Raw genomic sequence first — 53776 nt, 5'->3', positions numbered from 1 at the left:
CATCCCCATCCCATTAGACAGCCATCTCGCGTTTGGAAATCCCTCACCACCTTTGGTAACATCCCCATAGGGTAATGAAGAATAGATCTGTATAATTGACTTGAGTCTTTACTCCCCATGATCTTTTCCCTTCTATCCATCTGCATGAGCTGGCCCAAATGAAGACCCAGAGGAAGTGGCCAGCCTCTTCTTTCCTTAGTCACAAAAGCCTGTGTCCCCTGGTGCTGCCCTAAAGGGTCTCCGCACGTGACTCAAGCACCACAAGAGGAAGCTGGGCCTTCCTTGCTACTTGTGTCGACCCTAGTGCATGGTGTTAAATCGCGGGCCCTGCAGTAAGCCCAGATCATGCTCTGCAGCTCAGCGGTAAGTAAGTAAAGCTTCAAGTGTCCTGCTAACAGAATGTCACCCCACGTAATCCAGGCCCTGACTCAAATTGACAAGGACAGGTTGGCCTCTGAAATAATCTCTTTAAATAGCAGCAACCGTCTCTCAAAGTCACTTCCCCTCCCCCATTCCCACCGGATTGCTGCTCCCAACAAGTTGCCAGCTCTTCCTACCCAGGCAGTGCAGGGCTGGCGGTGCCCGCAGGCAAGTGTGTCCCTCCTGCTGTGCTCTGCACCCGGAATTACAATGAATTTTGCAGCACAGTTGATCTACTCCAGGGTGTTAAAAAACAGAACTCCCAGGGACCGCTACAGGGAAGATGAAGACTACGATCCTTTCTGGCAAAGGTTGGAGAGTATTGCTGTCTGACTTAGAACTAGAGCTCCTTTTTTCTTGCGGGGGCCTTGGTCAGCCCTTTGGGTCCATCCAGGGCCAGACTTGTGGACATGACCTCCCCTGGACCCCTCCTGCCTCCTTACTGTGTCATAGTTGGAGTTTTGCTTCGCCTCGTTGTTTATTTAGTCGCTGTGCTGTATAGGTAATGATTTCTATTTTCCTTTCTTAAAAGAAAAAAAAAAAAAAGATTGTTGGTAATTTTCCAATTTCTCCTGGGGTTCTGTGGCTGTGAGGTGCTCCTGAAGTCATCCACTGGAAGCAGTGGAGCTGTGAGTACTTGAAGCTGATGCTCAGATCTGTGACTTCTCTGTGAGCATGTATTAGGAAAATCTCAGGCAGGCCTATCGATTGCCCAAAATTTACCTTGGGGCAGGTCATATAGCATTCTGCTGTGATAGACGTTAAATACCTACCTTTGTTCCGGAGCTTATAATCTGTTTCTATTGCTGTGTTCAGCCAAGGGGGGGAATTTAGGAAGTGTCCAGAGCCACTGAATGGCACTGACCATGGGGCTGCACCTCTGTGACATAGCCGTGCTGGCACAAACTCACTCTTAACCTTTTCCCTAGTTTCCTCCCCCTGCTTTATTATCTGGACATTGCTAGTAAGATGTGATGTTCCCAGATGATGGATAAAAAGGAGTAATGGAACAGGCTGCCCAGAGAGGCTGTGGATGCCCGGTCCATCCCTGGAGGTGTTCAAGACCATGCTGGATGGGGCCCTGAGCAGCCTGGTCTGGTATTCAATGTGGAGGTTGGTGGCCCGGCATGTGGCAGAGGGGTTGGAGATTCATGATCCTTGAGGTCCCTTCCAACATGGGCTATTCTATGATTTCTGTGATAATGTTCCACTTTCTACATATTGTTGCATAAGTTAAAAGCATATTTTTCCAAGAAACCTAAGCCCCTATAGAACAGACAGCTTGAGAGAAAATACACCAAAACGGATGAGAAGTTCCCAGTCTCACACCTGAAGAATGGCTTGCCCAAAGTCACACAGCATGTCTGCAGTGAACTGAGAATCTTCAACCAGTCACTTGATCACAGAACTGTTATTTTCCTCTCATTATGTTTATGTCATCCCTTCTGTAGTATACGGGTGAATTATGAAATGCGTTAATCACAAGAGAACGTCTGAATTCAGAGTAGATTTAGAGCTTCAAGAGGAAGAGTCAACTTCTGTAAGAGTTTTTCTGTAAGAGTCAAGCTGCGTGCAGGGTTCTGTGCTGACCATCTGACCTGCACAACATGAGAGTTCTCTGCAAGGTGCTCAGAAGAGTCTGTACGAGGGATACTTGGGAGCTGTTGGAGCAGAGGTAACCAGGAGGGTGACCTTCTGAGTTCCTCTTGCTTTCAGGTTATTTTTTCTCACATTATCTTTTTTGCAGCTGGCGCCTACTTGCTAGTGCCAGTAACGAGCAAAGACATTATAGTAATAAGTACAGAAAAATGGGGATGAATTCATCAGTGAATGCAGATACATTGCTGGGCTCCAGCTGCAGTTTCTCTGAATTGCTAAAACTGAAGGTACATTTTTTAAACGGTAATAACGAGGCTTGGTTATTCCCTTTATGAGTGTCAGCTTCCTTTGGACTCACTGTAAAACCACATAATTTTGTCAAACTGCTGCACAGGGCAAGTGGAGTTATCAGTGCCTGCAGTGAGCTCGTTTTCAAGGCTTGGTAGTTTTGTACCTGTCCATGGCAGATGGCCACATGTGCATACATCCTCTAGCATTTGTGTCATGCAGGCTAGGAGCTAAGCCATGATCTCCTCATCTTTAAGATGCTCTAATAAGTAGCCCTGCTATGAACTTCCTGCGGGAGTCTTAGGCGAGTCACACTGTCTGTCTATGCCCCACTTTCTGTCATCAAAGGTGAGCTCCTATTCACTGATTTTGTATTTCTGTTTAGGGAAGGATATTAGTGAGTTCTGTGTGATTTGGTAACCTTTGTATGACATTTAGCTATCTAAAGCAATTTTTTATTCTTCTATCCTTTTCATCAAGAAATGAATCATCGTTTTCATCATCTTTTTCAAGACCAACTTGAGTAGGCTGCTGGAGGGGGGTTAAAACTAGGTAATCTTTGAGGCCTTTTTCAACCCAGGCCATTCTATGTTTCTATGATTCTGTGACTTAAGAACAGCTGCTATTGCAGCATTTGGTTGTGTTTGGAGAAAAAACAAAAAACTCGTAGACATGCAAACAAATGTACTGGGAGTGTCAGTGAGGATTTTGCAAATGCAGGACAGCTCACAGGGATTATATTGCCAAAATGTGTTGAGATGGAACAGGAAGGTTTAAGAGGTACTGAAGAAAGGGATGGCAATAAATCAGGAGTGTTTCAGAGGGATGTGGAAGTCTGAGGCAGAGAAGAAAGAGGTGGGGGAGAGTGGAGTGTGAAGATGGTGGTAGTATATGGATATGAACACAGAGGAAACCTCTTCCCCACAATAGCATTAAAAAGAATGAAATAAAAAAGAAATCCATGTATAGATTACATGTACATATATGTACGTCTGTCTGCACATGCTGCTATGTTGGGTTGCAGGTCTATCCCAATTCAGTGGGATGGATTGATGTGGCACTCAGGCTTAGCACCAGCCACTTTGCGCTGTGCTGCATCAGTCTGACTGATGTACTGGAGTTTGAAATTCTTCTCACGGCGTAGATTCTTTAAGGATGCTAAAACTTCTACTGTGCTGTCAGCCCCTCCTCACAGTGAGTCTGTATCGTGAATACAGGTGACAAAAACTGCTGTGGAAATCACTGAGTTTTCAGTGAGGATGTTATTTTCTGCCTACAAATGCACTATCATGACACATGTTGCAAAACATGCCAACGCTGCTGTGGATGTGCCAGATATCAAAATGCCAACCACTGGGTCCAAGCAAGAGGCCATCTGGCTGTATATTCTTTGTAGTGGTGACCATAATGACAGTCTGGAGACAAGAATAAGATGCTCAAAAATGGCACTTTCTTTCATTTTGTCTTGTGGAGTCTGCCAAACAAGTGCTCAGGGTCTTCCTGGGCCATAGATAGCTTCTTGAACAATGCATGTAACTGTCATGGTTAGACCGACCTCCATATATCTTCTAAACATTATTTCTGTTGCTTTTAATAACTCACTGTTGTATGAATATTACTATTTTTCCAAGCTTGTTTCCCCAGTGCTGTGTGACTTGATGAGAAAACATCAGCGCATTCAAGACGGCAGCCTAGAAGCAGAGCTCCATTCTGGGTCGTTGTGTTTTATCCTTGTAGGAGTACATTTTGGCACAGATTGTCTTTGTATTGGCTTTGAGACTTTAAACTATTTAAAGCTGTCTGTTGATAAATGTGATAATTTTTCCAGTCCCTTAATGATTTGTGGAATGTCTGCATATGGATCTTCTCTTTTGTTTTTTGCAGTTATGCTGAGCAGCTGTTCTTGAAAAAGTAGGTTTATAAATTGTTGGATTTTTTTCCGTGTTTACTTTTACTAATCACTTTAAAGGTAAAATGGCATGTTCTATAACCGTGTCACAAAACTTTCCAGCTGAATATTTGCTTTATGCTGGAGACAAACAGACTTTCTCGTGAAAACTTTCCTAAACAAACTCCAAAAAAGGAAAAGCAATTCATTGGAAAGGAGCAATGTTTCCTAGCGCCAGGGTTTGTATTTACATTGGCTCTGCACTTTCATCAGTTGGGCATGACCTCTGGACAAGGAGCTGTGTTCTGGCTGTGCATGGGAAGGCATGGGTTGGTGTCTGCATGTCTCACTGCTGATGTTGGCTGCTCTTGTGAAGGAAATGAATACAGGTGGCTTGTGCAAAGTTCTTGGGCTGTGTTGGAGGAGATAGATATATCTAACCCAACAGGAGTATTAGTTGCTTGTTTGTGATCAATTGTCATAACTAAAACAGCTGCTTCCCTTGTAGGTTTGAAAGCACATGTGTTCACCCAGATGGGTTCAATGGAGGAAATGTCATTCACCAATGTAACTGAAAAATATAGACATAGAAGGAGAAAAAATATTAATCCAAAGAAAATAGTATATAAAATAGGATGAAGTTCCTTTGTTAACGAGGCTGCTGACCTTTCAGATGCAAACAGATGATTGTTTCCATATGACATGCTGAGATGTTAATGTTTCAGATGTACTTTAAAACTATCTCAAGCTTGAAAAGATTATGCATTTTTAACATTTGACTTTTTTTTAATGGTTATAAGATATTGTCTTCATTAGGGACCTTGGCAGATGCTCACAAGAGCTCTGCTGCAAAAAGGAAAATCTCAGAATAGGGCCAGAAATTAATATTTTTTTTTTATATTGACTGATGGGAAAACATTTGATGGCACTAGAATGGGGGGATGTTACCCTGTAATTTGTACTTTCTAGCAGAACCCTGATTTATCAATGGACTTTTGCCTATCTTTTTAACAGACCTTTTGTAGTTCATTGCAGCAGGCACTGGGAGCAAATGAGAATGTATTTTCTGTTTCAAATTCCAATCAATAAAAAAAATCACCTGGAAAAAATCATAGGTTTTTGCTCGTTATATTTTATGTTTGTATTTCACTCTATGCTTAAACCCAGCATAATATCATTCATTGCTAATGCTTGCTAAACACTTTAGATAACATGATTAGAGAATTTGAGATAAGATAAATATGTTCTATTCTTTTTGGAGTGCTAATCTGCTACTGTGTAGAAAAGGGTTTTACTTCTTTGGGGGCGTTGCGGATAGCAGAGATGAGCTCCTAGCAGAGGTGTGGTCCCTTACATCACAGCAGTTGTTGTTTATGCAATAGTCCCATTTGGTTTCCAGATCTGTGGGCTGTGCAGTGACAAGTTTGCCAGTTTGATCTGATTCTCATATCTGCATTAAGCTCACTAACATGCACGAGGCCTAACACAGCAACTCAAACATCCTTAATAATGTTCCAACTCTTTAACCCCCAAATGAGAAGAAATGAGCAGCAAAGTGTAGAACAGATCTACTTGATACACTATTTAAATTGAAAACACAATGTCTGCTCTTTGGATGTATCAGCTTTAAGATACCTCTTGGGACAATGTCGTAAATCATGAATGTCAACATAAATTAAAATTGTGTCAATTATCTATTTGTTTGTACGTTTTAGAAAATAGGCACTGATACGAGACATTTTGGAGAGAGAAGATTTAAGAATGACTGATGCCACCAGTACAGTACTTGATTCAAACATTACAGAATCGGAATCAAGGAAACACTAAGGTTGGAAAAGACCTCCAAGATCATCCAGTCCAACCATCCACCTATCACTAATAGTTCCTACTAAAAAGAACCCCTTGCGCTGCTCATATTGTTATGTGAACTCCTCAATGGGACAACTGGAAGTGTAATAGGAAGCAGAGCTTCAAGCATAGCTTATGGAACCACACAGAAAACGGACCATTAAAAGTAGGGCAGTTGCTCAAAAAGCAGCTGTTTCTAAATATTTTTGAAGTTCTTTTACGAATTTATTACAGTGCACATTGCTGCTCTAGAATTAGGATGACATTTGCTTTGACCTATTCTGCTGATGAATGACTGCATAACTTAAATTGAAATTACTTTGCAAAACTGGTGAATGTTTTTTGTCTATGGCCTATGGTCTATCTCTGACATATTTTACCATGCTGATTTTTTAGAAAATAATCTCTCCCAAGAGATTCTTCTCCTTACGTAGAGAGACTCATACTATTTGCACAGTTATATCCACAGGCCAGGCACACTATCAGCTCTTTTCCAAAGACCAAGTATTTTCTGCCTGCCCAGACAGCATGCATGATATTTTTCCTATTTAATTGGCTATGACACAATTTGTCTGCCTGTCAAGTCATCTGTGCCTTTAGTGAAAACCGACTGGTCACAGTAGCTTTCAATCCCTCTACAAGATAGTTAAGAAGATGTTAATAATTTAGTCTGAAGCTTGCAAAGAGCAACTGAGACGTGCAATTGATTTAAGAGCAACTTAAATGCTAAATTCAAGCCTTTAATCATCTAAGCTTTCCTATTTGTTTCCAGGGATGACAGTAAAATAAAGAAACAAGATGGTCCAGCACTTTGTGATCTTCGCCTTTGTAAGGATGGGCCAATAAGAAATGGACACATTGGGCAGAGGCCACCACCAATCAACCCTGAAAGACTGAAAGATTTCGTTGAGGAGGATTACCTCAATGGGGACGTGAAGACGTGGGAAATGAAGATAGTCAGCCGTAATGAGGAGTTACTCGGGGATGCCCTTTCCCTCCTCCCTCAGTCAAGCAGCAGGACCAGCCTCTCCAGCCACAACAAACTGATTCGATTTGAAGACATTAGTGCAGCAGCTTTCAAAATCCAGTCCGGTGTTCAGAAAACCCCTTGCATGGTAGGGGATTCTTATGTCTTTAAGCTCTCTTAATAGTGCTTTTATTTTTTTAATAGAAGTTGGTCAGAAATGAATGAAGAGCGTTCACTGTAGCAAATGGATTTGTGTGAGATGACCTGAGTTCATATTAGTTGTTGTGAACTGTCAGTAATCATTTTCTACTTACCTGTTTGTGCTAACTGCAAAGTGTAATCCTCGAAGATTGCAGTGACCTGTAAACAAAGGATAAACCACATTAGGCACTGACTTAATGCAATGTGGTATTATGCTCCGGGTGAAAAACTCTTGCTACAGGGAGTCCCTGTGTTAGTGTCAGGGTAAGGAGTCATGTGAGGGGGTCTTTTTTGGAACCAGCCCACGCATCTGGGAAGTGTGAAGGATCAGATATTGCTTCCTGGCCTGGGAAGCCTGGGAAGCCTGGCTCTGTACTGTGACCAGGTGGCTCTGCCACATGCCTCTTCAACAAAACAAGGGCATTGAGAAACACACACATGGAAACGCTCTCATTGTAGATGCAGAAGCATCTGTTCAAACGTAAGAGAGGTGCAGTTGCACCATCTCTTCAGTGCAGACTTCAGCTATTGGATTCAAGATGTCTTTCTGCTGTTGGGAGCTCCTCAGGAAGACGACTGTAGGCACTGTTTGGCTGATCTCCTTTTTTTCTTGCTGTGGGAAAGGAGTCTTTGCTAAGTGGCAGCTGAGCAGAGCAGCCCCAAGTCACTCTGCAGAGATGTCTTCCTGGGGACACCACTGGCCTCACCAGCTGTCAGTTGTCTTTCTGGACTGCGTGGAAAAGGGAACGTGATGTGTGAGCCCCTATCTGGGGCTGGCAGTCTGTGGGTGCAGGTCAGTTGGGTCTGCAGTGCACAGCACTAGATTGTGCCTGATCCAGAGGTATCATAATGATTTTCAGTAGGTTTTTTTTGTTTTTTGTTTTTTTTTTTTGTTTGGCTCTGTTCCCAGAATAAGGGTAGTCTTGGCCACATGCCCACAGCAGGATTCATTTGCACCCCCTGCTTGGATGGATCTGACAAACAACTCCCAAGTACTGGGATCTGTACCTCAGTCCTAACTCCCTAACTGCTCCCTAAGCATGGCTCCTGCTCTATACACAGTGTGAGAAAAGGAGTGCGAACCACGGAGCCCATCTTCTGTCCCTGCAGAGGCATCTGTGTGATATGGAGCTCCTCATACATTGACAGTGCTCCTACTCAGGCAGTGAAGTTCTCTTGGGCCTATTCACAGTTGCTCTCAGGCAACTCTGCCCCTTAACTTAAATAGCTTAAATGGAATTCCGGAGTGGGAGGTAAGAGCCACTTTCAGAGCTTTCATTTGCATAAAGAAGCAAGTTTGACTAAAACTTACTGGATTAACTGAACAGACAAATACTTTGCATCCTGGTTCCTAAACTCCAGGCAGTACCATGAATGAAGCATCCTCCTTCAGTCAGCAATCTGCCTGAAGCTGAGACATGGCATGATGCATGCTCATGACAGATGTTACAGAGGTATTAAGTAAAGGGAAGCAAGGACTGAGAATTGAATTGGACATTGATTTGGGCCCTGATGTAGGAACTTTTGTGTTCCTTTGTGTTGGCTTTATGGATGCCAAGCAGAGGCTGCACTGTGCTGACTTGGTATCCTCAGACTTGGTATCTGTGGTCCCTAGATAAGGGCAAGGTTACAAAAGGGAAAAGTTAGAGGGTGGGACACTGAGTCTTAAAAGGTCACACATTGGGTTGCTACAGGTGAGTATAGATGGATGCCTCCATTGCTAGAAATAGCTGTTGTATTTATGCCATGTAAAAAAGCCTCAGTTAAAAAAAGCAGAAAAAGAAAACTTGAAGAGTTAAAATGTTGACAATCAATACTTAAAAAAAGACATACCTGAAGTATACCACTTCTATGACTAATGTTCATTTTAAATGTAGGAGGCAGCAACTGCACAAAGTCACAGGATTCAACTCCTCAAATCCTTTCTCTTTACTGTAGAATCCAAGATGCTCTAAATAACAGAACGAGTAGCAGTGGGGAGGTATGTGAAGGTCCAGTAAAGGAGCATTTCATGTCCAGTGCTCTCCTGTTTTGTTTAAGCAGTCTCTATAATTTAGGGTGTTTAGGTTAGGAACTGCTATCCTCTTAGTTTCTGAAGCGATTTCCTTAAGTTCTGCAGCCTGATTTTCATAGGGAGCAACAAGTGGGAGCTCCTAGCACAGGATTTTGTAAATGTACTTTTTGGGGATCCTGCACAGCATTCATATGCCTGCCTGAATGGGGCAGATTTTTCTTAATTTTAGGTCCATCACCACAATAATCATGTTTCTGTTGTCCAGTACTCCAGGCTATCCAAGCTGTATGGAGTTGACCTCTACCTAAAGAAAGAGTTCCTCCAGTACACGGGATCTGTGAAGGAGAGAGGTGTGCTTTATCTTCTGACATCACTGCCTCAGGTATAACAAAATGTCAAGTATAAAAATAAATAATTTGTTCTGTTTCACAGCAATCAAACACAATTAGACTTTACCTGTGGTGCTTCTTGACTTTTGAACCACTGTGTTAAACAACATAGATAGGTCTGCAAATCATAGAATCACAGAATGGCCAGCGTTGAAAAGGACCAGAATGATCATCTGGTTCCAACCCCCTGCTGTGTGCAGGGTCACCAACCATCAGACCAGGCTGCCCAGAGCCACATCCAGCCTGGCCTTGAATGCCTCCAGGGATGGGGCATCCACAACCTCCATGGGCAACCTGTTCCAGTGCCTCACCATCCTCTGGGTGAAAAATACCTCAGTGTAACATGTTGTACTTATGCATGGCCAATCCAGTGGTGAATACGTAAAATGTTTGAAAGAATAATTGGCAAAGTGTAACCTTCTGTTTTCCTGTGATGTTTAGATGGGATTGCTTATATGTGTATGTGTTCTGATACATGAAACCACAAATTTGAAGTGACAATGAAATTGACAGTGGATGAGGAAAAGGATCTCAATCCAGGAACAGGGACTGATCTTATGCTGTCTTAGTTCTGTGTCTAAAAATCACCTCAGATATGTGTACTGTTTCATAATACCCTTAGATTATTAGACAGCAGAGGAAAAGAGAACTTCCTAATAGAAAAATGTCAGACCACTAGGCTGATCAAGAATTATATGAGACAAATTTGTAATGCTGCATAATGTGCATTAAACTTTTCTGTGTTTTTAGGATCAGCAAAGGAAGGGAGTGATTGTGGCTTCAGATGGGAACTTTTCCATGGCTGTTGCTTACCATGCCTCAGAGCTTCGTATCCCAGTTTTTGTCATCATGTCAACCAGCACTTCCCCTGCCAGAGTGAAAATGTGCCGTGAGTACGGTGCCATGGTTATAACCTATGGCACTACAGCTAAGGACTCCCAGATGCATGCAAGAAGGCTGGCACAGGAAAATGGTTATCTCTACCTGGAAGAGTAAGTGGGAAGTCAAATTGTTTAGAAAGACCATAGCACTAAAGTAAAAACAAGTGGTTTGATTAGTTGTCATTAACTGAACATTTGCTCATATATCATCAAAAGGCTCCTGTAACTGAGGTACTTTTATTTTCTAAGGTGCAAACAGTAAATCTTTATGTAACACTTTGGAATGGAATCCAAAATGAGCGCTTCCCATTTTCCCAAGGTTAAGGAAACTTCCTGATCAGGAACTTCATGGGATGAATATATCTTGTGTGTGTGTGTGTACATATATGTATATATTTATATTTATATAAAATTACAGGTGTATGTTAAATCTTTATGAAACATGTCAGTATGCACTGAGGTTCGGTCTGTTTTTGGTCTCTTTCTCAGGATCAAGGTGGGTTAAAGTTAACCTTAAACACAAAGGGTTTGGAAGTGTAGGATAGAGCAAGAGATTAATGCTGCAAAATATCTCGTGTGACTTGTCACATTTGTTTTTTCCTTGAAGGAAGCTCATTAGGAGGCTACTTCACACACGTATTTAAAGTAGCTAAGGATGACTGAAAGTTGAAGTAGTTAATTATAAAATGGAGTTTGTGAGCTATTTGAGCTCATGGAATAAGCCAGGTCTAATAAAATACAATTAGAGCAAGAGGTAGAATTATTTAGAACTGGTTCAGTGTTCCTTTTCTTCCTTTTCTCTTTGTAGTCTCTTCTGCCTTTGCCTTCAGTTTTCTTTCTTCTAAGCTTTTTTGAAGTAAGATCACTGAAAGGGCAGAGGGGTGGATCACTATCATGACACAGCTCCCTCTGATGCACTAAGTTGCAGTCTCACACCCAGGCTATTGCTGCCTCTGTGTAGACTGCAAGGCTTTGTCCACCACTGTGAGTTGATAGAGCTCTTGCTGAAGTGAGAGCCTGCTCCCTTGGGCTGTAGCCCTACTGCCACAAACACAGCAATAATGGGTGATATTGCTTGGAAAGAGGATTTCAGAATGAACAAGATATAAAGAGTCCTTAATTCTTTCCTAAGTGGTTCACTAGGGAAGCAATATTAAAAATTGTACTCTACAGCTGCACAGGGAGCTCTGCTAGCAGCTGGAGGCCGCAGGGCTGGTTGGTGCGCATCAGCTGTTGCCATGGGCTCAGCCTTTCCTCAGACTGAGACTTGCAAGGAAGGTACCCTAGACTCCACTGAATTCTAAAACCAGTCATGTTCTTTTTGAGAAACCATAGCTTTCCATAATCTTGTGATTTCCAAATTTCTGACAGATGCTTTTCAATCAGTGCATTCACTCCAAGTTGGCTTGCATCAGCTATTGCATTTGCACATAATAAATAATTGTTGTATAATAATTTCATGTTTAATCTTCACCTCCTACCCAAATAATTATTTGTGTTATGTAAGGACAATATTTTCTGGGCACGTGAAGCTCTAGGGACAGTATGTGTGAATCATCTGGCATTGATGAGTTCTAAATGACATTATCATTGATAATGTCAAAACACTGATTTATTCTGCTTCAAGTAGTAAGAAGTAGATATCCAATTTATCACTATGTTTAATTAAAATGTTTCACTTCACAGATGAGTTTTTTCACGATCTGAAGGAAAAATAAAAAAAAAAAACAACCTTAAGAGATAGCCACAATATAAAAAAGCTTGGAGTTGCGAGCCACATTTTGTTAGGTATAGGCTGGGATAATTTTCCCAGAGAGAAAAGTGCATGTATGGATAGAAGTCATCTTCAGTGTTTCTGCCACGTATTCACCACCACTTGCCAAAGCCACTCATAAAAGACTAGCCATCCTTCTGCTTTAGAAAGGAACTTCTGAAATGGAATTTTATTTTATTTTAATTCTAGTTTGCCTAGAATCCTCAGCAACACTATCCTTAGATACCTAAAAAATCACAGTAATGCTTTTCCACATACTAAAAGCATTCCCACACAATGCAAGCCGGTGGGTTTGTTTTCTTTATTTATTGCTCACTGAATATAGGAGAGAAAAAAAAAATGTAAGTAAGAAGTGAATACTGAAAACAACTGCAACCATCCAGGACCCTGTCCTCTACTAGGGTAGGCAGATGAGATCCAAGAGATGAAATGTATTTATTGATCAGGCTTATTGCAGTACTGCTGGGATAAAGAAAAGTGTCTTTGTGGATTCTCTGATCTCCTTAACCAGCAACTCCTTCTTTCCTTTCTGAAACAGGCATTACATGCCTCTCTTAAGTCTCACCTGTGCACGTAATGTCCTGTAGTTGGGTGTGTCCATGTCAGTGCGTCCCATTTCTTGAGTGCAATTAAAATGCAGTGTTACGAAAATGAGTGTGCAGTTGTTGAATTAGGAGAGGGAATTTTTCATCCAGTTGTAACTTCCTGTAAAATTCCAGGAAGGAAATGTGATTTTCCAAGGTGGAATTCGGTCATGAAGTCTACGCAATTGCTGCTCAGGTAACACAGGATTTCCAGTTTCTATAGGTGCTCAGTCAGGACCTTATGATAAATATAATCCGAAGATTGCCACTAAATCACAGAGTACCTTTGGGATGATGTGAGAATGATTGATTTGTGAGATATTAGGGTGCCACAATGAATTACGTACCTTCCTTCCTTGGGAGTCCAATTTTTTCTCATGTGATTCCTTATCCAAATACCAATCAGATGTCCAACTTCCCTTCTGGTTTGGGTAGTCTACCTCTCTAAGGAGGGCAGCAGGTAGCTTTGGAGCCCTTCATCAGGACTAGAGCCTGCTAACTGCCAAGGCAGAATTTCATTGTCAACCTGCAGCCTGGCAGCCCATTTTGATTATTGATATGTTGTGTCTTTCAGAAGGCAAAGGGCCAGATTTCTACCTGTCACTCATAAATACATGTTTGAATATACAATCTTTAAAATTATCTGCTCCTCTTCATTGCCCTTCCTCCAATATGATACTGAAAGAGCAAATTATCAATCACAGTGCAAATAAAATCACCCATTTATTACAAGAAACTTAAGGCTAATTAGTGAACTGGCATTCTAATTAGATACTAGTAAAAAACCCATGTTTATCTAAAACTCTCAAGTCTAATCAATCTTTATGTACAGAGCACTCTCCTTTGGAAACAATTTTTAGTCAGAGCAGTTTTGTTCATAAGTTGAGTATTCCACATTTTAATTCATCTTTGCAAGTCCCCAGAATTGCAGGGACAACTAATTTCTGAATCTTATTTGTGAATAAGACTCCAGAAAATAAGTAAATAAATCAGGAGGCAATAATATTTACAAAAATTTTGTTATGTATAGAAAAGAGGAAGAGACCTCCCTAAGTATTTTGATAAACACAATAAATTCAAGAGTTCAGTTACTGGTTCCTCTGTAATTTCTTGACTGTCTGTCTTATCCTACATTTTCAGCATTGCCAACATCTAAATAAAATTCAAAACATCTTTTTAGAAACAGATCCAAGTAAATCATATGACTGCACAGTGGACATTTCCTCAGTGTTTTGACTCTGTTTTTCCTCGTTCTGCTCATTAAATTACCGTTGTGTGAAAGTGAGAGTTTTGGCAGACAAATCCTTTGATTATCTTTTCATTAGGTATTCCAAAGCAATATGAAAGCATCGATACTGGCCCTGGTCTGTGAAAAGACAGAATTCCAGAGCAGCCTGGTATTTGCAAAAAAAACAACAACAAAAAAAAAACCTGCTTAAATTTCATAAAAATTCCTAATTATAATGGATGTGCACTGCTACTTATAAGAGAAAAAGAACTTCTTTTCAGACTTTGCTTTTAGTTTTGGCTATAACATTCAGAATTCTTAGAACTTAAGAAATGGTGACAACAGAAAAATGATTTGTCTCCTTACCAGCTCTGTAAATCCCTGGTGTTGATAACAGAGCAATGGGCTCTTCAGCCTCAATGCTTTTTGGAAGGCCTACCCATGGCCAAACCATTCTACACATTCTCACTGATAGCTGTTTACTGCTTTAATTGTAGGACCCACTCCTATGTGATAACTAGCACCCCTATTAGGCCCAAATGCAGAGATTCAGGTGACTTGAGGCACTTGCTGACCTGACTATACCTACAGCACTTGTACCTCTGCTTTTCGTTGGGTTTTCCTTTGTCATAATTTTTTTTCTCACATTTTGATTTCGCTCCTCCCTGTTTGTCAATGGCACAACATATTCATCTGGTAGAGAACATCACTCTCCACAAAGCGTGTTACAACCACATCAACTCCTGGCTTCACTGTGCATTTACTCGTATGCTTTTCCTACAGCCCTGCTGATCTGTGCCTTTCTTTCCCACAGGGAGGACAGTGCTGTGTACCTGTCAGGCCTTGGCACCATGGGGCTGGAGATGTACGAGCAGGTGCCCAAGCTGGATGCAGTGATTTTGCCTGCAGGAGGCCACTGTGGCTTGCTGGCAGGCTCAGCTGCTGCACTAAAACACCTCAACCCACGTATTTCTGTCATTGTAAGTTTGCTCTCACCTAGCAAGAGTTGCATTTTGATAACTTTTGCCACAGATTTTTATTTCCAAAAGCACTGGAATATAGTAATCTGCTGGCATGGACTGCCTGTGCTGGGGATGGGTACTACCTGTGGCCATGGTCTTTCCCTGCAAGATGGGCCTGAGAGCCTTGCAGCCACCTGCCTTCTGGCTGGATTTAAGATATTTAAGAAGGTTCTTCCAAAGCACATGGAATCCAGTTCTGTGTTTTGGATTGATTTCTTACTGGAAAAGTTGGATCCTTAGGATACCACGGTTCAAAGTGCTCAAGAGGGATGTAAAAGAGGAAGGAGGAAGTTTTTCACTCATAGGGTGGTAAAGCACTGGAACAGGCTGCCCAAGGAGGCTGTGGATGCCCCATCCCCGGAGGCATTCAAGGCCAGGCTGGATGTGGCTCTGGGCAGCCTGGTCTGGTGGTTGGTGACCCTGCATACAGCAGGGGGTTGAAACCAGATGATCATTGTGGTCCTTTTCAACCCAGGCCATTCTATGATTCTGAAGATCCATAATGTAGCATTGCTGTCCTGATTATGACAGTGCTGTGGACTTACGTCTAGGAAGTTCTGCTGCTGTAATTTATGGGTGTATTTGACATTGTGGATTAATGGAATCTCCATTTGTAGAAGGTGGCAGTAATTTAATCATCAGGCTTTTCAATACATTCTTTTCAAACATAGTTCTGCTTCAAAAGTGATGAGGAATGAGATAAAAAGGTAGGATAAAACAAATGAGGAGCTTTTACTAATCACAAAATGGATATTTCACAGCTGTGAAATAACACGCTCAATCAATATTTGTTTTTCAATCAACATGTTCTGTGAAGGATTTCTTAAAATACCGAAACCAATTCCACCCCCCGCTCACCTTTACTCCTCAGTATCCATGCATCATCCCATACATGGCAATGAGATTGGATTTCACATTATCATCATCTGCGTCTTTTGTACTTTTTGAAAAACAATACGCTTAGGAAGATGAAAAGCTTTTTGCCTTTTGTACTCATTTTCAGTTCACTCTGAAATTTCTACGGAAATTTGTTCTAAAAATAATCCCCATCCCTTCTTAAATTTAAACTGCATAGAAAAATGAATGCACATTTAGAATGTGAGTGAATTTCAAGTTGCGTTAGTGCTGATTCTAAGAAGAAATGTGTAGATTTTTTGGAGTTGACTTTGACAGCGACATCTGTCATAACTTCAATACTAAACAATGCTGTTGTTTGCCTTCCCCAGGGGGTTGAATCTGAAAGCTTTCCTGTATTGCAGCAGTCCCTGAAGGCTGGCCACCCAGCTGAAGACCAGGCTTGCAACAACCATCACTTTTATGGAGGTGAGAAAATGGGTTCTTCTTTTGGATGTGAAATAAAGGCTATAATTGATTTCACCCACCTCTTCATGGTCTTTTCCAACTAAATCAGTTTAAATATAATTAAAAAAAACTTTTCTGAAGAGTCAGAATTCAGTTCGTGTTGTAAAAGCAGCTTCTGACACACCTCTCTGAGGTGCAGTACTCTTTCTTTTTTGCAGTACCTGAAATGTTTGGGGAGCTCTTCACAAATATGAGAGTATTTATCTGACCGCTGTGCTCACACACAATGTCTGAGCCAGTGAAGACAATGGGGAAGCTCTTGTGTAAAAGACTAATTTATAAAAAATGCCAGAAAGATCTGGTGCTTAAGTATTTAGGCTAGCAGAGCTGCTTTCAGAATAACAGTGTTTATAAACAATTCAGTTGCTTCCATATAATTTGCATAAGAAACACTCAGGTCTTAAGCAAATTAAGCATATCCTGTTTACCTGATGTTAAAATCCCCCGAAGCTGTAGGTTAAATGGGGGTTTTATAAACAAATCACATAACTCGGGAAGTTCTGCCTCTCTTTGTGCTCCTTTGCAGGCTGTCCTAATGTGGCTGCAAACCCAGTGCTGCTCTGAGTGGTTCTTCTCTGATGGAGGACTCACTGTGCACTGAGGAGGTTTTCATAACAAGGACCCAAATGGCAAAATCTTCCTGAGAGATGTCTGTCAAATATAAATATCAAGCAACCTGAGATCTCAGAATAGCAATGTGCTGTGCTCATCAAGGAAATAAAACAATGTCTGGATTCTAAAATATGTTAAACTTTTCTAGAGCAGCCAGCCTCATATTTTTGTATTTTAAAATTTGCAGATGTGAGTGGACTTTGCTTTGGCAGTAACTCTTTGCAGCTGACTGGGAAACTTGTGGATAAGGTTGTTGCTGTGAGGTAGGTGAAGAAAAAGAGAGAAATAAATAATATTATGGGAGCATCACCGCAAATATGATGTTGCTGACACCAGAGACAGTGAGACTGATTTCATGTATCCACCCCCTTTGGCCAAAACTCTTTGCTTGTTGCTAATAACCTCTTCTGCTCTGGGTATAGAACTTGTTCCTCATAAAATCACAGAATGGTCTGTGTTAAGAAGGACCACAATGATCATCCAGTTTCAACCCCCCTGCTATGTGCCCAGAGCCACATCCAGCCTGGCCTTGAATGCCTGCAGGGATGGGGCATCCACAACCTCCTTTGGCAACCTGTTCCAGTGCCTCACCACCCTCTGGGTGAAAACCCTCTGTGTTCTTGTTGCATTTTACACTAACTGAAAGAAGCCTTTGGCGGAAGTCTTCCCAGTCTTTGCTGAGATGCCAAATTTGAAGACTGCATTTACCTAATAGGATATAGTTAGCATAATGGGTCAAGTAAAAAAAAAATATATATATATATATATCTCCCTGTCATTTAATAATTATTATTTCTATATTTATTTTTATGTATTTATATTAATTGTATAGACAATAATTTTTATTTATTTATTTATTGTTAATAATAATAATAAAAACAATCATAGTTAAATAATAAGACTCTCCATTCATTCCCAGCAACACAGCTTACTTTAACACCACAGTGAGATTATTATGTTCTCAGCAGGGCTAAAGGAATCCCTTGATACATAAATGTACTGTCTTCATTTACTGGTTGCTATTTGTTTTATCTGCTTTGTTTTGTTCTGTTTCATTTTAATACCACTTTCTGCCCTCAGTGAGGAGGACGTCCTCATTTCAATGTTGAGATTGCTGGAGTACGAGCGAGCCACAGTTGATGCAGAAGGGGCCATTGGGCTTGCAGCACTGGTTGCTGGGAAGCTGCCTGAGTTGAAGGGTAAAAGGTACAGCAGTTATTGCAAACAGGGCTTCATAAGGAGCTGTGGGGCGGAGTGCTGTCATGATAGGAAATGGAGGAGTGATCATTTCTGCCTTGAGCTGCCAATGCTCTCGTCCATGACATCTACTTCAGGCTGAAAATACCATTCGTGTGTCATAAGACTGTGCTGAACAAGACAGATGTCAGTTTGGACACCAGACAAATCACTTTCCTATAATCTCAGATGATGGTGAAAAAGGCAGTTGTGCACAGCCCCAGTTGGCTTGTCAACCAGCTGCCTTTTCTCATCCCACTTATGGAAGTCAATGGTTTGCAGTGGGTCTTTGCCATAAGAGTAAGCAAGCCAGGCTGTCATCTGTAGTCACTGGGTGACACCTACCTTCCAGCCCCAGGAACTCCTGCCCAGACGGTCACTGGGATTACCCTTGTGCTCAGCATTAAATAAAACTCCTTTCTTACATCTAGGCTTCAGCACTTAGGATTTAAGCAGCTTGAGCCCCAGCTCAGGGTATAGTCTGCAGTGTATTTAAATGTACGTGCACTCAAGACAAGATAAAATTTCCATTGCACGGCATGATATGTTGAAATACCACTGAGGCAGTTTCCCAGAACAGGCTTACAGGGTCTGACAACAAAGTTCAATTCAGCACAGCTGAAATAAGAGGGAAAGTGCACAGGACTGGCTCTGCAGGTTATCAGGGACTAACCATGTGGCTCTTCACTTGCCCTTCAAACATTTCTGCATTCATTTTGCAAGTTTGAGATGAATTTAATTAATGCTTACAGAAAGCATAGACCATGCATGACATCTAACTGTTAAGAATCTGAGACTCCCTTTGCAAGTGAAAGTACTGTTACATTTTTTAAATTTGAAATAGATTTAGAATTGTCCATCTAATCAGTGTTAACAAAAGTAAATCAACAGTGACAATGTGAAACAAGAGTGGTTTCAGACAGTATGGCTCCATAGGGTTCTGTACCCTGTGCACAGCTGACACAGAGGGCTGAGCCCCTCTGAAATGCAGTATATGTTTATGAAAGAGTGGTCCCTGCAGATGCTCAGCTGACATTGAATTCAGTGTCTGTGGTTTCTGACTCATTTGCAGAGAAAAGAGAAATAGAGAATCCTATTTTCTCTCCTCTTTCAGAGTGGCAATTGCTATTTGCAGTGGAAATGTGGATTTACATTTGCTGCAGCAATGCATTGCTCGTGCCCTGACCCTTGAGAGCAGAGTGTGCAGATTTTCCCTGGTGATTTCTGACTGCCCAGCAGATGTTTCAAAGCTACTGGAAGTTTTGGCTCGGGAAGAAGCAAGGTAACTCAGACTGATAACAGTGAAATGAAGCACAAAGGTGAATAAAGACTTGGTCGTGTTTGTAAATGTACTCTGGAGGCAAGAGTATAGGTTACTAATTAATCTGTGTTTTCTGTGTTACATTTCAGAAAAAGTATTTTTTCTTTATTTTTATTCCTATGTAAAATAACCTCTGGAGCATAGAACAAGTGCCTAACACAGAAAACTGCACAGATAGTTGCTGTCCAAACACAAAAATAATTTTATAATAACAGAAGTTTGCTGTAATCTGTAATTTATCACTTGTTTTATCCCTTATTTCATCTAGAGTTTTGGATATCAGACAAGAACGCACATTTGTGACATCGGAGCTCTTCAGTGTTGAGGTAAGATGATGTGCAACTCCAGGCCCTCTCACAGTGCTGACATCCCCCTATTTATTCTGATATCTAGATACCAGAGGAGTCCAATAGAGTGTGCACAGTGACTTTCAAAGCAGTGTAATTGATAATGTCACCTGCATTATACAGCATCTTGCCTCACCAAACGCTCAGCATACACACACATACTACCAGACCTGTTTTACCTGCTATTGCAACACAGCCAGTGAAATACTCAATGCAAACCTTCATTACTTAAATAGTTTTGTGCCGGAAGTGATGAGCAAGCTGCAGCACACATCTAGAACAGGAAGAGCCAGCTGTGTAGTCTGGCTGTAATTACCAAAGATCAGCTTGCCGTGCAGCATCGTGGAGAGCGCCCTTACCCTTAAGGAATCCATGTTTTCAACCAGGGCATCAGTTTTGTACCTTAACCTCAAAGAGCACAGAATGGAGTATTTGCTGAGTATTTGATATGATAATGAGGAGGAGGTGTTACCAATTAATGACATCTCTTGAAATGATTGTTCACCTCATGACATATCTCTTATTTCAACTGGTTGAGCAAACCAACCAAAGGTGTGGTCCCACTGGTTTCATGCTGCCAACCAAGGCTAATCTGACTTAGTTTGTGAAATCATGGGTGGAAGTTTGGAAACTTTGCTAACCTGGCTTATAATGGAATTCAGTAATGCTGTTTGGTAAGAAAATTCTTCCATTTTCACTTTTAAATCTAAAATAATCAAATTTCCCAGCTAGAGGAAGGATGTGATGAGTCCTCCATTGGATATGAATTCATCTGAGTGTCAAAACCTGCTCAGTATTTTCAGCTATGGATGTAAAGAATAAACTGAATAAATAAGATCCACTCACAGATAAAAGGAGTAGGTTGACAAAGGAATATAGGAAAACAAAGAATAGATGATTATAGTGAAGGACTTCAATGAAGCTATTTCCAGTTTTCTGAGGTGTCTGAGGCTAACTCTGCATTATTTTGTGTTGTGCCACTAAGACAGGCCAGATCCCTGGTTGGTGTAATGTGACATTGCATGGGGTAAAAAAATCCCTCTGACTCCTTTCTGCTTTTATCAGAATCCGCAGTAAATACAGTCTGTGAATGAGAAATGAGAAATGAAAAAATGCAGTGTTTTTGTCTGCATCTCAAACATGGTGTGTTTTCACTGACTTTCCACTTCAAGCATCTGATGGTGCTGTATTGCAAGAAGGTTAGAGGGAGGAACTCATGTCCCTGAATAATTTAATTGGATTTTGGATTTGCGTGATGGCTCTTAACCAGTCTGGGGGAGGCTATTGGGTAATGAGATATGAAGTACAAAGTACTCATCCAGATATATAGAGCTCCATGGCTGTGCAGGTAGTTCTGTCTGGTGAGACCTAATGAATGGCAGAGCTTTTATTGGAAAACTAAAACAAGGGTGATTGGGAAAGATGGAATATTTAATCTACCTTTACCCACTTAAATGCATTTGCTCTAAGCTGAAATAGAAGAATGCACATATTTTCATAGTAAAGCTAACTCATGTAGGGGAAGTTTTGCTTGTTTCTTTTACTGCTTGTAAGAACCAAAGCCCTGTACCAGCAATGCTTTTTGAGCACTGGCTTCTAAAGCAGACCCACACAGAATTTTGAATCATTTTGGTTAGTATAAATAATTAAAAAAAAAAATTAAATTAAGTATTTGCATTTAAATCTGAATCAGAAATGAAAATCATTGTGTGTTGGACTGGTGCTATTAATGAGAAAGGCTTAATAGTTACATCTACTCTACCTTTAATGCACACCTTCAACTGTGGATATAGATTGTGTTTGACAGAGCAGTGCAGAAGTGTAGTGGCTTACGTGAAACACTAAATCAATCCTGTCTGGATTGTCATCTCTGTGTGCAGTCATCCTTACGGGTTTATCCCTTCATTTCCAAAGGAAGGAAACTTGGCTTCAAACTCAGGGATGTTTCTGGAAATATGCCTTGATGGGTGGGTGTTTATTCACCTGGCGCGGGCTGTGGGAGGATCCGTGCTTGAAGTAGTCATGACTTTCTAAAAGGAAGCTTTGTGTTCAAACTACATTTTTTTTGCTTTTGGAATATTTCACTAGCAAAAATAAGAGATATTAAAAAAAATTTTAAAAATAAAAAAAGAAGAAGGAGAGGAAGATGAAACAAGGAGAAACAAATCTTTCCATGTCTGATTTATGGTCACACCAGAGTTCAGCCAATGCTTAACGAAGTGCTGTGAGCAATGAGATTGGCAGGTCGCATTCCTTGGAAGACCATGGGATTTTCTTTTGGATACAGACTCGTTCCATCCCTATTTGATATTTTCTTACCCTGTGTCTTATGCTAGATTTCTGTCCTGCAGAGGACTATACCCTAATTTACCTAAGCAGATAGAAAATGGCTTCCAAGGTCCCAACATTGAAACAGACAAGAAGCTCTCAGCAAATCTACAAATAAATTCTGTAGGCTTTTACAACTATTGAAGCAATTTAGATGGCCAGGAATATGGAAGCACTAACGCAGATGAGAGCTAAGGAATAGAGTCATCTAACATCACCAGCTAACCGAAAGTAGAGATTTAATGGTTTACCCAGTTGTTGGAAGGAAAGCAAAGGAAATCACAGCTTGCCTTTGTTAAACCAATCTTTATTAGTAATGTTTCTCACATCCATTGTGGGAAAATACATTGTTTAAATAAATGCTTCCATCTGTAAACCACTTCATAGCTGTAACATCTCATACTATCACTAACTTAGGAGTCAATGAGCAAAATTTATAAGTGACTTGGTAAGGTGAGATACACTTTTGTTATGAAACCATGCAAGGCTCTGCTATAGATTACCAGTTGACTTGCTTAATGAGTGTCTCATATTTGAGCTCAGGCAACACATCTGAAAAAAAAAAGTGTTAAGCTCATCACGTTTCTAGGAAAGTCTTCTCACCACTGTGACCAGCATGTGTGCAGGAGAACTTCTGGAATGGAGCAGCAAGAGCCTGCCAGGTTGTGAGGTGCTCCAGCAGCCTTGCAGAGAAGCAGCCACTGTGGAGCAATGCAGTTTTCCCTCTGCCCCCAGGCCTGCTTGAAGTTATGGGATTGTCTGGCCTCTTCCCAGCTCTGGTTTTAAATAACTTGGAAGAGACCAGTCATAAAAAGAACATCCATCACATCTTCCTCTGACTGCAACAATATATGAATTCATAACTCAAATGTTGCTTTTTCTTTATGATAATATTACACATTTTCCCAGTGGTGCTCCGTTTCCTGGCTCAGTTTGTGCAGTGTAATATCTGCTGTATGCATAGTTTATTCCCCTCAGGCTAGAAGTCATTTAATTATTTTGGTCTGTTCAGATCAATTTGAGTAAATCCCTTTGGAACCTGCATTCTGTAAAAGAGCAGAAAGAGCACGTTGGATTGGAGTCCCTAGATGCCAACATATTCCATGTTATTGGCCTTTTGAGAGAGTATAGCCGAGCACGCTGCTATTCAGCTATGAGAAGGATGCCATAGAGCATTTCCTGCATGACCTTGGCAAGTCAGACAATAAGTTTCCTCTGAGGCCCTCCAGAAGTATACAGCCATTTTGTTTAATGGCATTCCACAGCACAATGCGTTAGAGAATATCTTACTGTGATTTTAAAAATTAGAAACTCAGTCTGAGGAAGCCAAGAGTAGACCTGCTTGACTATTATCCAACTTGTTTAATGCTGAGACGACTTGTTGATGCTAGTGCTAGCAGGCCTGAGCACAAGTGTATGACAAAGGTAAGGGCTCAAGTTGCTCACCCCAGCTGTTAAGCTTTCTCAAGCCTTACGTTGCACCAAGAAGAAGCTACTGGCAGCTGATTACTTCATAAATAGAAGTGCAGGGTGCACTTTCAATGTGCACTTTCAGTGTGCAGTCATCTCCAGTAGCAGTTCATTGAATAATTCAGAAAATTACTCAGTTTTTGATGATCTTAATAGAAATAGAAATAATAGAAATAGCTTTATTTGTTATATAGAACTGAAACCAATGTAAGTAAGTGAAGTTATCATTTGCAGCTCCAGTGATTTGCCTACAAACAATTCGCATTTTCACTAAGAATAGTGTATCATGAATAATACATTACATGAATTGCCCAGGACTGCTACCTTAGATTAATGTGAATATCCTTTCTAGAATTCAAGCAATGGAATATGAAGTCAGTAAGTCAGGAACATGAATAATTGCTTTAGCTGGCTGTGGTCTATCTTTGACTTGAGCACAGAAATGCACCAAACCCACATAATTTGACTCAGCATAGAATCACAGAACGGCCTGGGGTGAAAAGGGCCACAACGACCATCTGGTTCCAACCCCCTGCTATGTGCAGGGTCACCAACCAGCAGACCAGGCTGCCCAGAGCCACATCCAGCCTGGCCTTGAATGCCTCCAGGGATGGGGCATCCACAACCTCCTTGGACAACCTGTTCCACTGCCTCGCCACCATCAGAGTGAAAAACTTCCTCCTTTACATCCAACCTAAACCTCCCCTGTCTCAGTTTAAAACCATTCCTCCTTGTTCTATCACTATTCACCCTCACCAACAGTCAACAATGCTGCTCACATTTCCTCTATTCCACAGTGTTGTCTCACTGTGGCTACTCTACCTCCACACACAACATGCAGATATCAGGCATTCGGGAGTTGATGGGCACCCCAAAATAATTTTGAACACTGTGGAAAATCTGATCTACCAGGCAGAGTGCCCACATGAAGGACTGGGAGTTCAGTTACGCAGAGTAGAATTTCACAAATTTCTTCCTTCTGCAAAGTTACAAACTTTACTGTATTTGTGATAGAATTAATTCAAATTAATTTATATTTTAATTTTTTTATATGCTTGGTGTTGTGCAGAGTAATAACTATTGATCAGTCTTTACTTTTTCCTCCTCTTTGGCTCGCCACCCCAATTATTTCTAATTATCTTCTCTAATTGTTAAATTAAACACACAAGACTGCAATAGTCAGTGAAGACCCCTCTGTCTTCCATTATTTGTAGGCTTTCTGTAAGAAAAACCAGGCTAGCTAAATCCTTAGGCTGGAATCAATCTTTACATTACCTGCCACAGAGAAGAACTCTAATTGCAGTAAAGGATCCATCTAGATGGTTAAGTCTTTACTTTTAACAGCCTTTTTATTTTTTAGTTCAGCAGAAGTGCAATCTGCTAGGAGAGAAATCCATAAAATGAACTGGGTTATTCTTTTTAATACACAAAAGAAAGTTCCTACACAAGTATGGTCCTGCAGTCACTGAGAGCTCTGCTGGATCAAAAGCCTATGTCTGCTACTTACATCTATGAAATGAATTTCAAGTTATAGTAGTTCAAACAAGTTTTCTTTAGTTGTTGTGGATTATCTTGCCTGCAGTATAAGAAACATCAGGCAGTAGATTAAATACATTTTGCAGCACTTACTCATAGCTCATCAGTAGGCTGGTAACCTCTTAGCAGCACGTAGGTTAGTACATACCCTAGAATAATGAGAGGATTCCTCTCACACCTACCCACTAGTATGAGGATTGCCCTGTTGGGCATTCATCTAAATTATCCTTCCCAGGTTAAATGAAGAGCAAGGAGCTCTGTGAATATAAAATTCCAGTGTAAATTGGCATAATCCACACAGGAAAAGCAAATTTCCATACTCCACATACTTGCCTTCCTTGTTGCTTAGCTCTGTAGCTGTTATAAAGTGATCAGCTCTTTGCTTCTGTTGTGAACAGATGTCCTCTCTTCCTTTATTAGGCATGTGTAAAAGGTCAGATGAATACCTGGAGCTGTTTGGTAGTGGTCTTACATTTACAACAGACTACACCAACTTTGATAGCCATTACCATTTGTTGGATGCTGCTCATAAACAGAACAAAAAGACATTATTTATCCAAAATATTTATAAGAAGTCTGGTTCCAGTCTTTCCAACTCATTCTGATTTCAGTCACTAGCAGAAAATAAGACAGAGAGGAGGAGAATTAACATGATAAGTCAACATTTTTCCCATGTTTTTCCCAGGGCAGAGCAACTGTCTTCTGCAAAATAATCAGAGCCAAACCTCACAAGTTCATAGTGGTTCCTAGCACAACAGTTGATTTGCTCAGGACAAAACAAGCAGGATGGCTGAAATAGGAGGTTGTTTTTATTATTATTATTATTATTTACGGTGTTCTTAAAGATATGGTTGCAAAGCTTTAGGAATTCTATGTGAAACATGGAGTGGATAATGTCGGAACTTCAGTGCCAAGATATCCTTTAGATCCTTGTTCAAGTCATAGTGTTCTCTCCTCTTCCCACATTATTAATCCTGTCCTCAGTGATTGTCCTTTTCTTTGGATGAAATCCCACTTTTTTCAGTGCAGAGAGAAATTAGCATCATTTTTGTTCCAAAGAATCACACACACGCACACAAAAGAATAGAACTATGTTCAGAAAAAGAAGCAAAGAATTACAGAAACACTATGGTTTATTTCATGCTAGATCTTTTAGACTGAATTTCCCAATTAGCTGAGCTCACAGCTGTTTCTCTATCAATAGTCCTCCTAATGGTTTATTGATTGTTATTTTAAACTCATTCCAGGAAACATGAATTCATGAATTTCCTATTTAGAAGCGTTGTCATAAACACATGTGAGTTGAGACAATTTTATGTGTTGCCTTATTGCTTTTGTAAAGGATACAGTTGTGACAGGAAGATTATATGTGGCATCTGCCTCTAAGAGTCTGCCTTGAAGTTACCATGACTAGTGCTGCTCCTGTTCTCTGTAAATTGGCCTTGCTGTTGTCACACTGCAACTCATCCTGCATCCCTTCCTTGCTAGGTTTCCATTATTCTGAGGTCTTTTTCCATGTGGCAATTCTGGCATCAGTGATAATGGCAACAGGGTTGGAGGTGGCTTGAGTTATTCACCTAGGATGCTCATTCTGCACCTTCACGTTGATGCCTCACCTGTCTTAGATTTTAGACTGATGCAATAGGAAAGCGAGCGTGTAGAAAAAGATATCAAAAGGGCCAAAGAAGAATTGAAAACAATGGCATTGAAGTTACTGTTTTCAGAGGTTGTGTGACAGGATTGTCACTGTGGAGGAAAGAGAAGAAAAGGGACCTATCAAGTTCTAGTTTACCTGGGTTTAGTCTGACTTAATGGCAGAGCAACTGTAACAGTGAACTAGAAGTGACACAGTGAGCAAGCAAAGAAAATCAGAATGAAATCAGAGGGTGGTGAAGCACTGGAACAGGTTGCCCAAGGAGGCTGTGGATGCCCCATCCCTGGAGGCATTCAAGGCAAGGCTGGATGTGGCTCTGGGCAGCCTGATCTGCTGGTTGGTGACCCTGCACATAACAGGGGTTTGGAACCAGGTGATCATTGCGGTCTTTTTCAACCCAGGCCATTCTATGATTCTATGAAACAGTAACAAGATGTGTGATTAGAGGAAAGCAGCCAAAATGCTGCAGGGATGGATAATTTGGGAATAAGTTCAAGAGAGAAGATTAGGAGAACATAAGAGGTGTGAAAAACAAAGGTGCTGGAACAAATGTTGCCCAGAAATGTCGCAATAAGGGAAGCAAGCATGAGAAGTGGAGGAGGCAGCACCAGCATCAGATACCTGCTCCAGGGAATGGAGAAGTTGTTAATGGAGGCCTTAGGGAGACCAAGAGTACAAAAGTATTTGCCCAGGAGCCAGCAGAGGATCAGCCTTTCTTCTTCTAACTTGGAAGACAACAGAGTTAGACTACTGAAAGGTTTTGAAATCATAGATGAGAACTTGAGTCCCAGAGTTTCTATAATGTCAGTTTTCTCACATGCATAGATAGGGAATGTAAAGTCCAGAGTTTCTATGTCAAACTGATCATTTTGCTTTCCCAAGTGCATTTTAGGACTTAGCTGGAAACGCCTTTGTCTGAGAATGCTGCCATGCCATCAGGAATGCTCCTAATTCCTTTTCCAGGTCACCTGCACCGTGGAGACCAGAGACAAGATCCACACAGCCCAGCTGCGGAACGCGCTGCTGGAACGCTACCCCACAGCCGCGTGGACAGAGCGATGACGAGCAGAGCACAGATGGGGCTGAGGCCCCAGGACAAGTATTTTGTGGAGCACTAATCTTGAGGCATTCAGAACAAATAGTACCTTTCGGGGTTGAACGCTTAGCAAATAGCTTCAGGATATTTATTTCCTGCTCAAAACGTAGCACGTGTCCTTGGAAATGAAGTTTAACTCGGAACTTTAGCTTAGCTAAAGGCCATTTAATAGTTTCTGCTAGTGTTGGAATTCTCAGCTGGCTCACTGTTTTTTTAATAGAACTTAGAATCCTATGGCATCCAGTGAATAAACAGGAGAAGGCATTTTTCTTGATATTTGAATGTAGACCATTGGGTTTTTGGATACTGATGCCACTATTAAAGCAATGTAGCTCCTTCTGCTGGGTTCTCCATCACTAGTACCATCTTTTCTATTTCCAAGCCAGAAGCTGAATCTGCTTCAGGGAGGACATAAGTGTGTGGGAGTGTGAATGTATTTAAGTTTGCATAAGAGCTCTGCTATCATGAAAAAATACTGTGCTAATAAAATGCAATATAAAGAAACTCTTGAAAGATAAAAGCCAATATTGTACTTTTTCCTTATTTATAAGGTTTCAGAACACTTTGCAAAAGTTTTAAAAAATGAAAACAGAAAAAATTCTGAATATAATTAGACCACATGTGCAGAAAACAAGTTCTCACCCCTGCTTTTGGAGTGTAAAAGCTAGCCATAAGATGGGAACGATTTATTATAAGAAGGCGTCTCTCCACCCTTTTGAGTTTTCTAATTAGAATCCCACTTATCACTTTATTCTGCCTAAAGCAGACTTGATCCTTCTCACCTGACAGATTAAGTGCAACGTTAAGAGTGAAATATATTTAAAGACCACACGTTACTAAGGAAAGGCAGCTTAGGGAGCGAAGGAAGCCCAAGTCTTAGGCAAGTGGCTAATGCAATTAAGAAAGAACACATTGACCTAAATACTGTTTTCATTGCTGGAGATGAAGACCTACTGATATGGTAACATAACGGGATGGCAAGAGATGTAAGAGAAATTCATTGGAATGCCTTTCTCCAAGTGTGTGTACAACGGCCACCTTTCTGCTCGTGTCTAAGGAATTACAAATTATTTGTCCTTTATTGTGGCTCATAAAGGAGTGGAAATGGGGCAGAGGCTGATGGATAAATAAAAGAAGTTCACTGCTTTGGTGTGTTTTTGGAAGGACCACGTTGACTTGTACATGTAACTAAGAAATTATTGATACTGCATTATGGTCCTTTTCAGCCCAGGCCATTCTATGATTCTATTTTCTTTGAGTTCTTGTTTGGCCACCAGAACGTGTTCTGTAAATTACAGCCTGTGAGAGAGACTCTACTCCTTGTTTCCAATCACAAGAATTTAAGAAATTCGTATAGAAACACACGATGACAGAACATATATTGCGTACCGTTGTTATCACTGAAGCAGGTGATGGATCGCTTCACCAAAGAGCAGACTTGGGGAGGTAAAAACACTAGAAATGAGGGTCAAATTACCCTTTCATCTCCTTTGGGAAACCTCTCAGAAAATTATGAGGGTGTTTTAGGTATCTATACAAGAACAAATTCAGTCTTTATAACCAAAGGTCTCAACAGTGGCTGACAGCTTTTGCTGTCTGAATTCTTGGTTTGTTGTCATGCATTATCCTGGATTTTACTTTTCTAGAAACTCAGAATATTAGTGATCTCATTTTTAATCAGAGATAACTGCATTTAGACAATATTCACTTAATGGGATGAGTGAGGTAAGAGATTCAACAACAAAAACTGAGAATTGCTGCATGTTCTCAAAACTCTGCTTTGGAAAAAAAAATTGAAAGCATTATCTGTAAGTTATTTGATATGCCACATATGACATACTCAGTTTGTTTGTTTGTTTTAGTATTAGGTATCACCATAAATTGTAGCATATTCTTCAGTATAAATCTCCTTAAAATAATGATACCATTCTGTACTGCTGTTATGCAGGTCCATCTGGTTTCTTAGGTGAATCAGGTTTTAGAGGTACTCTCATAAATATTGCAAACTTAACTAAAGCAGGCCTTCTGTTGTAGAACGTAGCAAATTCTACTAGATAGAATGCATGTTCTTATTTCCAATGGAGGGGAATGCCTTGACCTGGTTAATTCTGTTGGAGCTAAGCTGCTTAATGCTGGGAGCAGCTCTGTGATGCAGAACTTCTTCCAAGAACTGAAGCAAACAAGGTTTTATCTTCTCTTGGAAATATCTCCTCTCACATGGATTCCTACTTTTCTAAGCCAAGGCATCTTAGCTCTGCATCAACATGTAAAACTTTGCCAGTAATGTTCACAGAGCATCAGGAACCATTATCCCATGCATCCTCACAAGCTGTCCCTTGCATTCAACCTACTTTTGGAAGATCCGGGGACACGTTCCACCTTCTCATTCCAAAAAGCAGTAAATGTATTTGACATGCTGCATCAAACTTTTGCTAGATCCAAAGGTAAGCATGTGCTTTAGTGATCAGAAAACAAAACATAAAGCTCCTGGAGGCTCCTGGATTGGGCTTAAATTACTGTCAGTCATTTATTTGATGGCCTTGGATTCTTCAATCACCTTCTTTGCCATGAGTTTAACTGTAAATGAGTTGCCATGTATGGGATATTGAAGTTTGCAGGATTTATTCTACTACTGACCTTATCTTTCATATGCTCCTAACTTTTTTATACCAGTGGAGGGCAAATTCTGCTGAATATCACACATTCCTGGGCTGATGCATTTCTCTTCAGTCAAATGATGGCACTAAAAAATGTTGCCAGTGATTGGAAGCATCCTAACAAGAATCACAAGAATCACAAGGTTGGAAACGACCTATAAGATCATCCAGTCCAACTGTCTCCTCATCACCATTGCCACCACTAGCACTAAACCATATCACGCAGCACGTCATCCAGACGCGTCTTGAACATTGCCAGGGACGGTGACTCCACCACCTCCCTGGGCAGCCATTCCAGTACCTGACTACTCTCTGAGAGAAGAAGTTCTTCCTTATGTCCAACCTGAACCTCCTCTGATACAACTTGCGGCCATTGCCCCGTGTCCTGCTCGTTGCCTGGGAGAAGAGGCCAGATCCCTCTTCACCACAGCCTCCCTTCAGGAGGTTGTACAGTGCAATGAGGTCTCCCCTGAGCCTCCTCTTCTCCAGACTGAACAATCCCAGCTCCCTCAGCCGCTCCTCATAAGGTTTGTGCTCCAGACCCCTCACCAGTTTTGTTGCCCTTCTCTGAACACGCTCCAGGATCTCAACATCTTTCCTGTAGTGAGGGGCCCAAAACTGAACACAATATGAATGTTTTGAAGTAATTTAGTATTGTGCATAAATAATAAGATCTCTAAGCCCAACTCGCCCATGTCTCTTTAAAAAAGACCTGAGGACAGGGCAGAGGTGAATCAAGCACACCTGAGTGCATCCACAGAAAGGATATGAGGGGCTTGCCCTGCCCATAGGAGGAAAAAGAGAGTTCTGGTGGTGTGTGCTTTCTTTTTTCTTTCTTTTTGTTTGTTTGTTTGTTTGTTTGTTTGTTTGTTTGTTGGCTACTGCGAACGTTTTAAATCTTTTGAGCTCCTGGAAGTTGTGGAGGTGAGTGTTAGTTTTCCTGTTCTGTTTTTCTTATGACATCTGGTCCTTACGATGCCTGGAGTGTCTTTAAGGAGATTTTAACCTGTGTTGCTTTTTGAGTCAGTAAGTTGATGTCTCTGCCTATTTCCTCAAGAGGCACCTAAGAAGCTTTTCTTAAAGAGAAGTCTGTAAGAACTCCAATAAAAGATGCAGCCGTATTTCTTTCCCCTCTCCCTTCCTTGCCCGCAGTCATTCACATGCTGCAATTATGTTTGGTGTTGTAGGGGACCTGCCAGGCTGATGGCCAACACTGAAGGAAATGCTCAGGGCTTTTTTTTTCACCCCTTTATTAAAACACACCATGATGGTCTCTTGATTCATACAGACACCAGTCTGAACAAACACTCTACTGACAAGGTGAACTGAATGTGCGGGCTTACGGCATGTGCCAAAGTATTTCACTGAGTCTTGAAATAAGCTGAGTTACCTACGCACAAAGAAAAACCTGCTGTTTACAACAGTAGTGTAATCAAGAAGTGAGAATGGATGTTCCCTTCTCATTACTTACATGTGAGGTATAAATACAGAAGGAATGTATAATTTGATTTCTCTTTCATGAAAACATCTCTGTATTAGTTCTTTCTTTAAGAATCTTGAAAGTATGAAAGCCTTAAAATCAGTGAGTTAATGCTTTCTAGAACAGTGCACCTTTAAAATCTTCTGTATGTCTGTTCTCTGCCACCCGTTCCTCTCCAGAGCACAACACAGTGCCCACAGGCAGCAGATGGCAACACTTTGAAGACCCCGATTATAGCAGACAAACTTCCTGCAGACTCTACAACAGGTTGCTTCCCCAGTTGCAACAGGGCTACATTGCCATTTGGGAAACCAGCTATCCATTCCTAGGCAAATTAAATGCGTTTAACGACCAACCACTTAGTGATTTACAAAGTTGCCTCCCATTGTCTTTAGAAGAATCTAGGTCAGAGTGAAAGAGAAGCAAACCAAGACAATATGATATGATTTTGAGGCTTCTTTTCATAACTTCCTTGCAAAAATGACCTATGACCCCAAAGACTTGAGGAAAAAGTTCTTGTAAACAAATAGGAAGCATCTCATTGTCTTCTATTTGGATTTAAGAAAGTTTCTGAACTGGTCTCCTGTGCTCATGTTGCAGTTCCTGACCTAGACTCATCAACAGAATGAGATTCTGAGCAGTGATTTCTTAAGTATACTGACCCAGAGGTGACTCTGTTTCAACAAGTATATTGCACTCATGTCCATCCGCTTCCATGAATGATGCTTTGAAGACGAAAAAAGAATCTGGGTAGTGTCTTGGAATTGCATTCTGAGCTTAAGTTACTAAGCAAACCCAGCGTAAGACCATTGTTAGAAGTGATGGTAGTTACTATTTGTATGTATGATTTTTTTTTTAACATGCAAGTAAAATAAATAACTCATTTTAGCAAATGCCTACAAAGCAGGTACTGTTATTTCTTTCTTTCTTCATATTATTAGCGTAAGTATGCATATCTTCACACACTGGTTTTCACAGGGGGATTTTTTTTTCTTACGGTTTCAATTTGAAATGGATGGTTCAACTCCATTTACTTCTATTCAGCAGTATTATCCGTCTGCTTGGCAGAAATAGCCACCCTGAAAACCTTTCATAATGTCAGCTTAGCTTTCTTGGTGGTTTACCCTTTTATTTTTAGTGATGCTCTTTAACTGTAAAAGCCTTTCTGTAAGCTTCATATGGTTTTCCTTTTGGTAGGAAGTAACACTTTTTGAGACCCTACAGCAAAGCACTAACATCTGCAAGTCTGGAGGGCTGGATGTGTTGACTGCAGATGTGGCAGTCTGAACTCTGTGCTGCTGTTAAGAAAATAAGGATAGATTTCATAGTTTTCTTTGCTTTCCCCACTTTTTTTTTTTTTTTTTTTTTTTTTAATAGAGAGAGTATTTTGATTGCAGTGGAAAAAACTATTCTAGATGATCAAGAGTGATACTTCATCAGGATAGCCTGGAGAAATGCTTCTCTCTGGTCATCAGCTGATGCTGTTGTTTTGCTAAAAATTTGTTCCAGCTTGGAAATAGCTTGCAATTAAGGCAGCTGTCTATTGACTGCCTATTTTATAGCTTGTCTTGCATTGAGAAACGTTTTCCTGCTCTAACTCTAAAAGGAAGCTCTTCTAATTGAGTGGAGTCCAAAGTAGGCTGCTAACTGCTCAAAGAAGCGATTGCTCGAAATTCCTGAACCCACCTGAAAGGATCTGACAGCTGGCAACACAAGTGCTTGCTCTGCAGGCTGCAGCTGGCAGGGCAAGGTAACAGACTAGTCCTGACTTGGTAGCTTTACTTTAGATGGAAAGTGAATAGTGGGAAACAAAGACAAAACAGTTAAGAAAAAGCTGATGCTGTGTGTTCCTAGTATTTATAGTAGTGTAAAGATAATGACTAGTTAAATGAAATTTACTTAATACATCTATTTCCAGGATAAAATAAAAAGAAAATCTACATTATTTTTTTTTTCCAATCTTTATTAAAGGATCACAGTAAGATACAGAGTTACACAGGGAAACCTAGCCCAGGTTCTTGATATTCCTGTGGTTTTCTAACCACTAAACGTACTTTCTACTTTCCTAAAAACTGTTAGTGGTATCAGTTGGGCATTGGTCAAAAAAAAAAAAGGAAAAAAAGCCACTCCACCATTTAAAGCTCTTCGTTTCTCTATGCTCTTAGTTCTAGCTAAAAAGCAAAAACCTCAAGTACCTGTACTTAGTAAGACTTCTGTATCAGACATCTTATAGCACAGCATAGTCCATACATGCTACACTAGGTAAATGCTTGCTCATTACTGACTCAAGAAGCTTTTCGTTTGAGCAAAGCCTGTGTTCTCTTCTTTTTACTAGAACAGTAGCATCATGGGTGATGTGGTAAAAACCTCTCCCCAAATGACAAATATTTTAAATAGTAATTGTTTCTGAAAGTGGTTTAAATAAGAGAGAAGTTAATTCTGGTTAAATACTGAGAGATGTAAAACAGATTATCAGATTAAAAGGCTCAATTAGACATAAAGAAAATACTCTGAGAGATGCTGAACGTGGTCTACAAACCAAACATTTCAGAAACTGAACATCTGGCAGATGGGATGAGTGCTGACTTGTTATGCTTTTCATGTGACAGCCTACAAGACTTCGCTTTTGGAATGTTGTGCTTTTATTCTTGGATAATAAATTAGTTCTCAAAAAAGCTACAGGATTCTCTCTATGCTCTATAGCATATACTGCACTAACTCAGAGATAAAAATCTACATTTGAAAGATGAGGTCATGCTGCATGAAACTTAAGGCACCTGTATTAAACCAAGTTCAAGCTCTTTATGTATCCCAGCTCATCACTGCACCTCAACCTGAACTCAGTCTTTTAAAGGACTTGGTCTTTTTAATGTGCCTGCAGCAATAAAGAAGTCTGTCCTTTGTTAAAGAAAGTTGACAAAACAAATAACACAGACTAGGCTCTAACAAACATAGAAAAAGCTAGTAAAAAGTCCTGTAGAAAAACTGTAGAAACAACTTAGATCCTGCCACAAAACAGGTGCAAGTTGCTTTGTGGCCATAAATAACAATTTCTGTTGTAGAAGAAAAATTCTCCCCATGGAAAGGTCACCTATGAACCACTACTAAGTACTGTCAGGTCCTTTTCTCACCAATGACAACTGGAGTATACAGTCTATCTCAAACAGTGCAAGGCTGCAACCTTTGGCTCTTGCGTAACAGAATGAAACTTAGGCAGTGCCAAGACTGACAGGCTGAATTTCTACCAAACCATCCACAGTGCCTTTTGAATAATAGCTGAGTTTCTTCTTTAGCAAGAGAGTCTTACTTTGGTAGAAGGGCACTGCATCATGTAGTAGGAATGTAACATAGCTAATTACAGCTTCTAAACATGTGAGGTTGTTTTCTGAAAAATAAGGATGAAGTATTTGAGAGGAGACTTCTGTCACAGGCTTCTAGTAGTATTTCTTGACTGGAGGCTTGTAAGACACCAGGAGACCGAAGGAAGCATACCCAAATAGAAGTGTCTGAATGAACCAGTGGAACTGAACTGCTGGGTCAGTGATGCCTTTAGATCTGTAACATTAACAAAAGCATAAGATGTATCAAAAAGCTTAGTCTCGCAGACTACACTGTGATAATTAAAAAGGTACTTCTACCTAACCTTGATACTTAAGACTTGTTTAGAACATTTAATCTCAGACTTGTTTCCAACTGAAACTTATTTCCTACAAGACAGCACTAGTTCTTAGGATTTTAGTGGATTATAAACTGTCAACAGAAACCTACAGAGGTTTTGTGCATACAACTTCCTCAGTAATACATAATCTGCAACTTCAGTCTGTGCTGTTTCATGTGACAAGTTTACATAATTCAAGGATCAATAAGTAAGACAAGCTTAAAACAAATCTACCTTTGCTCTTCACCACAAGTCTGTGAGTACCTTCTTGCTGACTACAGACTCTGGAGGTAGTCTGTACACTAGCAAGGCAAAGTGGCTTAACAATTGCTCAGGTGTGACTGCAGTACAGGATGGCAGAGCACTGCTGCCTGAATTTGTGGCTAGAAAAAGAAAGCAGAGGGGGCTCAAGATGCTTGACCTGATTTAAGTCAATTAGTTTTAAATTAGCATATGCAAATCTTTTGTTTGTTACAGAAAGAGGTCTAGTAATGCTATAAAGAACCTGTCTGCAAGCTGACTTATGTTGCACTACATGCACTAGGGATGTGAAGCAATAGTAACTTCAGCCCACAGTACCAATACTGTCACACTTTTTACCTCCCAAAAACTGAATCACATTCATCTTAGTAAAGATAATTGTCTTGCTCAGGAATGTCACACCACCTCTTGCATTTTAGTATTGTTGGGAAATACTTTGAGAGAAACAAAAACATGAAAGCTGAAACAACTGTTATCATGTTTCTAGAGAATTATGTCAAGCATAAGCATATTTGTTAATTTTAGAAGGCAGCTCCCTCTACTGACTTTTGCTGCAAGCATTCATCTGTTGTGTCTACACAGAGAAGATGAATGTGTAGTTAGTACTGATTAACACAACACTTGTTGATTTTTTTTTTTTGTTCTTAGATTTCTTCTTACCAGCTGTGGGAAAACTTTTATAATACCAAATGCAGTGTTTCCAAATGAGTCCAGACACTGGAAAAACTAGGTTTCAAGAACTTTACCTTTTTATGTATAAAGCAAACTTACTTGAAGACACTGTATGAAGAAACACAGAGCAAAACTCGGTGAAAGCACCACTAATAATTAATGAATTTATACCTCCTTTCTCTCCAGTTCTTCCTCATGTCTCCTTTGTGATGTTCATGTGTAGATGTTACTACCTCTTTCATCATTAAACAGTGTTTAGTACTAATAGGAAAGTACTATTTGGTTACGTACAGAAGTCTGCCTCAACAAAAGATGGGCAGACAATCCATGCTTTCTTACGGCCTTTAACATTATCTGCAGAAACTTAATTATTTGTTTGCAATACATCCACTTGGTATGCTCAATAGTAATGAAATTGCCTCACTCTTAATATAACCTTAAGCCAATATATGTAAAAGCTTTCAGCAGAACCAGAGTTTAAGGGTTTAATTGAAAGTTAAAGCTTACAACTGGTGTTCAGTAAATAGTTAATCATTAGATATCGTTCTGAAGGCAGAAAATATGCTTGAGAGCCACTTGAAATAGCTATCAATGGAACAAAATTGCTTTGCTTCCAAGAGATGTTATCTGAGAAGCTAGAGACAGATAAGGCCTTAATTAAAGTAAGTTGAAAAAGTAATTCTCACAATGGCAAATTAATCTGACATCTCTGTGGAGTGGGAAGAATCAATGCAAAATAGGAGCATTTCTAATTCTTCTGAATTAGAAACAACATTAAAAGGAATAGAAGAACTCCCAAATGATTTGTGATCCTAACTTAAGACTTGGTTGGCATTAGAATCTGATTAGTGAGTATTCTATTTCACAGACCTGCATATATAACTAGATCTTAAGTAATCTCGAATGGAGATATCCAAGTCTATTTTCACAATACAGATGCAATCTATTTCAACAGGAGGCAGAATTCTGATGAGGTAAGACCTGATTAAACACCCACCTATTTTTCCCCCTGCTATCTGAGGTGCTGTTACCCAGCACCTGAACCAACAATGAATAAGAACCTGCCTATTACACAAAGGGTAATTGTCAAAAAACAAGCAAACAATTGTACAGAACATTGTGTTTGGTTGCAGCCAGATGAGCTTTGGCAGACCTTGCTGCCAGTTTCCCAAGCTGCCATCTCCTAATTTTTGCTATCCAGTACAGCAGTAACCTCCTGTGGATGACAGCAAAGGAATACTCCAGCATGAACTTGACCAGCACCCTCAGAACTAATATTACTCCTGACAACCACCAAAATCAGTTTGTAACTTAAGTGTCACTTGTACCAGAAATCCTTTCCAGAGAATCTGAGGTAAGAAGTAGGGGGGAGATAACTTACTGGCATAATTTTATACCATACAAGGCTTCTACTATGTGAATCAACCAGGATACGTAGAACCTAATAAAAAGAAAATATATTTTATTTTTGTTTTACATCAGAGTGAAGACTGTTGTATCTAAGATCTATTATGCAAAGGGTGTCAAATTGTAAGCACAGCAATGTCGCTACACCTTAAGCTAGAAAGGAAGGCACTGCTTATCTTAGATGTGGGAAAAAAAGCACTGTCTTAGAAGAACCTAGAGCCCAGAAAACTAGAAAGTATAATGGAAACTCATGCAATACACCTGAACTTGCCATTTTGAGTACCCACTGCACGTCTCCACAAGTTTCAGTACTTGGTTAAGCTGACTGAATGCAGTGGTTTAACTAAATGTGCAAAACCTATCCTTTTACCTACAGGAGTAATTTTAGTGATCCTGTAGCGTTAGGGAAGCTTTTAAGGGTGTAGTTCTATGCGTACAGGTATAGTTCAACTGTGTGTACAGATAGAGAATATAGAACGTGAGAATTATTTTAACCTGTCTTGAAAGTTTTCATAAAAAGGACATCCAATTAGGATCAGTTCAGTACCTTGCTAAAGCATAGGAAGCTTTAAGCAAAGACTACATGAAATACAGTGAAATAAATAAGGCAGGCTGAGGATTCCCGTAAGGAGACAGCATAGAAAAGTGCTGGGCTACAGAGAAATTGTTTTCCAGTTCTTAAGATCAAAGGTTTAGACTACTTGAGCAACAAACTGGCAAAATAACAGCAAGCCTAAGTTTAAATAGGGACCAGTAACTGTCTCTGAAAGTATTATCTGTATGCTTTCCTTTCTCAGGATACCAGCAGAGATGCCAAACTGTAAGCTGAATTCTCATCCTTCCAGCCTGGCCTCAGCCTGCCTCATCTCCTGCAGTACTTCTTGCCCTGCACCCTGAGCTGCGGCGAGCCGGCAGCAGAGCTCCAAGTGTACTTAACAGCTAGGTTACGGAACAGCTCGTTAACAAGGACAGCCAGAGAGGAGCAGGCAGCCAGATGGCACTCACCCGTAGCACACCCACTTGTGGTAGTTGTCCACTAAATAACGAAGGAAGTTACCAAACAGTCCCAAATAGCTGTAAGGGATGGTTGAAGGTGACAGCGATACCCACTGCGGAGACAAAAACGGTATTATTAACGTTAAGGTCCTCGAGGGCCGCTGTCTCGCTCGCCCCCCGCGCCACGGCCGCATCTCCAACAGCAGTCAGACGCACGCGGGTCGACGATGGCTGGGATGGCCGCCCCCCTCCCGTCACCTCAATCCCAATCGCAGCGTTCGCGAGCCCGCCGCCCTTACGCCCAGCAGGATCATGCCGAAGATGATGCCGATCATCCAGATGAGCCGCGAGCGCTGGAAGTGGCAGCTGCCATCGCGCACCCGCTCCGCACCCGTCATCCTGCCGTCCAACACCGGGCCACCAACCGCCGCCGCAGGTAAACAGTGCAGCGACGGGGCGGAGCGACCGCGGCCCGCGTCATTTCCTGCAGCTCAGCCTCTTCGCGCCGGCCGCTGAGCACGCGGCGCCCCCTGGCGGCGAGACCGGGCTGCTGCGGGTCGTGGTGCCGGGGGGGAAAGAGCGCAGCGGGCGGCGCAGGCAGGTGCCGGCACCTCTGAGACACGGCCGGGGTGAGCGGGATGGACCTCCGCTCACTTCCAGTGTGCCCACGGTTTCCAGTGGCCTGGTCTGGTAGTTGGCGACCCTGCACGTAGCAGGAGGGTTGAAACTAGATGATCGTTGTGGTCCTTTTCAACCCAAGCCATGCTATGATAAAGCACGCTGGGATCTATGCTATATATTAAATCAAGTGTTTTAACAACTCCTGCCTGGCTTTTTACACACCGTTTCCTCTTTATTTTGGAGACAGATTTGGAAGGCAAAAGACAGATTATCTCATAAGTCTTTATCACTGTTCCGTAGCATTTGCTAGAATGTGCCAGACGGCTAACTCTGGGGCAGCTGGCTTTTGCAGTCCGGCTGAAAGTTTTATTCTATCATATTTTGGTCAAAGATTTCTATGTATGCTTTCATATTTAGCTACTGTCCCAGTGCTGGAAGTGTTAATTGTCAGTGAATTACATTTACTGGCAAGCATAGAACCACAGAATGGCCTGGGTTGAAAAGGACCACAATGATCATCTGGTTCCAACCTCCTGCTGTGTGCAGGGTCACCAACCAGCAGACCAGGCTGCCCAGAGCCACATCCAGCCTGGTCTTGAATGCCTCCAGGGATGGGGCATCCACAACCTCCTTGGGCAACCTGTTCCAGTGCCTCACCACTCTCTGGGTGAGAAACTTCCTCCTAATATCAAACCTAAACCTCCCCTGTCTGGTTTAAAACCATTCCCTTGTCTTATCACTATCCACATTCATAAACATCCATTCCCCCTCCTGTTTATATGCCCCCCTCAAGTACTGATGATCTGAATTAGGAAGTGCGGCTGCAAACAGCACTATGTGAAGTGAGGAAAAATGATGAACCAACTCACTTTGCCAAGGTCAGAGGAAACAAAGTTGTTTCTGCCTGTTTTGCTTCACCAGCCCTGACTTTTGAGATTGCTAGTGCTTCCTCTAACCCATGTTACACAGTGATGGAATGAGATCTGGCAGCTCAGCATCATGCAGCTCACTTACTTCACACAGTTAGTGCACACTTTGTAACGTGTTTGTGTGATGCATCAAAACAGCTTCCTGTGCTGGAGCACATGCATATGCTGGTAACTAACAATCAGCAATGATGGGGCTCTATAGGTATTCAGTGATGAGCAGTATGGCTTTACTCTGTGTCAGGCTACATAGATTGCTCACTGGGACTGTTTTCATAGAATCATAGAATCACAGGATGGCCCAGGTTAGAAGGGACCTCAAGGATCATGAAGCTCCAATCCCCCACAGCATGCACGGCCACCAACCTCCACATTTAATACCAGACCAGGCTGCCCAGGGCCCAATCCAGCCTGGCCTTCAACACCTCCAGTGATGAACAGGGCATCCACAGCCTCTCTGGGCAGCTGTTCCAGCACCTCACCATTCTCATAGTAAAGAACTTCCTCCTGTCATCCAACCTAAACCTTCCCTCCCTCAACTTCAAACCATTTCCCCTTATCCTGTTGTTATCAGCCCTTTCAAAGAGTTGACTCCCCTCCTGTTTGTAGGCTCTTTTTAGGTCCTGAAAGGCTGCAATGAGGTCACTCTGCAGCCTTCTTTTCTCCAGGCTGAACAAGCCCATCTCCCTCAGCCTGTCTTCATAGGAAAGGTGCTTCAGTCCCCTGATCATCGAATGATCACAGAATGATTATAGAATCATTAAGGTTGGAAAGACCACTATTTCGTAGTAGTTAAGGCCATAAAAAAGAGAGAAAGCACAATCTTAAAAACAAGTTAGGGGGAAAGAAGTGTGCTCTCTCATAGTTGTATACAAACTTTTCTTTCACTTGCACAGGATGGTTGCTAACTGAAGCATGAGAATGATGGCAGAATGATTGTCCTGTATATCTCAGAAACAGAGATACTACTTTTTTTAGAAAAGTAATGTTGTGAGTTTTGTTTTTTTTCACTGCTGAAATTATGCCTGGAGGGTCCTGACATCTCCACAGTGACTGGGTATGTAGCTGAAATGGGGCAGTTCTGCTGAAAACAATAAAATGGAGTAGTGCATTCTTTCTTACTAATGCCTAAGACATATCTGGCTCATTTCACACGTTGTTTATAGCAGCATATCACTTTCTTAGATTTTCAAATGTTGGCGTTTTTGTTGTATCTAATACTGGAGAAAACTTGTCGTTCTCCCCCATCCCCCAGTTTAGAAACGTTTGCTATCTCTAACTTAGAGATATTGACTATCTCACTTTCATCGGGAAGTACAAAGGGTATTTGCCAGGTAGTCTGCCTCTTTTGTTTTGTGTTCTGGTAGATGCCGGAGGAGAGTAGATAGAGACATGTTGGCTCTTCTGTGTCTTTTAAAATTCTTCCCAAAAGGAAGAAAAAGAAAAAGGAAAAGAAAGGGGGGTGGTGGTGGTGGTTACTCTAATCCAGACCAACATTTATTGCATGAGTCATCCCACTGAAGTCAGGGATGTGACTGTGTAAATAGCTGCTTGCTGTATTAGTGAGGATTATGGTATTGGGCTCCTTTTAGGAAGTTACTCCAGCTTTAAAATGGTTTTGAAGCTTGTATAAAAAAGATGGGATACAGTCAGCGGAAGTTACCTAAGGAGATGAAACTATCAATATAAGATACAGTGCTGTAATGAAGCTACTGGAAGCAATGTCTGATTGCTAATTTAACCAGTTAACGTACGACTTTGCTCCTCTGTCATTTTTAATTTCTAGTGGAGTATTAAACATTATGTCACTGTAAGTTCTAGGACTAAAGAATCTAAGGAAATATACGATCTTTAAAATATTGCCTGCTGCTGTTTGACAAGTCTGGTAGTTTCACAGATAATGGCCAACATTTGTACCACATGCACATACTTAAAAATAACTTTTAAAGAGTAATGAGAAGTGCTTAAGGAGAAACTGTGAGGTGCAGTAATTTTGCTGGTTGTGATTCTTTGTGTCTTGCAAGTAATTACACATCTCCCTGACGTATCCCTATTCTGTGTGTGCTTGATAAATCTAGGTCTCTTCTGTTGTATTTTGAATATAATCAGGAGCATAATGCAAGTCTTGGAAATTGCCGGCTGTAAAGGCCCCAGCCTCCTTCTTTAGTCTTTGCAGAGATTAAGAACTGAGTATTACTTTTAAGCTGCAGAGTGTTGTATTTGGTTTGTGCATTTTAGAGATCAATTGACGTTGAGTTCTGTGTGCCCATCCTGTGTGCTTTCACAGTGTTATTAAAAAGAAACGGACTTCTTTATCATGACGTGCTTCAGCCAACATTGCATTAATAAGCCTTTCTAAACAGCCAGCAAAAGCTCACCAGTTTGAAATGCACGTTGCCAAAATAGCATCAGTGTTGATTACAAGTGTGCATTTTACAGATCTGTAGTTGCTTCTGTTGGTGTCTATTGGAAGTCAATAACTTTATTCCTACAAAAATATTTTGCAGACCGTTCTGATGGATTTCTTTTGTTAGGTGACGTAGCTTTAAAATGTGGAGTATTAACAAGTGGCATCCATTTGAAAACTCAGTTTATGAAGTTGGAATTTATCTTACAAGCATTTGATGGGATTCCTTTAGGTTAGGTTTATAATGAAGTATTTGTCAGGAATTTCTAGAAGTACATGAACAAAAAGAGCATTTTACACCCTTCTGAGAGACTAATAATACTGAACCTACCTTGCCAGGATAAATGATATGTGACCAGGAAGCCCTCCTCAAGTTGTTTATGTTGGAAGAACATGGCCAGTTTAAACTATTCAAAAGGTGGGCTGTGAGTGCACGCCAACATCCTGCAGTATTACACACTGAGCTACTAAAACACGACAAAGCAGTAAATCTCCAACGAACCACCAGCATTCTGGTGCCTTGCTCTGTCCCTTAACCAACTGATGACAGTAATTATTTTAATACAGACTAGTTGGTACCTGGTATTGCTGCTTCTTCCTTTCCTGAGGAATTCCTGTCTTTTTATTTCTATTTCCGACTTTGAAAGCCACAGCCTTTGTTTGCCAAGTTCTTCATGTGCATGGTGGTAAACGAGGGCGTGCAGTGTTGGGAAAAGGGAAGTTTTCCAACTTGTGTGTTACTCTTGAGGGTCAGTTGGGCCCAGCTAATGCATTTTTAACGTGTTTCTCAGTTAATGAAAACATCATGTCAATTGACTGTTTTATAGCTAGATTTTTTTTTTTTCTTTGTGCCTGAAATAGGAATCTTGTGAGGGAAAAACTGGCTGCAGTATAAGAATCCAACACAGATCTAGAAGAGATCTGGGGTCACTAGCATATGGGTGAGCATATGGGTGAGGTGGGTGGGAAGCATGCTTCAGGACATCCACATGGGTGGGGATGGTGTTTGGGAGATGAGAAGAAATAGGGCTGACAAGGGAACTTAGATGATAGTTCCTTGAGCAGGGAGGAGAAGACTGCAGACAGCTTGTCTCCAGTCCCAGCAGACTAGCCTTAAGGCCACATTCACTCGTCTTTAGGTGACTAGTTATCATAATCAAGCTTGGCAGGCTACGATGTAGTATTCCTATAGCTTCGTGTGGTTGTGCTTGTATTCTGTCAACACACATACACAGAAAAAGATATAGTCCCTGTCCCAAAACATCTGCAGTTCAGAGTTCTGACCCTCTTCAGATGCAGTGGGTCCACGAGTGCTTCTGGAGCAGATCAGTCTCAAGGCATCTGCTGGTTACACGGATGGTGAGGAGCCTGCTGGAGCCTCCCTTGCAAAGGGGAAGGAGACAGGGATGGAGACGATCAGGAGTATGAGGGAAGAGATTGCAGTAAAGTAACACAGACTGTGAACCTGACCCTGATAGGTGCAAATACTTCTGCATTTAAATGAAATGGTACTTATCTGGGTGGTGCTGGGGCAAGTGAGGGCCTGCCAGATGGACCTGTGCCTGGCAGTGCTCTGGAGGACTGGTTTGGATTTGAGAGGATATTATGCACAATTTTTTTCGTTGTTTTTCAAGGCAGGATTTTAGTGAATTCATTTGCAACTGCAGAGGTTACTGTGAGGTTTTTCCAATCAAAGAAGAACGAGGTTTGTGATGATTTAAGCATTTGGCTTTTTGCAAGTAGGAATCCTGCACTGCTGAGCAGTGAGAATGCTATCAACAATAGTAAAAAACCAAACCAAAACAAACAACAACAAAATCCCCACAGATGTTAAGAGTTATGGTTACTGGAAAAGCAATGGAGGAAAAAAAAGATGTTCAAATCTTAATACTTAAAACACCTTGATTTATTGTACATTAAACGAAAGGACAATATGAATGAACAAAGGTATGGGGTGAGTAATGATGATCACCTACAGGGAGTGAGGTAGGATTTTTCAGTGTGGAAAAGTGAGTGATGAAGGGAGAAAGTGCTGGGAGTTGATGAAATAGTGGGCAGCAACCACGGGAAGCAGTGTGTGGCTTTCCAAGTTCTTATAAGGGAGGCAGCAGACACCAAATGATTCTAGTGGGTAACATATTAAGAGCAAATGGAAGTGTTATTTCATATAACACATAGTTGATCTGTGGGATGAAAATGACAAAGTAAAAGTAAAATGGTAAAAGTACCATTACATAGCTGAGTGTGCTGGTTATGTGTACCTGCAATCCCCAGCCAAGTATCCATTTCTGGCTGTTGCTGAAAAGTTAAATGTCAGGCTAGACACGTATTTGGTTTCTGAAGGGTGACCCTAGATCTCAGATACTTACAGTCCACCCTATGAACTATTTTAAGAGTGGAATATAAGAAAAACTTAACTGTGAGATTATTCTAAAGCCTTGAAACTAATGCTTTTTCACCTTGAAACCTATCCATTTTAATGAGAACTGTGTCAGAGCAAGCTTTAATACTTCATGTTGTTCTCAGCAGCATTGTTTTCCTCCACTTCAGCTGTTAGAAACAACGCTCATTTGAGGTAGGAAGAGAGATTAGAACAAGACTGTGGTGTAAGGCGTTTGCTATAGGGAAGAGCTCCATGTTGCAGGTGACAGCTCTCTTTAGAGGTGGTTCTGAACTGCATGGGGAACAAATGCCTCTTGCAAAGGAAGTGTTATCCCAAAACTCCCTGAAAGGGGATTGTGGTGAGGTGGGGGTCAGTGATAGGACAAAAGGCAATGGCCTCAAGTTGTGCCAAGGGAGGCTCAGGTTGAATATTAGGAAAAACTTCTGTGAAAGAGTAGTCACACTGGAATAGGCTGCCCAAGGAGATGGGGGAGTCGTCATTCCTGGAGGTGTTTGAGAATCATGTACATGTGGTACTAAGGAACCTGCTTTGGTCTGCAGTATTGGTGGTAGGTGGGCTGCTGGACTAGATGATCTTAGAGGTCTTTTCCAACCTTACTGATTCTATGATTCTTTGTATGATTTCACCTTTTTTCGCTTGAGGTGCAAAATGTGTCTCCACCCTGTTTGCCTTGGTCCGTTTTGGAAGTGCACAAAACAAGAGATGCCACTGTGAGCACACTGCACCCTGCAGAGCAGGCAAGAAAGCAAGCATTTCCTGGCTGCTTGTGTTCCTTGGGATGTTCCTAGACATGTTTTCTGTGACAGTATAGCACAGAGGGAAATCTCTGTAGAAGAGAATTCACTTATTCTGCTGAATTCCACAGCATTTGGACATGACATCTCTGTTATTCTCCAGGATTGTTTTGTAGTGTTTTTATTTCAGTGATGTAAGGGCTGTCTTTTACTGCCAAGCCCATAATTAAAGTGGTGTTGACTTGTAAGTAATGGGCTGCAAAAGGTGTACCAGAAGATAATTAAAGATGCACTGTAGATAAGGGAGCATGAACATTCTTTTTATGAGGTGTTAATGTCTGAAGACCAACTAGTGAAATTGATCTTGCCTCCATCAGGATGAAAGATCTGGTTAAACATCAATAACACTGCGCTGCCCTAGAAAATGTTTGATGTAGGGATTTCTAGAGGTCTGTACTTGAGCACAGACTCCCCAGGCAGGCGCCTGGTGGCAGAGCCGTGCAGCACTGGGTGATTTGGCATCCCATCCATGCTAACGTGGTTCTTTGCATATCCTAACACTGGGGCTGCTCCGAGCTCGCGATGCCCTGATCTGGACTAAGGTAGATGCGAACCTTTTTCAAAGCCATTTTAACGAGCGCTGTGGCTAGTCCTTTTCTAACGATAACTCTGCTGCCTCTCCTAAATGTCCATTACATTTTTTTTTCCATTTTTTTTTTCTTCCCGCGTTTTCAGCATATGTAATTTTGATTCTTCTGTAGATGCACTTACATCATGCCCCCGACTTGAAGGGACACTGGCAGAAGAAAGACAAAGAAATTTTATGCTTTTGGACCTTGCTGAAATCTGCAGCAAAATTCCATGGATTTTGGTGGGAACCTGAAGACAACCTGTGATATGAAGAGATATTTTTTGTTAAACTGCTTTCAGTATTTCTGTTTTGATTTGTTTTGTTTTGTTTTTCTTCTCCACATTTCTCCCACACATAGAATCATAGGATGGCTTAGATTATAACTGATGCACAGCAGCTGAGGGAACACAGTCAGCAAGGGCAGATCAGTGCCTGGATCTAGGTGCGACCAAGCTGCTGCTGTAGCAGAAGTTGGCTGTTAGGTTAGGCCAAGTCCAAATGCCTCAGCAGAAGAGCAGCAGAGGAGGGGGAGGACAAGATTGCCATCTTGTTTCCTGGAATCTCACTTAAAAACAAACTCACAATCTAAGTCTCTATCAATTAGCATTGCAAAGAAAATCTCTCGAAATGAAGGGTGTAAAGAGGCTGCCTGGCAGAATGCCTGAAACAATAACTCCAGGAAGTGTGAACTACTCTCTCCATAGCCAGAGGATGTTAACAAAAGCCTGTCTATTTGACCTAGCCAGCAGTGATGGACACTCGCTATTAGCAAGCAGTGCAAGTCGCTGCAAGCCCCAGAGCTTCTCCTCTGCTGACTCCTTCCTTATCTCTTCTGAGCAGGCTGTGTCTGTAAGGCGTGTGTGTGCGTGCTGGGGGGGTTTTCCTCTCCCTCTGGGACCAGTATTAGGGGCTGCCTGCAGGCTCGGTTTTATGTTGCAGTCATCCCCATGACATCATGTTTTCATATTTTTTTCTGCCATGAAAATTGGAAAATTGCACAGGAAAAAAAAAAATAACAGCTTTTTAATTTTTTTCTTTTTCTAGCTTTCCTCAGGGTATCACTTTCGCTGTGGCCAGACTGAATGAATTAGCTCTCTTTGTAACTTGCTGATGGGTTTCCTGGACCCAGTTTGTTGTGGACTCCATGGATAGTTGCATTAATGATGCAGCGATGGAAAGGCCATATGCAATTTTGTGCTTTCTTGGGTCAATTTGAATTAGGGCTCTCCAACACTTCTTTATCTCTGTGCCTATCCTTCATCTCATAGATCACAGAATCATGTTGGTGTCTGAAATAAACTGGCCACAAACTAACCTGGCCAGCAAACAAACACTTTTTGGAAGGAGCAGCTCTGTGAATTGGCTAATTTTCTAGTACCATATGCCAGTTGGAGCTGGCATGTGCAGGTCTATGTGTGAAGTCATGTGTGGGCTTAAATGCAAGCAGAATTGCATCCTGTGTGATGACAGTTAGGAGTAGCTAAAGCTGGATTTGCTGTGGAGAAGATCATTGACAAAACTGTGCCATTAAGCTCTGTAAATTTGCTTATTGTGTCTGAACCTTAATCGACTCTTCCTTAAATATGTATCTGAATAATATAAGCAAATTAAAGCTTAGCAGCACAGTTCCAATGTAGCTAGAACTGATGAACTATTTGCTACCTGTCTGCTCTTTGCCTTTCTCCTATGTGAAAATGCTTGGCTGTACACAAATTGTATTGCACAAATGGAAAGGAAAATCTCTGAACCATCCTGAAACTCTGAGGGAGAAAAGAATTTTTGTGGGATGTATCTGAGCTGTGATAGCACGGGCTGAGAAGAGTGATGTGGTAGAAGAATGGGAAAGAATAGTGAGAAATAGTTTCAGGCTGTTGCTCCCTGATATTCTGGACTACATGCTGCTGTCATCCTTCTGAAATTCTCACTGCCATCATATGCATTTCTGTTGGAATATACCATTTAAATGCTTTTAAATTCAGATGTTTCTAAATTTAAATTCTTTAATGTTTTTACTGATATTACTGCAAAGCAGCTTCTGACAGCATTTACCTTGCCTTATGGGGCAGAGCTCCTGAAAAAATGCAGCCTCAGGAATAGCAGACTCATGGGGACTGGCAGTCATGCCTGTCTGCAACAGCGTTTCTTTTTATTGTGAATTTCAGTGGTGGAATGTGGAACATTAAAACCCTTGTCCTGCTCAATCCAGAAGTGTCTGCTTGGATCACAGACACAGCGGTCCCTGTAGAATGCAGATATGTAATATAGTGTGCAGACTTTGTTCTTGGACCCTTAAGTTTCACAGTAAGATGGAACAGGTTCCAAAGCTGAAAATGACTAGAGATGTGCTGAGACAAAAGACACATGAAGTAATGATGATGCTGTTCTTGAACACCTTCAGTAATAGCTTCTAATGGCCTAATCTCACAAATTATTACATTAACTAATTGATTTCTTGCTCTTCTAATCATGTTTTAACATCTAATCCCTTTTGGCATTGCAGCCATTGCTCCCTGTAAGTTGTTATGTCACTCCTGGTTCCATAAAAGAATATTCCTGGCCTGCCTTTTGAATTAGTACTTTTGAATTAATTGGTCACAATCTCACCTTGGACTGAAACACAGAGCTTTCTTGTTCTGTACATGACTCAGTCGGTAGAGCTGTCCGGAGAAGAAAAATGATCAGACAAAGGTGATCAGGGGGCTGGAGCACCTCCCCTGTCAAGAGAGGCTGAGGGAGATGGGCTTGTTCAGCCTGGAGAAAAGAAGGCTGCAGGGTGACCTCACTGCAGCCTTTCAGGACCTAAAAAGAGCCTACAAACAGGAGGGAGCCAGCTCTTTGAAAGGATAGATAACAGCAGGACAAGGGGAAATGGTTTGAAGTTGAGGGAGGGAAGATTTAGGTTGGAGGTCAGGGGGAAGTTCTTTACTATGGGAGTGGTGAGGTGCTGGAACAGCTGCCCAGAGAGGCTGTGGATGCCCTGTCCATCCCTGGAGGTGTTGAAGGCCAGGCTGGATTGGGCCCTGGGCAGCCTGGTCTGGTATTAAATGAGGAGGTTGGTGGCCATGCATGTTGTGGGGGATTGGAGCTTCATGATCCTTGTAGTCCCTTCCAACCTGGGCCGTTCTGTGATTCTGTGACAGAAGCTGGGGGCGGCTTCAGTGTTTAGCAGTGGGTTTTGGTGAAGTATCTGGACAAGGCACCAGAGTTTTGCTCGTCCCACTAAAGTCAAGGAGAAATCTCCCACTACTGGGAATAGGACCTGTAACCTGCTCAGTAACGTGCAGAATGGTTTCCCTCCTCGAGAAGGGGTGATGTGGACATATAGGTGACATGAGACACCTGTATTCCTTAGCCTGGAAGCATCCCAGTGCCCAGAGGAATCCTTCTGTTTCCATCGTTGGTGCCGGCCTGCCCGAGAGCAGAGGCGGCTTTTCAGAAGGCCCAAGCGGACTAAAGAGCTGCCCTCATTAAATTATTGACCCTCTATTTGAATTAGAAAATCGCTGGGTGGGTTGGCGGCGGCGGCGGGCGCTTCGCCGTGAGACGCCTTGGCTCCTCCGGCAGGGCGAGACCTCCCCGTGTGTATTTTGGTGATGGGATGACAATGGAGGTGTGGGAGACAGCCGTGAGTCACACGGCCCTATCGGCGGGGCAGGCCCGGACGGGTGGGGGTCGCCGAGAGCAGGGCGGAGGGCTCATAAGGCGAGGAGCGGCCGCGGCCGTCGCAGCCCTGATGGAGCCCCGCAGCATCCCGGCAGGCGATGCCCCGCCGCGCCGCGCCGCCCCGCGGGAGGGCGGCCGGAGGAAGCGCACGTCGTTCAGCAAGGCGCAGCTGGAGCTGCTGGTGCGCACCTTCGAAAAGCAGCCGTACCCTGGCATCGCCCTGCGCGAGCAGCTCTCCGGCCTCACCGACATCCCCGAGTCCAGAATCCAGGTAAGAGCGGCGGCCGGCCGCAGCCCCGCGAGCGTCTTTTGGGCTGTCGGCGCGTTTTGGCGGGACCGAGTCAAAGTGCCTTGACGGGCGGCGGGAACGTCGTGTTTAACTCTGCTTCCTCTCGCAGGTCTGGTTTCAGAACAGGAGGGCCAGGCAGCTGAACCGCAAGAAGAGCGAAGGCGTGCAACCCCCCCAGGCGGCGGCCGCCAAGGAGGAGCGCGGGCACTGCGGCGGGGGCATCGGCACCGAGCGAGCCCTGCAGCCGAGGGGCAACCAGTGCTGCTCGGGCCAGCCGCTGCCCTGGTCGGGGCCGCAGTACGCGAGGCTCGATAGTCATTGGAGGAGCTGTGGAGTCCCCGCTCAGACCCCGTCTCACTTCGGCCTGGACTATATGGGAAAAGGGGAGCAGTTCGGTGCAGGAACCGTAGGCAGTGCCCCTCAGCACTCACTCCCTGTGCAGCAAGCGCAGGACTACCCGTACCTGAAGAAATCTTTCCCTGAAAACTACTATGCAGATGTCTTGCAGCCATGCACAGAAGATTACCTATATCTAGCAGCTAAAGAGAACACATATAGCAAGCCTGTCTTAAGCTACTTAAATGCTGACCAAGGTCTGGTCGATGAGACCTACTCATATACCAAACCTAACTCCTCTCCGTTCAGTAACAGTTCCATTCCGAGCTGTGGCGAGGGAGAGTCTATGCTTGAGCTGAAGCAGATGAGGCACAGCTCTCCTCATTTTGCAGCTAGCGAGGCAAGCCCTCCTGCAGTACCGGCAAAATATGAAGGGAGGTACCAGGGGACGTGTGCTGCTCCGGACCCATTGTACGGACAGCAGCTGCTGGGGACAGTGAGTGACTATGACCCTCACTGGCTGGGTATGAGAAATGAAATTTTGGGGAATGGTTTAGACTCGCTATTTGAGCAAAATGGGGAGCAGGGTGGGCCTCAAAGTTACCTTTTTGCTTTGGGTGGCCAGAATTCAGCCTGTCATTTGGGTCACACGTGAAACCATGACAGCAAGGCTGCCTGATGGAAAAATCATCTTTTACTTTGTTCGAGTGGCAGTGTTGTCCCAAAGTGGTTAGAGGTTTTGCAGGTGGAAGGATGGAGCGCTTGCTGTGAGCTTCATGCTCGGTCTGGAAGGGAAAGGAAGATGAGGAAAGCCAGGGAGGTGCACATCTTCCATCACCTGTGGAAGATGTATTGCCTGTCCCTCTCCTGTCCTGTTGGGATTGTCACCAACCAGCATTCCTGTGAACATTTGGCTTTCAGTAGCTTCGTATTAACCTGTGTTTACAGACAGATACCTCAGTACCTTGGATACCTCTGTGCCTCAGTACCAAAGACTTTGTCTTCTGCTGCTCAGACTGCACTGGATTCTACCAGGAGGCTTGGGACTGTGGAATTGATTTTGTAGTCTTACTGCACAAGATTTTGCTTGTATTTGGGTGTGAATTCACTTTCTTTAACGTAAGAAGCATGTAGAAAACTGGCGTTACATTTAGAGCCTCTAGTGGAGAAAGCATGAATGCAAGCTGGTCTGAGCATGGGAGATGCAGCCTCGGTGGCGGCAGGGTGGCTCACTTGGTGTGTTTGTGTTTTAGGTGTGCTCCTGATAAAGGACACTCCTGGTGTCTTTTTGGGTATTTACTGTATAGTATTTTCATTTAAAAACGTCCAGATTTATGGCCTTTTAGAAGGCTTTCTTTTTGTGATTTCCTGTTGTATAATTTTTTTTTTCAAATTGTTTGCTAATATTTTAAAGGAATTGTGTTGATTTAAGTAAAAACAAACACTCCAAACAAGCAAATTTCATTTTACCAAAGGAAGGTATACATATATATATAGGTATATGTATATTCCATATACCTAGATTCTAACATGTACACTGCTTTTATGGAGAATGAAATAAATATAATAAAATGAAACTTAAACACGGACCATTATTTTATTAATGAAAAGGACCACAATGCTCATCTGGTTCCAACCCCCTGCTATATGCAGGGTTGCCAACCAGCAGACCAGGCTGCCCAAAGCCACATCCAGCCTGGCCTTGAATGCCTCCAGGGGTGGCGCATCCACAACCTCCTTGGGCAACCTGTTCCATTGCTACGGGCACTATGAGCACGGACAGTCTCACCTCTCTATGAACACGAGGTTAGGAAAAAACACCACTGCCGAATCAGGGCACTGCAGGCGGGAGGCAGCGGTGTGCCGGTCAAAGCGCTCCGCCGCAGCGCGTCCCCCGGAACTCCGGAGCGACGGAACGCCGGGTGCGGCCGCTTGTTTCCGGGGGAGGCCGCAAAGCGTTGCGGGCCCACGCGGTGTGCGGGTAGGTGCTGCGGGTGCTGGGCCGGGGCAGGACGGTGCGAGACCCACTCTGCGTACAGGGCTGCCTTGCTGGGCCCGGCGGGAACGCGGTGTTACACGTGTGCCACCCGAGCTCACTGCCTTGTGTCCTCTGCCTGTTGTGCGCGGTCACAGGGAAACCTTCCATGCTACGCTGACTGTAAGCGGCTGTTGAAGGAGTAAGATGGAGGAAAAGGAGAAGAAGAAGCACCGTGCCAAGCACAGCGGACCGAAAGCAGAGAAAAAAAGGAAACGGCATCTCAATGATCTGGGAATTGGAGAGGAGGAGGATGCTCGGAAAAGAAACCCCAAAGCCTTCACAGTGCAGTCCGCCGTGCGGATGGCCAGAACGTTCCATAGGTGAGCAGCAGGAATTAAGTAGAGAGCATGCAGTCCGTTGGCCAAACAGGTTTCAGAAAGTGGTGAGGTGCTGGAACAGCTGCCCAGAGAGGCAGTGGATGCCCCATCCCTAGAGGTGTTCAAGGCCAGGTTGGATGGGGCCCTGGGCAGCCTGGTCTGGTATTAAAAGTGGAGGTTGGTGGCCCTGCCTGTGGTGGGGGGGATTGGAGAT

General features: G+C 42.2%; 3 protein-coding genes across 8 annotated transcripts in view; 2 read left to right on the top strand and 1 right to left on the bottom strand.

Annotated features, from left to right (window-relative positions):
* Positions 1-384: 384 nt before the first annotated feature.
* Positions 385-28585, top strand: LOC128077917 (L-threonine ammonia-lyase-like). Of its 3 annotated transcripts, none has more exons than XM_052677578.1 (12): positions 385-731; positions 4192-4218; positions 6816-7158; positions 9491-9607; positions 10365-10606; positions 14896-15061; positions 16330-16426; positions 17265-17340; positions 18158-18283; positions 19428-19595; positions 19903-19960; positions 27933-28585. In XM_052677578.1, the coding sequence occupies exons 1-12, from the start codon at positions 400-402 to the stop codon at positions 28029-28031; spliced, it is 1851 nt and encodes a 616-aa protein (XP_052533538.1). In that variant the 5' UTR covers positions 385-399; the 3' UTR covers positions 28032-28585. The 3 variants fall into 3 exon arrangements, with proteins under 3 accessions (XP_052533538.1, XP_052533539.1, XP_052533541.1); XM_052677579.1 differs by having other exon boundaries at positions 615-922; XM_052677581.1 differs by lacking the exon at positions 4192-4218 and having other exon boundaries at positions 615-922.
* Positions 28586-33549: 4964 nt separating this feature from the next.
* On the bottom strand, positions 33550-39650 carry TMEM254 (transmembrane protein 254). Its single transcript, XM_052677647.1, has 4 exons — positions 39496-39650; positions 39206-39309; positions 38175-38234; positions 33550-35757 (listed from the first exon to the last, which is right to left on the bottom strand). The coding sequence occupies exons 1-4, from the start codon at positions 39592-39594 to the stop codon at positions 35637-35639; spliced, it is 384 nt and encodes a 127-aa protein (XP_052533607.1). The 5' UTR covers positions 39595-39650; the 3' UTR covers positions 33550-35636.
* A 13468-nt stretch (positions 39651-53118) lies between these two features.
* BMS1 (BMS1 ribosome biogenesis factor) overlaps positions 53119-53776 on the top strand; it is a 22161-nt gene continuing 21503 nt past the window's right edge. For 2 of the 4 annotated variants that reach the window (XM_052677558.1, XM_052677556.1), the window contains exon 1: positions 53231-53565. In XM_052677558.1, the coding sequence (XP_052533518.1) occupies positions 53390-53565 (176 nt within the window). In that variant the 5' untranslated portion in view covers positions 53231-53389. Of the gene's footprint in view, positions 53189-53229; positions 53566-53776 lie in introns of those variants that run through there. The other 2 variants (XM_052677557.1, XM_052677559.1) reach the window with 2 other exon arrangements.

The sequence above is a fragment of the Tympanuchus pallidicinctus genome, unplaced genomic scaffold (assembly GCF_026119805.1).
Source record: "Tympanuchus pallidicinctus isolate F22 unplaced genomic scaffold, pur_lepc_1.0 scaffold16, whole genome shotgun sequence".
NCBI classification, from domain to species: Eukaryota; Metazoa; Chordata; class Aves; order Galliformes; family Phasianidae; genus Tympanuchus; species Tympanuchus pallidicinctus.
The sequence above is the reverse complement of the archived record's forward strand: the minus strand, read 5'-3'. Positions and strand labels throughout refer to the sequence as shown.

What these genes read in the sequence shown, in the direction of transcription:
- LOC128077917 (XM_052677578.1), top strand. Translation starts at nt 400, where the DNA reads ATGTCACCCCACGTAATCCAGGCCCTGACTCAAATTGACAAGGACAGG. An exon ending in GGTTATCTCTACCTGGAAGA is followed by an intron (nt 10,607 to 14,895) that starts GTAAGTGGGAAG and finishes TCTTTCCCACAG; the next exon opens with GGAGGACAGTGCTGTGTACC. An exon ending in CAACCATCACTTTTATGGAG is followed by an intron (nt 16,427 to 17,264) that starts GTGAGAAAATGG and finishes TAAAATTTGCAG; the next exon opens with ATGTGAGTGGACTTTGCTTT.
- TMEM254 (XM_052677647.1), bottom strand. Translation starts at nt 39,594, where the DNA reads ATGACGGGTGCGGAGCGGGTGCGCGATGGCAGCTGCCACTTCCAGCGC. An exon ending in CACAAGTGGGTGTGCTACGG is followed by an intron (nt 38,235 to 39,205) that starts GTGAGTGCCATC and finishes TCTTTTTATTAG; the next exon opens with GTTCTACGTATCCTGGTTGA. An exon ending in TATGGTATAAAATTATGCCA is followed by an intron (nt 35,758 to 38,174) that starts GTAAGTTATCTC and finishes TTAATGTTACAG; the next exon opens with ATCTAAAGGCATCACTGACC.